Source organism: Trichomycterus rosablanca, chromosome 2, assembly GCF_030014385.1.
Source record: "Trichomycterus rosablanca isolate fTriRos1 chromosome 2, fTriRos1.hap1, whole genome shotgun sequence".
Classification (NCBI taxonomy): domain Eukaryota; kingdom Metazoa; phylum Chordata; class Actinopteri; order Siluriformes; family Trichomycteridae; genus Trichomycterus; species Trichomycterus rosablanca.
The window spans coordinates 28,691,595-28,763,683 of NC_085989.1; the positions used below are offsets into that span (position 1 = coordinate 28,691,595).

At 38.6% G+C, this 72,089-nt stretch overlaps 2 protein-coding genes across 3 annotated transcripts in view; one reads left to right on the top strand and one right to left on the bottom strand.

Annotated features, from left to right (window-relative positions):
• Positions 1-6,311: 6,311 nt before the first annotated feature.
• Positions 6,312-57,958, bottom strand: gatad2b (GATA zinc finger domain containing 2B). 2 transcript variants are annotated; one of them, XM_062990672.1, is made up of 11 exons: positions 57,871-57,958; positions 24,978-25,319; positions 24,394-24,523; positions 20,074-20,205; positions 18,748-18,876; positions 18,217-18,381; positions 13,374-13,743; positions 12,603-12,805; positions 12,400-12,510; positions 8,899-9,094; positions 6,312-7,892 (listed from the first exon to the last, which is right to left on the bottom strand). In XM_062990672.1, exons 2-11 carry the CDS (start codon positions 25,316-25,318, stop codon positions 7,765-7,767), a joined length of 1,905 nt encoding a protein of 634 aa, XP_062846742.1. In that variant the 5' UTR covers position 25,319; positions 57,871-57,958; the 3' UTR covers positions 6,312-7,764. The 2 variants fall into 2 exon arrangements, with proteins under 2 accessions (XP_062846742.1, XP_062846741.1); XM_062990671.1 differs by having other exon boundaries at positions 57,866-57,958.
• Positions 57,959-71,330: 13,372 nt separating this feature from the next.
• LOC134301365 (gonadotropin-releasing hormone II receptor) overlaps positions 71,331-72,089 on the top strand; it is a 3,514-nt gene continuing 2,755 nt past the window's right edge. The window contains exon 1 of the mRNA XM_062986038.1: positions 71,331-71,861. Coding sequence (XP_062842108.1) covers positions 71,331-71,861 — 531 coding nt within the window. The remainder of the gene's footprint in view (positions 71,862-72,089) is intronic.

A 72,089-nucleotide genomic window follows, 5' to 3' on the forward strand; every position in this document is an offset into this window, starting at 1 on the left:
TTGGTCATTGCACTGTTTGTCTTTTTACTTTAGTCAGTTTAAAGATTCAAGATAATTAACAAATCACAGATTCTTGTCTGAATAGTCATTTACAAAGTGTCCCAATTTTACTAGATATAAAGTTTGTAGTTTTTTCTAATAAGAGTTGCAGATCATCTCTGTGGTATTTGGAAATCTTAAGTCCTAAACACCCAGATCATTAGACATGTATTTGGAACCTTTTCCTGCTTAAAGCAGATTTTAATACCATTTGACTTTGAAATGGACTGTCTAATAAGCTCATGGTCAGGTGACCAAATACCTTTGGCCATATAGTGTATTTCTGTTAAAAACCCAATGCAACATTGTTGTAGATAACAAAAATAAGCTAGTGATTTTCCCATCTCCCTTTTATGCTCCACTAAATGCTCTGTAGCCACTACCACAAATTTCCACTGTTTTATTGCAATGCCTACAGATAGTACACTATTTTTTAAAAGGTGTGCAGAGAAAACCATGTTAGTCACAAACTAGGCAACTAGTGGCAGGTCTTGGATTTTTACGTTGTGACAAAACAGCTGGCTTTCCATCAGTAAAGGTTAAACACTGAAGGCTGCATTCTCAAGTGGTGACTCTTTCTAACCTGCTTATTTTCTCACACCCCTCACAATGACTAATAAAAGCCAGTCAAAGTAAAATCGGTATGCAGGTGAAAATGACATGGAAATTACAGTTCAGAAATCGATGATGCTTAATCAGTGACTAATACGTACATTAACATTGTTGTTGACAATTGTACCAATTTTCAACATAAGCACTGGAATTCTAGATGATAACAGATACTTGAGTAATACAGAACAAAAATAACAGAAAAGTAATGTCTACATAATTACACATTGGTTGGCCAAAAAACTACACCCTATTTCAGGAATAACGTGAGAACATTTACATGATCTTTGCAAACTTGAGATATACAGCAGTCTTTTTTAAAAGTGCAGTTGTGTGGTCACATTTTCTCCTAACTAGACCACTTGCAGGTTTTAAGAGATTTCTGTGTTCTTTTTTACCTCTTTAAGCATTAGGTGTAGTCCTCTTGGTGTATTTTTTGCAAGAGACCTGAAGATGGTAGTTCATAGATGCTTGCCATCAAGTCTTGAAAGGGACTTCCATGAAGAATAGGATAAACTGCCCAAATCCAGATGTGCAAGGCGAGGTATTTAAGAAGACTTGCAACTATGATCGCTGCCAAAGGGGCTTCTATAAAGTAATGAATAAAATGTCTAAATACTTTTGTGTATTAGCTTGATCTCTACTTTAGAAACATCTGCCAAATTTTGAAAGCAAAATCTACACACAGGTCATTATACAAATATACATTTGCCACCTGAAAATTTTTTTTTTTTACAGACTGTAATACAAGGTTGGATATGTTTAAAAGTAATGCCTCACTTTGTTATATGGTACTCTTGGCTGCCTTTACATGTAATGTAGACAATTAAAGGTTAAGTGTTTTTAACTGCTGTGTAATGTAAAATCATTTAGATTAATTGCAGTTACACCTTTCCGAGATGTCGGCCAAAAGGAAAAAAATATTTTCTTTGCTGCAGTTCACATGTGCTAGCATATTAGAACACAACAAAAACAATGGCAAATTACTTCCAAGCAAACAGGGCTGCTTGAATACCATCATCCTGTTATTGCTTTTTACTGGAAAGTGAAAGTGTCTTTATTACTACTTGTGAAATTAAGGCCTTTCTAATACACAAACATAGTAGACAGCATAACTATAAAAACTACAACCCCAAATCAGAAAACGGCAAATAATGCCGGAAAATGCAAATAAAAAACAGTGTTTCTTGCATTTAGTTTGACTTTTATTTTATTGCAGACAGAATGAGCCCAAGATATTTCATGTTTTGTCTGGTCAACTTAATTTCATTTGTTAATATACACCCATTTAGCATCTCAGGTCTGAAACATGCATTTTTTTTAACAATGCAAAACCACATTCTGCACATGTTACAAAGGTATGGCTGCAGATGAAGAGGGTACTAAACTGGCCTGCCTGCAGTCCTAACCTGTCCCCAGTGGAGAATTTGTGGAGAATTTAAAAACAAAAAATGTGACAACCTGGACTGTTGCACATCTTAAGAAATGTTTGCAAGAAGTAAAAAAAAATAACACCTGAAACACTTCATCTGGGCCAAAACATCTTTAAAGTGTTGGCAACATTACAAATTGGTAAATGCAGTAAATGACTTTTTTGGAATGTGTTGCAGGTGTGAAATGCAGGAATGAATGTAAATTATCAAATGAAATGAAGCTGATAAGACAAAACATACTGCAAAATGGAAACTTCTATATTTCATCTTAGAAAAGACAAAAGACAATATTTATTACTTTCCTTGGTACATGACACCAATTTTATATAACACTGATAAGAGACCAGCAGTTAGCTGATAGTTAGTATAGCTAAATTTCAGAATCAGATTTTTGCTTTACCGTTTTAATCATCTTAATTCTTTACTTAACATAAGCCAAATATTTAAAATTAATGATTTAATGTAGGTTGCAATATGTAATAATATAGTAGCTAGTCTTGGTATATATATATATTTTTATATTTTATAACGTAAAACATAAGCCAAACGTAAAAAAATTATTGTGAATGAATGTAGGTAAAACTAGCACATAATACAGTCAGACATGGAGATACTAAAATGTACCTCTAGTTGCTAGGGTGGTACATATTTTTATCAACAAATGAAAACTAAAATGACACAGTTTATGAATAAAATGCGACTCACTCATAAGTAAACTGTTCCATCCTTTATTAAACATAGCTTGCAAGAGATAAATATTACAAAGTTATTTCCTCCAAAATTAGCTTATTTTTTCAGTCAATGCATAATTGTTTATTAACCGGCAGTAATCAAACAGCATTTTAACTCCATTTTTTAGACAGTTAAATACCAAGGATGTGCAAAAGGTCTGGATTAAAATGTTCCAAAAAAATGAAAAGTTGACAAAAAGCACATTTTAGCCTTGACTGAAATTCATTACTGTTTAGGCCAATTCCTAGTTGTCTATACAACTTAACTAAGAAGCTTTAAGAAAATGGATTTAAATATTGTTACATATTTTAACTGGTGAAACTGCAGCCAAATCTGTTTAAAAAGAAAAAAAATCCAAAACAAAACGAACAAAAAAAATACGCCCCATGTCTCCCACTTCATTAAAAGTGAAAAATCATACTAGGAATACTAGGAAATCTGAAAGGACAAATTAATAATGCAAAAAAGACAAAACAACAAGCAAAATACAAGAGAGACATGACATAGAGAAAAGATGTAAACCATAGCATTTAAATGCTTGTCTTCAGAAAAGCTGATTGTCCAATCAGAGAATTACGGACAGTTCCTCTATGACACAATTATATTCGATACTTGAACGTGTGCAAAATTCTCCCACTCTTTTTGATTTAGGAATTTCACTAAACTGAAAGCAGTAAGCATTGGAACAGTCAAGGCAAACGTTTTTCTTAAATAAATGTATACAATGTATACAATTTCCCAAGAAAAACTCAATAAGAGCAAAATTCCCCATATGGAGAAAATAAGTAGCATACAGAAATCTAATGAAATAACATGTTACAGCATGACAAGTAAAAAATGAGAATTTAAATGTCTCCCAAAAGGGTAAATGCCACCCTGTAGTATACTCAAGCTAAGTGAAGGTCACATGTGCATGTCGCATATCATATCTACAGCTGAGTGCTTTGGATTTGGTCAAGTTTGCAGTAATACTGTTAAATGTCTGATCCACTCCACTCTGTGAGGCAGACACTTTGTATGGGATTCTGAGAGAAATGTATTCACTCAACATTGCTGTAACTTTAATGTTACTGACCAAAAAAACAACAACAAAGAAAAAAAAAATCCAACACACAAAAAGTAACATATACAAGTTTATCCCATTACGTCCCAGGCCAAGGACTTCAGAATGGATCAAACGCTTCACCAGGACAGTTATCTTTTTTTTCTTTTGTAAATACTACATACTACAAAAACATACAGCCCGGAAAAAAAATGCATCAAAAAGAGCTCAAAACCAAAAGAATTATAATCCCGTACATTTTGCACATTTGATACACAATAATACACAGTGATCACTAAACAAAATGACAAGCTTCACAATATTCATGGCTTTTTGCTTGCGTTTCTACACAATATACAACCATTTTAATTTCATTTTTTTAATTCAAAAGAGAAAAAGAGCATATGTACATTGTCATTATTACTTATGACCTAGTAAATATTGTGATGCCATCTCTTAGTCCATTTTTTTGTTTAATTACATTTAATTTTGTATGAAAAATCAGAAATTAAATAAACAAACTGAACTTAACTTCAAAAGAAAATTGAATTGGAATGCTAATTCAAAATCCTAGAAAACATTTTAAAATGTTAACTGGTAGATAGTAACATGTTCATTGACATATTGGTTACAGTCTAGCAGAGAGATTAGAGAGAGAGAAAACAGACTGTCCAACTTATAAACTAAAAATTAAAGTAAAAAATAAAGCAAAGTTTTCCCCCCTGAAAAGAGACTACTGATTTAGGATACAACTAGAAACAAAAACAAATCTCTTTTCAAAAGTTTTACTATCTATTATTGCACCATTAAATCAAAGCCAAGGTAGTTTCAATAGCTGTGTCTTAGATCAGATACCTTCTATCTAACAGTATTTAAGGGTGTCCTAGTCCTATTGGTAATATGACTTCAATACAAAATCTTTGATTACAAATCTATAGAACACTGATTCAAATTTTTGCAAACAAGTAATTTCAAAGGCGCAATAGTGACATGACTCAGCATTCACGTCCATGATCTGTGTTGTGTCAGACTTTTACACAGCATAAATAAAATCAGTTAATTTAAAAATGTCAAACCAAACCAGATACAAGTCAGTGTTATAGGCCAATATCAGCTCTGTAGAAGATATAAAATACTAAAATGCAACAAACTTTCAAGTGAGATCAAACAAATGTTGTTCTTGTGGTTAATCACATAAAAATTGCACGTAAATAGTTCTGCAGCATTGCATTCAGCGACAATTGGTCTTAGAACTGTTCAGTGTGGTGTAATCCATGGTTCAACTACTAGTAATTTCATTAAGAAAATTTCCCTTTCGGTTTCTTTATGCATGATGGCAGTTACTCTGTTACTCTTTACTGCACCACACATTTTTTTGCATAAAGGGTACAATATAATTTCTTATAGTGAACACACGAGGCAGATAGGTACCCTTAAAATCAGTGTACACCAGTACAATATGCAATGTGAAACACAGCTTATGACTAAGTAAAATGTTGAGCCATTCTCTAGTTGCATTAACATTACACATAGCGTTCAAAACAAATCCCACTGCTCTTTTCTCTGGTTTTACTTTAATCCACGTAATGCTCATCAGCCAACTGAATTAGTCACGTTCAGAAACACAGGACCACTTCATGAGAAAGTGCAAGCAGGCTTTAGTGCTTCTGATTCATGAAAGGAAGAGCTTTTGTAATTCATATTATTGTAAGTGCCCAAATTCTTAATAAATATTATTCCCTTTGAAGAACAATTGTACCATGACGGAGCTGATCAATTGAACCTAGACTTTGAAAAAATCTGTACATACTGCCTTATTAGTGTGTGTGTGTATATGTGTGTTTTAATCTCAGTCCAAAGCTGCAGAGGAACCCAATCTCTAATACTGCATACTGACCAAAACACTGCCAATGCTGCCACCTTGTGCAACATCTGTCATACTGCCCTATGTGAAATCTTGCCTGAAATGTAGAAACTTGTACAATGTATACATTAGACAATGAGTGCATTTACATGAAAAAGAATAAAATAGGATTCTGTACACATGCTACACATTTTATCATTATCATTTTGTGCTACACTAATTAGCACAAGTCAATCCATATTCAGGTATTTAGCTTCTAGTAGTGGTGACAGTGCTTTTAAATAAATACCTCTACTACTATATTAAGTAGTGGAATAGTGCACAGAAATACACTAAAATTACACAATATAAAATAAGATTTTCAAGACATCTGTACTAACTAGACCACAATTACTGGTGTGATTAGTATTTTTATCACTTCAGTTACTTTGGAATGCAGTAAACATTCAGTGACTACTGAAGTAAAATCTGGGTGTTATTTCTTAAGTAACTGATTTTCTTTAATTTGGTTTAATAAAGAGCTATATTGGTGATAATTCCTTAATTAGATAAATGCCAAAGTTTAATAAGAGGATTAATGATGTCCATGTAAATGCACTCACTGAATCATCTCATTCTGTCACAGACATGATCAGTGAGCATCAATAAAATTCAGTTGGTGTAAAATTCACCACACAATACATGACTTTATCTCTCTTCTAAATCTCTCTTAATCTGCTGCCATACATAACACAAAATATGGGAGATGTAACATTTTTGTCCTCTTTTCTAACCATTTGTCAAATCTTAATAAAGAAAAGTGCTCCTGGAGTATGAGGCAGCTTGCACGAGTTGCCCATTACACTGATTGATCCTTGCCTATGCTATAATAGATATGATCTCCTTTTGTTAAACCCTATCTCATGCCAAGAATCTATACATAACCCATATAGATATAGTAGTTCCTGTCCATTTATTTAGATGATTATCGTCTCCCGTGGCAAGTACCTTTCAGATACGCAACCATTTTGGCAGAAGACGCCGCCAAGAAAAATAGAGAAAAAAAGGAAAAAGAAATATGAATGAACTACACTAAATTACATTTGTAATAAAAAAAGGAATAAAGTTCATTTTGATGGAACTGTGTTGCTCATTTTCTCCATATGCAGCCAAACACATGGCACCACATGGAGATTTACTATTATGGCATTTAGTAGAGAATAGATTTTTTTTTTAGCATCAATGTCATGATAGGCATTGAAGAGGAATGGAAGATGCACCATCCATGTCAGTGAAGGGAGAAGCTTTCTGATTTGTTGCAGATCCTGTGTATTCAGTGGTGGAGATTTTTGCTTCTGTTGCAGCTTATTCCTAAGACATTCTATTGTGTGTTATATATGATCCAGGCCTAAACATCCTTCCACAAAGAGTCTGTAGACAGCACCTTGTTTTCTCCAAAATATCATATGGCCTTCTCAAGGCAGAACATTAAATTAGCGTCTCAGTGCATTTGGATCAGTCTATGAAAAAGTCCATTGTTCCTGTCAGACCCAGTCGCCACCAAGGCTCTGTCTATAAAGAACTGGTAGCTTCAAAATTGCTACAAAAACTTTTACCACATGGCAAAATAGCCACATCTCCTTGTTCTGAAAGCTTTTATAGACATAAGCTGTAACGTGGGCTACATGATCAGACGAAATAAGGGCTTTTGTAATATGAGAGCAAAAAAAATTCAAGTAACCCTGCAAGCTAGCCCCTCCCTTATGAAAGAAATAAATAAAAACAGCAAAAGAAATCCACAAATTACTACAGCTACTAATAAACAGAAGGATACCTGTAACACAAACAATAATGAAATCAATAATCATAATAATAATAAAGGTGATAACTGACAGCAAGAGTAATAATAATGAAATAAAGAGATCAGCTTTTGCAGGAAATAGAGGTTGAGATGCACTGACAGTCTGGTGTTAGTCTGGCTGTGTTTTTTTTATGGATTTGTTGGGTAGGCACACGGACAGGCACTGCATGCGACAGGGAGATGGTTGCAGTGGGGGTGATTGAGCTCATTTCTGGCCACTGATGGACTGAGATATGGAGCGTGGGGGGATCATGTCCAGCAGATACTCCCTCTGACGATCTGCCAAGCTGGACGCCTTGTGGCCACCAGGATTCAAATAAGCAATGTTGAGGCCTAGGAGGACAAATAATTATAACGCAAGAGATTAAAATGCAGAACAAACACTGAATAGCATTTGGGCCAAGAAGGAGCCACACACTTGCAAAAAAGTGTGATAATTTATATGCTCAGTTAAATGTGTGGTGTAAAAAAGACAATGCCCAGCTACATTAAAACCACATTGCAACTGTAAAGCATGGTGGTAGAAGTATCATGGTTTGGGGCTGTTCAAGTGCTTTGATAGTTGGTCAGCTTGCATTAAAAAAATCTAAATTGTGTCAAACATTTTTATGAAGCAGCCAGACATGACCTGGCAATTTAAATAAACATTCCCCCCCCCCTCTTCTTTCCCCCAATTTTTATCCGCCAGTTTAGTCGTGTCCAATTACCCTGATTGCGTCCTCTATACTGATTCGACCCTTCACCGCTGACTGAGGACGCCTCTCAACTGACATGCGCCCCCCTCCGGTACGCACAGTCAGTACAGATAGTGCATTTTTCACCTGCACGAGTCGAGTTCATACACTTGACGAGCACTGTGTACGGAGGGCCACACCCCAATCAGCATTATTCCTCAGCCCTGTGCAGGTGCCATCAGTCAGCCAGCAGGGGCCGCAGTCGCACAAGTTATGAGAACGACTTTCTTACCCTCTAACCCTGAACAACAGCCAATCTTTGTTCATGCAGCCGCCCAGCCTAGTCGGAAAGCCAGAGCTGAGATTCAATACGATGTATTTGAATCCCCAACTCTGGTGAGCTAGCGTACTTTACCGCTGCGCCACCTGAGCGGCCTTAAATAAACATTTTTAACATTCTCTAGTTTATGTACTTTAGTCTATCTGAGTCTAGGAGAGTGTATTATAAATTTGTTAACAATGCAAGTGTTAAATTTGGCAATTTGTTATTGTATAGGCATGTTGTTTTAAATAGAACCCTCTTTGTACACTGCATTTAACGTTTATTGACTAAGAATTCAAAACCGTTAGATTGCAACAGTATGTGTGGTGGTACTGGCTCTCACCGGGGATGTTGTAGATCTGCCGACGGCTTTCATGCTGTGACCGACTGCTGCCGGCACTGCCTGATCCGCAGCGTTTGTTGGTCATACCCAACAGGCCACTGGCTACTGAAAGCTGTGAGGCCTGGGCAAAGTTAGAGAGAACTCCACGCGCTGAACCGGACAATCCTCGCTGCAGAGCTGCCTGTGGCTGTGAAACCTAACAAACAAAACAGTCATTTATTACTGAAAAGCATACATATGCAGAAAAAGATATAATATAATCTAAAAAAATAAAATAATATAATAAGTATAAAATAAAAATAAAGTCTAAAAGGTAAATACTACAAAAAACAGTAATTTGTAAATATTATTATTTATATTATTATTAATACTACATTTAAATCAAAGCAGCCTTGTGCAGATTTGACAGCTGAACACAAGTAGTTCTTTTACCATTATTAATCAAATATTGATCAGGATAGGGTTTAAGTCTGGAGCCATTCCATGATAGAAGACAAGAACAAGATCGTAGGCTTTTAAAGGTAGTTCGGACATAGCCTGAAGGTATGTTTTGGATCATTGACCAACTAAATCTAGATCTAAGGGTGCTTAATGGTGCTGCAAAATGTTATAGTAGCCTCCTTGGGTCATGATTCCAGTCACTCTGTGAAAGTCGCTGACTCCGACAAGCCTCTTTTTTTATTTTTCAGTTTTAGCACCGACTTTCCTGCTGCCACCCAACCTGTCAAACCCGCGAGCTTGAACTCTTCATGGTTGAAACTGAGACTTGCTCATTTCAATATGCGTTAAGTGACTCACAGGAAAACAATTTTATGCTCATTTTTAAGAACTTTTCCTGTGGTGGCTTTGGCTCCACCAGATCTTTTCCTGTAAGAGTTTTCCCAACTTCCAAGTGCCTGCTGATGGTAAAAGAAAACTGTTTACGCTGACAGCTTGGCTTCCTTCACAATTTCCTTGTATGAAAGACCTACACTTATAAGGGTTATAATAGTCTGCCTCTCCTTTTGTGTTTGTTCGTTTGTATATTAGGATTTTAAAGTCATGTTTTACACTCTTTGGTTACATTCATGACAGAAACTGTAGTTATTTGTTACACAAGATTCATCAGTTCACAAATATAGATTTTCATCAGAAAATGTAGTGTCTCCAATTCACCTCACTTGCATGTCTTTGGGAGGAAACCGGGGGACCCGGAGGAAACCCACACAGACACGAGAAGAAACTCCACACAGAAAAGACCCGGACCACCCCACCTGGGGATCAAACCCAGGACCTTCTGGCTGTGTAGCACTGAGCCACCCCTTTTGCCTTTTAGCAGTATATTACAGGTCCTTCTCAAAAAATTAGCATATTGTGATAAAGTTCATTACTTTCCATAATGTAATGATAAAAATTAAACTTTCATATATTTTAGATTCATTGCACACCAACTGAAATATTTCAGGTCTTTTATTGTTTTAATACTGATGATTTTGGCATACAGCTCATGAAAACCCAAAATTCCTATCTCAAAAAATTAGCATATTTCATCCGACCAATAAAAGAAAAGTGTTTTTAATACAAAAAAAGTCAACCTTCAAATAATTATGTTCAGTTATGCACTCAATACTTGGTCGGGAATCCTTTTGCAGAAATGACTGCTTCAATGCGGCGTGGCATGGAGGCAATCAGCCTGTGGCACTGCTGAGGTGTTATGGAGGCCCAGGATGCTTCGATAGCGGCCTTAAGCTCATCCAGAGTGTTGGGTCTTGTGTCTCTCAACTTTCTCTTCACAATATCCCACAGATTCTCTATGGGGTTCAGGTCAGGAGAGTTGGCAGGCCAATTGAGCACAGTAATACCATGGTCAGTAAACCATTCACCAGTGGTTTTGGCACTGTGAGCAGGTGCCAGGTCGTGCTGAAAAATGAAATCTTCATCTCCATAAAGCTTTTCAGCAGATGGAAGCATGAAGTGCTCCAAAATCTCCTGATAGCTAGCTGCATTGACCCTGCCCTTGATAAAACACAGTGGACCAACACCAGCAGCTGACATGGCACCCCAGACCATCACTGACTGTGGGTACTTGACACTGGACTTCAGGCATTTTGGCATTTCCTTCTCCCCAGTCTTCCTCCAGACTCTGGCACCTTGATTTCCGAAAACAGTACTTTGGACCACTGAGCAACAGTCCAGTGCTGCTTCTCTGTAGCCCAGGTCAGGCGCTTCTGCCGCTGTTTCTGGTTCAAAAGTGGCTTGACCTGGGGAATGCGGCACCTGTAGCCCATTTCCTGCACACGCCTGTGCACGGTGGCTCTGGATGTTTCTACTCCAGACTCAGTCCACTGCTTCCGCAGGTCCCCCAAGGTCTGGAATCGGCCCTTCTCCACAATCTTCCTCAGGGTCCGGTCACCTCTTCTCGTCGTGCAGCGTTTTCTGCCACACTTTTTCCTTCCCACAGACTTCCCACTGAGGTGCCTTGATACAGCACTCTGGGAACAGCCTATTCGTTCAGAAATTTCTTTCTGTGTCTTACCCTCTTGCTTGAGGGTGTCAATGATGGCCTTCTGGACAGCAGTCAGGTCGGCAGTCTTACCCATGATTGCAGTTTTGAGTAATGAACCAGGCTGGGAGTTTTTAAAAGCCTCAGGAATCTTTTGCAGGTGTTTAGAGTTAATTCGTTGATTCAGATGATTAGGTTAATAGCTCGTTTAGAGAACCTTTTCATGATATGCTAATTTTTTGAGATAGGAATTTTGAGTTTTCATGAGCTGTATGCCAAAATCATCAGTATTAAAACAATAAAAGAACTGAAATATTTCAGTTGGTGTGCAATGAATCTAAAATATATGAAAGTTAAATTTTTATCATTACATTATGGAAAATAATGAACTTTATCACAATATGCTAATTTTTTGAGAAGGACCTGTATTTCCCACAGTGCAAAATTGTAAAACTTCATATATTTGGGACTCAAATTTAATCCATGACTTGTTCTCTGAGAAAGCCATGTTGTCACAACTGAAATTGATAGCACATTTTATATTTTGGTAACCTGAATGTTTTAACATTACAGTGGTACCTTGTAACTCAACTTAAAATCTTTGAAATCTGAGTTTGAGCAAAAATCGTAAGCCCAACACGGCAAAAGTGTGCGCTGTACGCCGCTCAGGAAAGCACAGAAGCAAGATAAGCAGCACCGCAGCAGCGATTTTGCTTCTTCTTATGTGAATGCACCCTTACTGAACTCGCTAAGGAATGCGGTATTCCAATATTTAGCATCTCCACGATTAAGAAGCATAAGGGAACAATAAAGAAGTAACAGGTAAAGTGCAGGTTTTATTGTATTTTTTTATTGATTTGTTTTTTAATTATATTTTACTTTATAATTATATTTTAATTATACTTTAGTTATATTCTATTTGTGTTGTTTTCAGTGTATAAGTGTCAAAAGAAACCCCATTATTTTACATTAGCCTATAATATATTCAGTTCCACATTAAGCATATGAAAGAGTTGTACCTGTCGGAGGGCATGGTGTCGGATCATGCTCTCAGCTTTGCTGATGCTAGGCACAGTCTGAGCTGGGCTTGGGGATAGAGCTGCCTGCTGTTGCAGCCTCTGCTCTATTTCCTAACACACAAAACAGTGAAAAAGAAACACTGAGATTATCAGCTCATGCTGTGCATTATATCTGTTTTAAGGTGAATCTGAACTGTAAGCACCTGTTCCTGCTGCAAAGCCTTTACAAAGGCATTCTTCAGACGGTTGGTGTGTTCAGCCTTTAGGGCCTTCTTCTGGTTGGATGTCATGCACTGCTCACACAGGATACGGCCGCTTTTCTCCTGCTTCCAGTGAGGGGTGAAGTCAGTCCTGCACTGGGCGCAAAAGAATGGCTCCATGCGGGCTAGTGAACCCCTCATTTTACCTGCCAAAGCAAACACAGCCCACTGATTCCTGCAGCAAATTAGCATGTTACTGTACACAGGATACAATACCAGACTTTGGAACTGGCTATGTAATTTTACTCCAACTACCATAGCGCCACGTAATTAACCCTACTGACTAATACCAACTACAGACCAGAGACATATTCTTACTACTTGTTACTTTAGGTACCAGTGCAACTGATTACTGTTACTGAAGTACTGGTGACACCGACAGGCCTGCACAATCAGATCATTAAATCATATCCTTGCCTTGCCTTACATTTATTATTACTTTTTATGGTTTACCATCTCTTTATTCTGGTCAGGGTCATGTAGGGTCTGGTTTACCCAGAATCTCAAGGCACAATGCAGTAACACATCTCAGGATGCCAATCCATCAGGGGACCTTGCCCATTGTCCCCTAAACATAGCCAGTCATGTCTGTATGTTTAAGTGGCTGATAGCATCACTAGTGTTTCGAACCCTGCACCACCTGAGCACCATGGTACAACTAATAATAATACTTATTTAAACTTCCACCGACACGGCATTCTCTTGTGCCCTTACCTTGGCTGTCGAGGACGCTCTGCACCACCTCTTCTAGTCCCACCATGTAGATGAACTCGCTGTTTGCGGCAGAGGGCAGGAAGTGAAGCAGGGGCGCGGGAGGTTTAGGGGGAGGGATTTCCAACAGCGTCTTCTCCAGCTGCTTCCGCAGGGCCAGTTTTGCGGCTGCCTGGCTGCTAGCCTGGTCACTCAGTGAACCCAAACTAGAGCTGCTGGGAAGTGCAGAGGGGCTGACCGCACCCACGCCACTCATTCCCACCCCGACGCCTGGCACACCTGCTGCACCAGCCGCCTGCATGTGGGCCAAATTCATGTAAATAGCTGTGGAGGAGCTGGAACGCTGTGAGGCAGCCACCTGTTGGCTAGCAGCCTACGGGACACAGAGAAAGCATTATTCAGGATGACAGAGTAACATTCAGAGCTCTCCACTCTTTGTTCATTGATAAATAAGGCTGTATGTGTCTCAAGTCATCCTGTAAGTAATAAAGATAGGGTTCCAGATGAATTCCTTAATAACTATGCAATATTACTAAGGTTCTTTGTAGTCAGTAATTGCTCTACTGCTAATTTGTTAGAAAAAAAGCAAACTAAATAAATCTCATCCAAGGACTTTCAGCAATAGAGTGTAATTGGTGTTCGGGTGGTGGACAAAATAAAGGAATCACCACATGAAAAAGGAGCTCAACTTGAAAGTGAATAAATCACTTTTACAAGCACAGCAGTGTGGATGGGTTGCTATAAGAAGAAGATAAAGTATTCAATGACTTTGTTGGTATTTAATATGTACTAGATAGCCAAACATATGTGGACATACAGTGTATCACAAAAGTGAGTACACCCCTCACATTTCTGCAAATATTTTATTATATCTTTTCATGGGACAACACTATAGAACTAAAACTTGGATATAACTTAGAGTAGTCAGTGTACAACTTGTATAGCAGTGTAGATTTACTGTCTTCTGAAAATAACTCAACACACAGCCATTAATGTCTAAATGGCTGGCAACATAAGTGAGTACACCCCACAGTGAACATGTCCAAATTGTGCCCAAAGTGTCAATATTTTGTGTGACCACCATTATTATCCAGCACTGCCTTAACCCTCCTGGGCATGGAATTCACCAGAGCTGCACAGGTTGCTACTGGAATCCTCTTCCACTCCTCCATGATGACATCACGGAGCTGGTGGATGTTAGACACCTTGAACTCCTCCACTTTCCACTTGAGGATGCGCCACAGGTGCTCAATTGGGTTTAGTCCATCACCTTTACCTTCAGCTTCCTCAGCAAGGCAGTTGTCATCTTGGAGGTTGTGTTTGGGGTCGTTATCCTGTTGGAAAACTGCCATGAGGCCCAGTTTTCGAAGGGAGGGGATCATGCTCTGTTTCAGAATGTCACAGTACATGTTGGAATTCATGTTTCCCTCAATGAACTGCAGCTCCCCAGTGCCAGCAACACTCATGCAGCCCAAGACCATGATGCTACCACCACCATGCTTGACTGTAGGCAAGATACAGTTGTCTTGGTACTTCTCACCAGGGCGCCGCCACACATGCTGGACACCATCTGAGCCAAACAAGTTTATCTTGGTCTCGTCAGACCACAGGGCATTCCAGTAATCCATGTTCTTGGACTGCTTGTCTTCAGCAAACTGTTTGCGGGCTTTCTTGTGCGTCAGCTTCCTTCTGGGATGACGACCATGCAGACCGAGTTGATGCAGTGTGCGGCGTATGGTCTGAGCACTGACAGGCTGACCTCCCACGTCTTCAACCTCTGCAGCAATGCTGGCAGCACTCATGTGTCTATTTTTTAAAGCCAACCTCTGGATATGACGCCGAACACGTGGACTCAACTTCTTTGGTCGACCCTGGCGAAGCCTGTTCCGAGTGGAACCTGTCCTGGAAAACCGCTGTATGACCTTGGCCACCATGCTATAGCTCAGTTTCAGGGTGTTAGCAATCTTCTTATAGCCCAGGCCATCTTTGTGGAGAGTAACAATTCTATTTCTCACATCCTCAGAGAGTTCTTTGCCATGAGGTGCCATGTTGAATATCCAGTGGCCAGTATGAGAGAATTGTACCCAAAACACCAAATTTAACAGCCCTGCTCCCCATTTACACCTGGGACCTTGACACATGACACCAGGGAGGGACAACGACACATTTGGGCACAATTTGGACATGTTCACTGTGGGGTGTACTCACTTATGTTGCCAGCTATTTAGACATTAATGGCTGTGTATTGAGTTATTTTCAGAAGACAGTAAATCTACACTGCTATACAAGTTGTACACTGACTACTCTAAGTTATATCCAAGTTTCATGTCTATAGTGTTGTCCCATGAAAAGAGTTAATGAAATATTTGCAGAAATGTGAGGGGTGTACTCACTTTTGTGATACACTGTACCTCCTAATTATTACATTGAAAGTGTTTTAGCCACATTCATTGCTTACAGCTATGTGGCAAAACTACACAGAAGAATCTTCTCTAACGTTTCTGTGTTTTAGTGCACAATGAGAGTTCCATTGCTTTTAGAATAGGGTGTCCAATAAGCTTATGGTTATGTTTCCACAGAATTTTAGCCATGTAGTGTTAATTTGTACATACAGGGGTTGGACAATGAAACTGAAACACCTGGTTTTAGACCACAATAATTTATTAGTATGGTGTAGGGCCTCCTTTTGCGGCCAATACAGCGTCAATTCGTCTTGGAAATGACATATACAAGTCCTGCACAGTGGTCAGAGGGATTTTAAGCCATTCTTCTTGCAGGATAGTGGCCAGGTCACTACGTGATGCTGGTGGAGGAAAACGTTTCCTGACTCGCTTCTCCAAAACACCCCAAAGTGGCTCAATAATATTTAGATCTGGTGACTGTGCAGGCCATGGGAGATGTTCAACTTCACTTTCATGTTCATCAAACCAATCTTTCACCAGTCTTGCTGTGTGTATTGGTGCATTGTCATCTTGATACACGGCACCGCCTTCAGGATACAATGTTTGAACCATTGGATGCACATGGTCCTCCAGAATGGTTCGGTAGTCCTTGGCAGTGACTCGCCCATCTAGCACAAGTATTGGGCCAAGGGAATGCCATGATATGGCAGCCCAAACCATCACTGATCCACCCCCATGCTTCACTCTGGGCATGCAACAGTCTGGGTGGTACGCTTCTTTGGGGCTTCTCCACACCGTAACTCTCCCGGATGTGGGGAAAACAGTAAAGGTGGACTCATCAGAGAACAATACATGTTTCACATTGTCCACAGCCCAAGATTTGCACTCCTTGCACCATTGAAACCGACGTTTGGCATTGGCACGAGTGACCAAAGGTTTGGCTATAGCAGCCCGGCCGTGTATATTGACCCTGTGGAGCTCCCGACGGACAGTTCTGGTGGAAACAGGAGAGTTGAGGTGCATATTTAATTCTGCCGTGATTTGGGCAGCCGTGGTTTTATGTTTTTTGGATACAATCCGGGTTAGCACCCGAACATCCCTTTCAGACAGCTTCCTCTTGCGTCCACAGTTAATCCTGTTGGATGTGGTTTGTCCTTCTTGGTGGTATGCTGACATTACCCTGGATACCGTGGCTCTTGATACATCACAAAGACTTGCTGTCTTGGTCACAGATGCGCCAGCAAGACGTGCACCAACAATTTGTCCTCTTTTGAACTCTGGTATGTCACCCATAATGTTGTGTGCATTGCAATATTTTGAGCAAAACTGTGCTCTTACCCTGCTAATTGAACCTTCACACTCTGCTCTTACTGGTGCAATGTGCAATTAATGAAGATTGGCCACCAGACTGGTCCAATTTAGCCATGAAACCTCCCACACTAAAATGACAGGTGTTTCAGTTTCATTGTCCAACCCCTGTATATCCCATTACAATGTACACACATTATGATTTCTGAGAAATATAAATCCAATAACAAAACTCATCATTTGTTTGGTATTGACTTGGTTCTCTTGGCAAACCATCTTCAAATAAATATGGTTATTAGGGGCCCTCTTATATACTCGCCATCCCTTCATACATTTGAATGGGATTTAAGATAGGAGACAGAACATAAGAAATAAGTATAGCTACGATTAGGACAACATACCCTGTTGGTATGGAATTCTTGGGATATTATGTGCCGTCGTTCTTTCTGACATTAGCTGAATTACTGCGAGAGTTCTGTTTTGTTTCACCTAACCATTGTTTTGTTTTGTCTAATTGCTCATACGCAAGTTTAGTCGTGTGTCTTTGTGCCTCTTTCTTTGTAGAGGAGTTTGGTGTTGAGTGTAGGAACAGATATAATTGTGCTGAAGTTCATTACTCTTTGTTTACTGTGTAACAATGGTCTCTACCGCTTTTTGGTCATCCGACATAAGGTGATTTCCGGCTTCTCTCTTAGCTTCGTAGTTATTAGTCTGAGAGCATGTTATGAGATGCTCTAATCCTGGGACAAATACTTGTGGTTTCAGGAATGTGTTCAGATGCTTTTTACTTAAGTTTTCTTTAATATTGTTGTCCTTTAGAACTATTAGATTGATTGCGACTTACATAGCACAAACTCGTTACATAATCCTTTTAATCATATCAATGCAACAGGCAAGATAACATTATTTGCAGCATAACATCTCTGCACACACTACCTGTTGCTGAAATTCACTTGTTTTGGTGTCATGTATGTTACTTCTGAAATTGCATGGACTTATATAGTTCTAATATACTTGTAAAAGGGTATAACAGTGGATACAAGAATTCACTGCTGAATTTATTAGGTATTCTTAATTTATAAGACTATTCCAACCTTGATGAAGTGCAAGACTGAAGGCTGATTGGTTTACCATACCTGCTGGTAGTTGATAGCATTACTCATGCTCCCTGAGAGCCGGCCCATGCCAGACTTGGATATTCTCTGCCCCTGAAGGTGTGCTGGGTTCGGGGCTATCACCCTCTGGGACATCATCATGGGGGGCAAAGAGGCACTGGATGCAGACCTGATCACCGTGTGGCCCTGGAACAAACATACAGATTAATAAACATATGCAGTAAAATAAATAACCACTAGAGGGCAGCATCAACCTGTCAATCACTACATACTCATTTAAGAACGGAAACTAAAAAAAACTTAAGTACGGCAACAGTAGACAATAGGTGCTGCATCTGTGTGAGAAAAATCAAGCTTTACTGTTGTTTAATTAATATCATAATTAGTTTTGGTATTTAAAAGATTTTGAAGACGTTTTTGAAATTAATTTGGACAAATCTACTGAATGCCAATTCCAATGATGAATTAATTAATTGTGTGAGCAGTGGTTCTAATGACTATTCGATCAAGCATCACTTTAAAAACTCTAAATGTAGGAGATGAAAGACCCACCTGTGCTGTGCGGAGGTTTTGGGGCTCAGAAGAGTGCACGCCTGGCCGCACAGGCAGTTTGTTCAGCCCCTGTGAGCTGTGAACGGTAGAGGACTGTATCGAAGAGGGGGCATTTTGAACCACTGGAACCTAAAAAGCCACACATTGCATAGAGGGTCATAAACACTTCAATCATAAGCATTAAAGTCTCAGGTAAAATAAAAGAAACAAGGTTTAAACACAACTAGCTAAGCTAGCTCAAGACATGGCATGTACTTTTTTAACCAGGTGTATGAGGTAAATATACAGTAGATATAAATAAGTCTACACACCCCTGTTACAATGCCAGCATGGATATGTGGCTCTTTTGGCCAAAAGTCCTTGGTCTTGTCAGATCATAACTCATTCTGACACATGCTTTTGGCTGAGACTTGATGTAGATTTTTGCAAAATGTAGTCAGGCTTGAATGTTTTTCCTGCCACCCTACTCCAAAGTCCAGACATTATAAGAACACAGGAGATTGTTGTCACACGTAGTACACAACCAGTACCTGCCAGAAATTCCTGCAGCTCTTTTTGTGGCCCTAGGCCTCCTGGCAGCTTTTCTTATTGTTTTTTCATGAATTTTGGAGGGACAGTCAGTTCTTGGTAATGTCACTGTAGTGACATATTTTGTTCACTTGTTGATGACCATAATGAATGATAACTTTTATCAATGAGATCTGACTGATGGTTTGTAAGCTCTTTATGTTTGTAAGCTCTTTGTGGACCACGGAGATGGTCCACAAAGATACCGTAAGATGCAACTAAATAAATGTCAGGAAAATCTTTAATATTTAATTGGTTGGTAATGTCTGGCATGTTTCAGTTGAGCATGTTTTATTTTCTGCCTAAAAGGCATTACTAATTAAATAGTGACCTATTAAAGATAAAGTGGCTGGTCATCTGATTTAGATTGTTGGTTAAAGTAACTTGCCAAAATTTACAGCAGCAGTAACTTAAGAAAAATATGCAAGTCTAAATTAAATTTCCAGCATGTAAAAACCTTTTGTGGCATAAGTAATCATGTTTTTTTTAACTGTTTGTATGTTTAAGCAAACAATGACAAACTAAGCCTGGAAAGCCAGTGTTCTGAATTTAAATACAAAGTGTGTAAGAGCAGATGATGGACCGCTTCATCTCAAATAATTTAACTATTGCAAATAACAATGATCACATGCAGTAATGTTTAGGTCATATATGCCGTTTGGCATTTCACTGCATTAATCTAGCCTGCATGAGCCTGGTGCCCAGCTGGTGTTAGCAGCACTGTTAAGTGGAGCTAATGGTAGGGAGTGGAGTGTTGACCTTCTGCACTAGGTTCTCTTTCTGCAGCTGGCTCTGTCTCAGCTTCTTCAGCAGCACAAGCCTGGCCTCCTCCAGCCTCAGCTCCTCACGCAGAGCTTTGATCATCTGCTGCCTCTCCTCACCCGTTTTCCCCTGTGTAGTGCCAAATCATGCATACGCACACACACACACACACACACACACACACACACACACACACACACACACACACACAATATAACAGTCAGTCAGATGGATGGCTGAGGCCCTGCAATAGATTAGTGTCCTGTCCGGTGTGTGCCAAGTGATTCTGGGGAAAATGGACCCACTGTGACCCTAACCAGGATAAAATAGTGGTAAAAAATAATAATGAAAAGGAAAAAAAACGTTGCACCATTTCAAGTGCATAGAGGTCAAAAATTATTTGCAAATCCTTGCTGTCTACTTTTAATCACATTATCCCTAATTAGGTTTGTATTTAGAGCTTACACTGCACAGACTACAACAAAGATAATCAAATAGGTGAAGGATGTGAAGTAAGGCGAAAGACAGAAGAAAATCCAACAGCAAATCAGATGCCAACACTTATTTGTATTACTTCACCTGTGTTAAATACCTCAAGTTACCCGTCTTCAGATTCAAATACATATTTAATTTTTAAAAAAGTCGTTCTGGTAGGATTTGCTGCTGTCTCTTGAGGCTGATCCCTCCAAAAGTTTTCTCAAAACATTTTCGGTTGTCTGGCTCATGGAACAGTTGTAGTTCAAATTTACCTAACGTTTCAATCCATACCAGCTCTGCAAGGCATGCGAGTACCGCTTGTCCAAACATGGCCCCAGCCTTCCTACTCAAATCTGAGTAATTCTGTGAGTATGCAAGTCTCTCTTACTGGCATGTGCAGCTGAATATAAACTCCTGTAAATTCCATTTAAATCATACACTTCTATTTTCTACTCTTTGTATGTAGTCTTTATCTACACTGGCTATGACTGTGCTAGCTTCTACTTGCAGAGTAACACAGTTGTATGATAACAGTCCTATTACAGCAATGCAACTCAGCTTGCATTACATGCAGGCAGCCAAAAAGTTAGATTTAGCCACTAGTGTGTGTGTGCTGCTTACATACGGTTCAGCTGTATCTTGTCACATTTTAAGTGAACTACAGTACAGGCCAAAAGTTTGGACACACCAGCCAAAAGTTTGGACACACCTTCTCTTCAATGTTTTTTCTTGATTATTTTTATTTTCTACATTGTAGATTAATACTGAAGACATCCAAACTATGAAGAATTATGTAGTGAACCAAAAAGTGTTAAACAAACCAGAATATGTTTTATATTTTACCAACTCTACCTCTGCACAACCCAACTGATGGTCTCAAACACATTAAAAAAAGCAACAAATTCCAAAAATTCACTCTAGACAAGGCACAAACATTCATTGAAAACCATTCCAGGTGGATACCTAATATAGCTGGTTGAGAAAATTTCAAAGAGTGTGCAAATCTGTCATTAAAGCAAAAGATGGCTACTTTGAAGAATCTAAAATATAAAACATATTCTGGTTTGTTTAACACTTTTTTGTTTACTACATAATTCCATATGTGTTCCTTCATAGTTTGGATGTCTTTAGTATTAATCTACAATGTAGAAAATTTAAAAAAATTAAGAGAAACCACAGGAATGAGAAGGTGTGTCCAAACTTTTGGCCTGTACTGTATATTGTGATTATATCTGACCCCAGCGGTTGATAAATCGTAAGCAGTGTGATTTGAATTAAAGCTATATATTATGTACACTTGCCAATGTGTCACATCCAGCATAAATGTAAGGTGAAAACTGCCAAGTTCAGATATTTTAGTTCCGTCCTTTCTGTGATGTAGTATTATTATTTTTTAAATAGCTGTTTAAGATCCATTTTGTGAGAGCCAGACAAAATGAGACGTTGAGGATTAGGCTCCCAGACAGCCATTTGTGATTTTTTTAGTTAATTAAATTCCTTGGGGGAGGGTAGCAAAAACTGTGGGCATTGATTTTTCCCTTAATGGCTTCTTTCAATTGAACATACTGAAAACAAGCAGGGTTTTTGGTCAAAGGTCATGAGCAAATGGCTTTTTGTTTCTCGCAACGTTTTTTGTTACTGTGAAACATAGTGCTGTTCCAAACTAAGGTAAGAACTGAAGGTCATCAGGTCTCTAGGTGTTTAAAAAGTTGAATAAGAAGTATTTTTGTAAATTAGCCTTTGTGAAAAATTAAGCCCAGTAGCATGACATTGGGACAGAGGATAAAAGACTTTGTGGTAGCTCCAGTCATACTGTGGCATACAATTTTGATAGAATGACTCTTTTATATTATAAATTTATATTTATAATATTAATTATAATCATGTAATATTGGGTCTGAGTACTGTCAGAGGGTAAGTCTTGTAAAAAGAAATCTGAAATGACTGGATTGAAAAAAAGGAAGAAGAAAAAAACAATGAATAGTGGGGAATGGGCAGAACAGGGACATTCAACTAACATTATTAGGCAAAATAATTTGTGATAGGATTTTTTAAAACTTCTGTCCCATAACAATTAGAGCATGTCTTGTAAAAATGACTGTCATTATATGAGATGGTTTAAATAATACAAGTGAGAAAAAAAGACTTTAACTGATAGATTCTGATTTGTACAGCTTAAACTGAAGTAACTTTTTGATAGATCCGTTATAGCACAAAGCTGGTAAAAACAAATACATTTTTGAACATGCACACTCATCAGCATGGCGTGCACTATAATCATCATATTAGTATTGTTTAAAGTACAGTAGACCCTTGAGTTACGAACCGTTTACCATACGAACATTTCGGGTTACGAACGATCTTTTTCAACTTAACGTACGAACAAATTTCGAATTACGAACTAAAAGTTTTGAAACACGTGACGTCACGAACAAGTTGACTCAGACTGTCTCTCTCTCTATATATATACAGTGAGCAAACATGTTGGACAGCGGACGGTGTTTTTTTCTGTGTTTTCTTTATATTTTGTAAAATTCTGTATTGAAATTGCCCCAAAGAATGTGTAGAGAAAGCTTAGTGCTGAGAAAATGAAAACATCTATTACTATTTGTTGTTGTATAATTACTCCTGCCAGCAGCTGTCACTGTGTATCAGACAAAGGGGATAGTGAGTGAGAAAGAAGAAGGAATTCTGTAAGTATTCTTTCTTTCTTGCAATTACACCTACAAAACACAATACTATTGAAATAAAGAAGGAAATAATGATAGTAAATAATGATAATAAATGATATAATGATAAAAAGAATGCAAGTTTATTATGGTGTATGGTACAGCACACGTACTGTACTGAAATGTGATGTTTTGATGTACAGTACAGTACTACTGTGTATTGTTGTTTATTATTGTTTATTACAGGAATGTCTATTCAATAATTTAAGATTAAGGGAAAATATACTTGTACTTATATATAAAAAAAGACCATTTAAGACATTAGAAAGGTTAGGTAAGGGATGGTTTGGGAGGTATTTCTTATGGGAAACATAGGTTTAACTAACGAACATTTTGACTTAAGAACAGCCCTTCGGAACCAAATAAATTCGTAAGTCAAGGGTCTACTGTACTTATTAAGCATACTCTTTAGTACTGTAGTATAGAATTGAGGGCACAGCACACATAATACAAGCTGTGTATATAAATCACTTCATTGGGTCCATAAAATTACATTGGTGCTATAGGACTAAACCTTAGTAAGAGCTTTATTTAGATCAGTAATCTTAGCTGGTTAGCTCCTAGTGCTGTGTCTGTTTATGTGGCTCACTTACACGGCCAAAAGTATTTGGACACCGGACCATTTCAAAAACAGCCCATTTTAAAAACAAATGGTATTAAAATATAGTGACCTCTGTGTTATCATCTTTTTAGCTATAACAGCCACTCTTCTGATAAGGCTTATAACAAGACTTTAAAGTATGTCTGTGGGTATCCAATTTGAATCCATTCAGCATTTGTATGGCTCGGCAATAATGTTGGTCAAGAAGGCCTCAATAGATGTTACAGTCTATTCCAAAGCTGACTAACTCGGTGTTGATTGGTTTGGAGTGGGATGTTCAAAAAGCTCATGGTTAAGTATCCACATAATTTCGGTTATTCAGTTAATATGTAAACTAGTAAAATATGTTTTGCATATAATTATTTTCTTAACAGTTAGCATTAAAAACAAACTCATTTGAAGTGTAAAAAGCTTATGTAAACAGTGACTAAAAGGCTCATGACAGTGCTGAAGTACAGGGATAAACAGTGGATATTAAGTTTGGGATTCTTTAGATGAAGGACGCCGTACCTTGAACATTTCCAGGTTTGGGTGATGGCGACGCTCCTCTGGGTGTGGAGTGCTTCTCGGACTTGACGCCTCATTATCTGACAGGATGATTACATCCGGTGATGGGGTGCACCTTTCTCTCTCCACAACACTTAATGGAAAAGGGGGAGATGGAAACACTGATTACAGTACAGACAGAGATACTGACTACTCTTAAGCGTTTTAAGAATGTTAGCCTAAGAAGGCAATACTTCTCCTTAGTGTCCCCTCCAAAGACATACCACCAAAACATAAATGTTTTGCCTAGAGTAAAATGTATAATTGGTAATACAAGAGGGGGATCATTGGTGACCTTACAACCCTTAGCACTTAATCACCGGAAACGGTCAGTCATTTTTGAATAAAAGCTTTTGCCAAATGCGTAAATGTTAATGTATTCTAAAGATTTTTCCTAATCCTTTGTACGTTGGTGGTCTAACTGATTTGTTTCGTCTCTTGTTAAGGTGCCCCAAAATAAAGATGCATTAAGCACTTACTGTATTAAAGTCACACAAAGCATGGTTCTTATCAAAACTTCCCCTTAATAACTATTCATATCCTCTCACCTCCTCCTGGCACTCATGTCCACTGGTTCATCCATCATGTTCTCTTTGCCATTCTTGCTGGGCCCCCCATGGCTTGTGGTCCTAAAGTTCCCATTTAGTTTCTCCTCATAAGCCCTCAGTAGTCCCTGGCTGGCCCCGGGCCCCTTGCCCTCAACCATGGCTGCTGCCTCCAGGGCAGTTAGGTCATTGCGCTTAAGCAGTGCTAGCATCTTTAGTCTTTCCATAGCCTCGTGACCCTCCATTTTCAGACGTTTGGCTAGAGCCTCCTCTCTCTCATCTGCTGTTTCCAGGCCCCGCTTCAGCAGGTTCAACCGCAGTGCCTCCTCAGACATACGCTCCATTCTGCACACAAGTACAATAAATAGGGATGTTAATCGTTGGTAGCTTTATTTCCTACAGCTAATAATTGATTTCAGTTGCTAGTCTGGATTCGCATCAACACCAAAAGACAAAGCTAGCTTAGGAAAAATAAATAATTAGAATGAATAGGATGTTGAGGCAGGTCACCACAAATTACATTTGCTAATGTTGCTTATGAGACATATTTTTTATTTAGTTAGTAAAAACTTTTTAAACTGTCTGAAACGTGCATTAAAATGTTTGAAGTTAGGCTATTAAATGCAAATGTTACTTGGCTACATTTATGAAAAAACACTGTTTCCGGCAGTAAACAGCCTGGTTGCCATAGAATTATTATTTGATATTATGATTAGTCACAATTAGTCAATGGTTGAACACTGACCAACAAGCTCACGGCGTCAAATCAAAATCTAAAACGCATCATCAAGTATTAAATAACTAAGGCATTATGCTTTAATGATAAAAAATAATGACTGTGGTAGTAAAGTTCAACAGTAAGATAAACAAACACCATAAGCAGAACCAGTTCAGCTTTCTGAATATACAGTGTATCACAAAAGTGAGTACACCCCTCACATTTCTGCAGATATTTAAGTATATCTTTTCATGGGACAACACTGACAAAATGACACTTTGACACAATGAAAAGTAGTCTGTGTGCAGCTTATATAACAGTGTAAATTTATTCTTCCCTCAAAATAACTCAAAATACAGCCATTAATGTCTAAACCACCGGCAACAAAAGTGAGTACACCCCTAAGAGACTACACCCCTAAATGTCCAAATTGAGCACTGCTTGTCATTTTCCCTCCAAAATGTCATGTGATTTGTTAGTGTTACTAGGTCTCAGGTATGCATAGGGAGCAGGTGTGTTCAATTTAGTAGTACAGCTCTCACACTCTCTCATACTGGTCACTGAAAGTTCCAACATGGCACCTCATGGCAAAGAACTCTCTGAGGATCTTAAAAGACGAATTTTTGCGCTACATGAAGATGGCCAAGGCTACAAGAAGATTGCCAACACCCTGAAACTGAGCTGCAGCACAGTGGCCAAGATCATCCAGCGTTTTAAAAGAGCAGGGTCCACTCAGAACAGACCTCGCGTTGGTCGTCCAAAGAAGCTGAGTGCACGTGCTCAGCGTCACATCCAACTGCTGTCTTTGAAAGATAGGCGCAGGAGTGCTGTCAGCATTGCTGCAGAGATTGAAAAGGTGGGGGGTCAGCCTGTCAGTGCTCAGACCATACGCCGCACACTACATCAAATTGGTCTGCATGGCTGTCACCCCAGAAGGAAGCCTCTTCTGAAGTCTTTACACAAGAAAGCCCGCAAACAGTTTGCTGAAGACATGTCAACAAAGGACATGGATTACTGGAACCATGTCCTATGGTCTGATGAGACCAAAATTAATTTGTTTGGTTCAGATGGTCTCAAGCATGTGTGGCGGCAATCAGGTGAGAAGTACAAAGATAAGTGTGTCATGCCTACAGTCAAGCATGGTGGTGGGAATGCCATGGTCTGGGGCTGCATGAGTGCAGCAGGTGTTGGGGAGTTACATTTCATTGAGGGACACATGAACTCCAATATGTACTGTGAAATACTGAAGCAGAGCATGATCCCCTCCCTCCGGAAACTGGGTCGCAGGGCAGTGTTCCAGCATGATAATGACCCCAAACACACCTCTAAGACGACCACTGCTTTATTGAAGAGGCTGAGGGTAAAGGTGATGGACTGGCCAAGCATGTCTCCAGACCTAAACCCAATAGAACATCTTTGGGGCATCCTCAAGTGGAAGGTGGAGGAGCGCAAAGTCTCGAATATCCGCCAGCTCCGTGATGTCGTCATGGAGGAGTGGAAAAGCATTCCAGTGGCAACCTGTGAAGCTCTGGTAAACTCCATGCCCAGGAGAGTTAAGGCAGTTCTGGGAAATAAGGTGGCCACACAAAATATTGACACTTCAGGAACTTTCACTAAGGGGTGTACTCACTTTTGTTGCCGGTGGTTTAGACATTAATGGCTGTATTTTGAGTTATTTTGAGGGAAGAATAAATTTACACTGTTATATAAGCTGCACACAGACTACTTTTCATTGTGTCAAAGTGTCATTTTGTCAGTGTTGTCCCATGAAAAGATATACTTAAATATCTGCAGAAATGTGAGGGGTGTACTCACTTTTGTGATACACTGTAGACTCCAACAAAATCATTGCATTTGTGATTGTAACGTAATAGCTTAATCAGTTAAATGCACTAAAAATGTGTTAAATACAGTCAGATTAGAACTGCAGTACTTTTTCCTGGACAAGTGTGTAAACAATCAGTTGCAACATAGGCAGTGATGGTGGATGAGGGTAAATTACAAATCAGCAGTCTGAAATCTCTGTACTTTGTGTGCGTCTGCGATCTGCAGCTCCGCTTACAGTTCAAGTCAACCAGCAAGCTGTTGGAATGAATGAATTTAAAGGACATTAACTGGTTAACCAACAAAGAATTCATTGTTTGGTTTATCCTGTTTGTTAATCATGAACATCCCTAGTCAGTAGGCTTGTAGGTTTACAATTAACTATGATAGTAGGTTATCGATTACCATTTCAAAAGTTCCTCTCCCAACACAGACAAACTTGGGAGAATGACAGAAGTCTCTAACCTACTTATTTTTAGTATTTTAGCTTTTTTATTTAATCTGCTATCAGTTCAGATTTACAGACACAGATTGAGCCCAGTGCAAATCGGTCAATTATTTGGAGGCATTTCCTGAGCGAGTACCATGACTGAGAGGGCTGAAAGAGTGAGCATGTTGTCATGTCTCCCTCACACACACCCACACACAGCCTGCCACTCACCAGGCCAGGAGCCTGCAGTGTTCAAGAACCAGACTTAATTAATTAATTACATGATCATTACATTCAAATTACTGTAGTTTTCATGGTCGGACAAGAGCAGCCTGGGTCTCTCTCTACCAGCTGCCTGGGTGCTGTGTACCCAGCTCTGCAGCATGATGAGAGAAAGGAAACCTCCCAGGTCTTTTCCCAGCAGCCTCCCCATTCACTTCTAACTCATACCCTGCACTCTAATAAGGGGGTGACCTTCAAGCTTCCAGCAAAGGATCATATTCCTGGTGTCTAATTACTGTGATTGATAATTTAACTCTTATCAGAGGAATCTAATTACACCAGTCTCTGTTCTCTGGTGAATGAAGTCTTTTCTGGCAAAGGAATGCCCAAAGCCTGTGCACAGAGGGAGAAAGTTTTAATGAATGCTGAATTTACTCACTTTTTTTTTTTTTTAAACAGAGCAGCTCAGCTAGGGTTTTCAAATTAAAATCCTGGTGCTATCAAACTGGCCGGCCACCGAACAGATACAAGGGTAAGTGTCACCGGGGTAAGGGGTTTTGAATGGGCTTCATTGTGACCTCTGCTATCTGGTTGGGGTGCCTACACTAGTGGTGGGGTATTGGCAAAATTCAGTGTGGCATTGCATGCTTGTTACAGTTCTCTACAACTCCACACGTGTCGAAGAGGACAAGTTTAAGTCTTAGCCCTACTCGGCCAGCACAGGGGGAGTACATGCAGAGAGAATTGCAAAAGGGAGTTGGCATTTGAAAAATGCAAAAAAAAAAAATGCATTAATTCAGGCAATTATTGAGACAAAGCAAGATATAGCGTGCAGCATTGGAGACTTAAGAAGATGTGAAGTCAGGCTGTTATTAACCCAAGAGTTGACAAAATCCCATGCCACTCTGTGGGTGTTCATGTGAAGCACACACATGCAGGATAGCCATAAATCAATTATTTGTGAATTAGACTATAATCATACAGAGTCTGTTCAGCTTTGGTCATGTGTCACATATCTAGATAATCTTGTGTGTGTGTGTGTGTGTGTGTGTGTGTGTGTGCTCGTCTCCAAGAGTTTGATATGCATGGGTAAGTCTATCGCAGACAGAGAAAACTTTCCCCCCTCCCCTTTTCACATATACACATACAGGAGGAGTGTCTGAACAGAGTACACCAAGCGGACACTCTGCAGGCTATTGTTTGTGGAGGAACCTCTTTATCTGTCTGATGCATTTGTATTCTGGTCCGAGCAGCTAATCTAAGGTAGGCCATTAATATCGAAGACGACCCAGCCAGTGCATGCAGACACATGGCCCCACATGCTCCAAATTAAATTCAGTTTCAAACTGAAGTAAATCTACATGACACAACCAAAGGTATTAAGACACAAACAGCTTATTCATCTGTGCTTGTTGAGTTACGAGTAGAGAAAAATCAATCTATGAATTTTGTAAAGACCGTTTATTTAACGTTCTTCATAGTGCACGTCCAGCTGATGTGTAAAATACAGGTCGCGCAAGTCTGGATAAATGGACGTGTAAGCATGGTAATTAATTTATGTGATAAAACGACAGCCTTTATTCTCTTTGCCGCATAGTACTTACTATTTCACAGCCTGGACGTGTGGTATTTACACTCATCCAGGGCATTATGGCGGTTTCAGTCAGTCCTAAACTATGTTTAGAGAAAATGTCTGTTTATTACTGGCTGGCAGGTGTGTATTAACTCTGTAGCTAGATGCATGAAATTGGATCCGGTCAACAGTTCTAAATTATTAAGTTTAATATATTTTGGAGAGTACATTATGGTAACATTACAATGAGCATTAAAAATGCTATTTGCTATACTTATAGAGTTGCTGTCACATTGCTAAACACAAACAAGAATAAATAAATTGCATATATTTTAACACCAGTTTTGGTTGTGGTGTGTATTACACCACCCAAAAAAACGGATGCAGGTCAGGAACACACTTAGGAGATGGCTAAATTAAATAAAATAAAGTACATATCTGCTGGCTTAGCTCACCACTAAGGGGTGGCAATTTCAGCTTCCAAGTGGATTTTCATTGTTACCTAATACATTCAAAGCAATTGAGGGTTAAAAGCCTTGCTTGGTGGTGATGAGGCCCGAACGACAAACCCTTTGATTACTAGATCACTAGCACCTTACCCCAGCTGACCAATGGAATTGTGCATGGTGATCTTAAGCTTGTAAGCAGCTTTCACTTTTAGAAACAGTTTGGAACCTATAGGAGGAGAGATGATTTTAGATGCCATAATCTCATTCTGTGAGTCAGGCAGGGCTTCAATTCAAGAAATAGACCTAGAAGTCTAGACCACCAGACTGTTTACTGAACTACATGCTGCTTTTTAATCTACATATTCTTTATTAATCATGTAATTTAATAATTAAGAAGGTGTCCACAAGGAGATTAAAAACACCTTGTACGTTAAAAAAGCTTGAATAACTTTAATAAAATAGATAATCAACGAATTCCTTGTAATTCTTGTAACTAACATTCTTGTAGCATTTTTGACATTATCCAGCTCTAGGCTGTGTGATTCCTGTGGTTACTGCATCTGCTGCATGTCAGACTACAGCAGTGCTCCTTTATGCAATTGTTACAAAAACAAAAATCACAGCACAGAGAGAGAGAGAGGGCGAGCAAGGGAAAGATTTCATCCAATCTATGACAAATGATGGTGCATGCAAGGCTGCAATGGGTGCACTGCACCAACCCCTCTGCAAGACCTCAAGGGAAGAGCAATAATCACTCGCACACACAAAGAAACCAAAACGCTGTTTAGGGGGATGGAGGTGGAGGGGGCATTCCAGGGTATCTAATATTAGTTCCAGCTCTAAAAAGCACAGGCGTTTTCCCCCTTTCTTCTCTACATAAGACATGACTAATAAGCAAGTACAGTAAGGGGAGGGTGCAGAAACTTTTAAAATGAATAAACACTGCAAGTAATTGGATTCATGTTTACACAAAAATAAATGACATATAGAAAGCATTTGACAAGCAGCTCTGGAGCCTATAATATATTGATTATGCTTAGCAAGTTAATCTCCTGTGTGTTTTCAATGTGCAGACTAGTAGTAAGCAGAAAATGGATTAAATTACGTTATGTCTGGCTTACAGCAAGGACACCGACTGCTCAGTCCTATTTTTATATTTTATTAATAAAATGAAGTACTTTTAGGCATTCAGGTAGTTCAATGGTCTATTGTGCTAGCCCTTCACAGCTGTAATCCAGGCTGAATATCACTGGTGTTATCGGCCAGCCGGGCTTCTGCACGGATATGACTGGCTATGCCTGGAGGGGTGGGGGTGGCCAAAACCCTGAGATAGAGTGGCGCACTGCTTATGCTTAGTGTTTTCCGGTGAAACTGGACACAACGTGACCCTGAGCAGAATAAATTGGAACAATGACTTATGGCTTAATTATTACATTAAACATTGTTTTATATTGTGTACATACCCACTGCTTACCAGCCTAACTTGCTTGCAGTAAACGCACCCCAAAATGTTCATTCACATGAATCTTCATTACACATTTTTGTTACTCCTCCACATTCACAATCTCGCATCTTTATTTAATCAGGTCAGTAAATACACCGTATAATCAATTTATTTAAAAAAATGCAAGTTATCAATACTTGCTTTAAAACAATTAGGTTACAAACACCAATTGTAGCTGTACACAGAGCTGGCGCTGCACACTGGAGGTGGGTCGGGATGTGTTTCAAATCGGTGCTCTTTCGCTGTACAGTCTGTAGCAGCGCTCTCAAATGGAGTGAAGCGTCAGCTACTGGAAATGAATTCTGACATCCCTATTCCAGACCTATTCAAAACCTAAATGATTTTCCAACAAAGCCAGAAAGTTGGAAACACAGTGGAATGTAAACCATAGGATGTAAACTAATCATACTGGTTACCTAAAGCAACATCACAAACCCCCAAAGGCTTGTAGCAACCTGAGCAAACCAATCAGCAGTTGTGTTAATGAAAGCCCCTCAATCTTGTACTGCACCCTGATCGCAATTAAGCTCCGGGGAGCCACGTCTTATTGGTCGTAAAATGCCACATTGTACAGCCATCCCCAATTATAAATTAAACACGACTGTAATTGGCCCCTTGATCACTTAATCATCTCTCGATTATCTCATTATTGCTCATTCTGTAGTTTTATCACTCACTGACGCACTTTGATCCTGCTTAGTCTCCTGCCTGTTATGCCACTGCAGCCGAGTATCTGCAAGATCTACATTCGGCTCATTAGCACACAGATACACACACACAGAGACACACACCTCGAAAATGACATTCAGTGATATGATTGCTCTTCAGGACCTCTATAAAACGTGCATACAACTGCACTGTCCTGCTTTCAGCAAAATATTATTGTTAGTACCTACAACTAGTAATTTAATAATCCAGAGGGCTACAAAAAATTGCTTGGGTATGTAATACCATGTCATACCAGCACTCAGTACCACCCACTGAGCACGAGAGCAAGAGAAAGTAGAGACGCAACCAACAATGGCACCTTCCAGCCAATGAGAAAAGCATTTCGCTGCACGTCAGGATGAAAACCCTCCACACACACACACAGACCCCCCTTTACATAATATAATGACTGTTTCAGTTCAGTCAGCTGCTACAAAAACCAGACTCCTTTCTCCTCCCGCCGTGCATCTCAGTGTGCCCCCCACCCTCCACAGAAAACTGCACACGCGCAATCCACCACAATCGCAGCACTGGGCACATGGCCAGACAACGAACGCAACAGCAGCACAGGAGAAAAAAAAGAAAGAGGGCAAGAAAAAGAAAAGAGACTAGAGGCAAAATATTGCAAAAATGATAAGATTGAAAATACCTGACTACCACTGTAGTCGTTTTAGGATTTCCCCCAATCTCCTACACAATACTGCACTTTGGGTAAAGTTACTTCCATTGCTACTTGTGTAAAAAGTATTTTGTGGGACAGTAATGGCATTGAGGGCTGCTGCACATAAAAAAAAACCCCAAAATGTGTTTTAATGGACTGTGCTGACATAAGACACTCTTTTGTACACTTGAGCTTCAGCCATGCCACACGCCACAAAGCCAAATGTCCCTCCTTCATTCTGCACCCCGCCTCCCTTTTCCAAAAAAACTTTACCCCCCCAAATTTCTTCCCTTTCCGAGCTGTGTTGTAAAAATAAACACACACGCTTGCTTTTAGGGGGCCCCTTCAAGGTATTGCAGACTGCAGGCTATTTTTTCGTAATCAGTGAATTTAGGATGTGATAAAGTGTGCATACGTAGTAAGCACAAAGAGGGAGAAAAAAAGTCATACACTGGGCATAATGGTTTATTAAAAAAAAAAAAAAAAAAAGGCAGCTCATTGTGCTTCTCGCACACCACCCTGTCATAATGCCAAACCTTAATTCCCCGTCTACCCATCCCCCATCAGTACAGCGCTTTCTTTATGCACACACCACTACTGCCAGTCGATCAGATTGCTGCGTGCACAAAGATGTCCTCCTCCCTCTGCCCTTTCTCCTACGCCATGACACCCTGAAGACCTCATGAACCAAAACACTAGACAGATTTGGAGAGGTGGGTAAAAACAGGCCAAATGCCAAACGATGAGGTATAATAATAATAATAGGGCCATTTGTGAGCGCATGGTGGAATCCACAGCTCATTTCATGCATGATCTGCATCATGACAATTCATTTGGCTGACGCAACTACCTCGCTCCACCTCGCAAAACCCGTGTGCTTTTGGCATCACACTCTTTACGCAGGATAGCAGGAGCGCCTTAAACCACAGCGCACAACACCACTCAAAAATCGTAACTCCTTTAGACAAGGGCACCACAGCGATGATTTAATTTAACAGATTTGAACTGTGATTCATCCCCAGACCCCACACTTATCAGAGCCACGGAGGGGTTTTCACCCCTGCCGTACCTGGCTCGTCTCACCACGCTCAGCCAGCCTGATCGGCCACCAGCTCCACTGGCAAATTAAGCTTCCCCATTTGCTCTGTCTAATGTCGAATGCCACAGATCTCAAAATGGCTTCTGCATTATCACTGAAGTGTGTGCTTAGAATAATGTGAGTGAGTAAGCAAATAAATGAACACTTGAAGCACAGCGCTGTCCATCAACAAGCAAAGAACAAGCTGCTAGAAAGGACTACTCTGAATCCTGTCAGGATCTGGCACAGTCCTACAATAGCTTCTGTGACCTTAAATGTAAGTTGGGTGATTTATGGCAAACAGAAGCTTTTGAGGCACTAACCCAGTTTAAAGCTGCAATGAGCCGGATTGGTACAGGGTCACACAGGGTAAGCACCGCCAGCACTGAAAAAGCAAGATGATGGCTGGCCTTTTTATGTTTGTTTGAAGGCTTTATGCTGTTATTCTCTTACTCCAGAAAATTGTATGCTGAGAATGTTTAAATTAGAGCAGAAGTTACCCAAGTTTATGTTCTACATACATCTCACTAACACAGACTACTTTTTTTAAACTGTTGTACAACACACCCCTGGTATCTGAATGAGAAATAGAAAAGCACTAGACTTTTGATAACATGTACAAGCTTCACTTTATTCATTTGAACTTGATGCTTTATCCTGGTCAGGGTCAAGATTGGTCCTGTGCCACCCAGAAATACTGGGTACATGGCAGGAACGCAGCCTGAAAAGGGTGGAAATCAACTGTAGGGTGAGGGTTACTGCATTGAGCCTAGTGATTCAGTGTTCTTAATAAGGCTAAAACATAAAAATATCACTTCACAATTAACCAGTGACTAAAATTTCATTAACCAAGACAAAATCACAATCCAACCTGACAGCAATGTCAGCCTTTTTAGTAAGGATTAGTCAGAATTGACAGTTTTTACATGACATGGTGTACAGGCTACCTGTAAAGCTGTGCTAGATCACCAACTGCAAGAAAGTTCTTTAAAATCCCACTACTAAATAAACTCATTATTTTATTACTTCAAATATGTTATACAGTATGTTATATCCAATAATATGTATTACTCAAATCAACTTTATTGAACCCATTTCTGCACATACTAATTTATTATCACACTGCCAATCAACACTAACTAGTGTATGCTTCCTCACATACACTCACACACAGACTCCGTTTCTGTGCCCATAATAACTAACAGGGTTTCAAAAGTGTTTTTGGACTGAAGTTGAACCAGTGTGAGAACATTTCTACTGAGGTCAAAATTAAGTGCTTCTGAAAATGTCTTTGAATAGGAAAGTCTGATAATGCTGTAAAAATAAATGTAAACAAACTTAAAAAGCAGTACTTTGCACAAACAAGTGTCAACTAGAGTGGTCACTATATGCCCTTAAGAAACAGATATTCGCGCTGAGGTGGCACAGTGGTCTACTGTGCTAGCACACGACAGAGTTTGAATCTATGCAATGTCACCGACCTGGCCAGATTTTCCCTTGATGCACTATGTAAGTCCTCTTTGCTGACCAGAAAAAAAGAAGTGGACAGCTACTAATGTGCACATAAGAGGGGACGAGTGACAGTCTGAGGCCATCCTGCGACCAGAAAAAAACTGTACAAATGGCAGAGGATTGCGATACGCACCTGGGAATTGGAAACAACTAGATTGGGCGGATACAGAAAAAAAGGAAAACCAGCAAACAAACAAGTACGGAATATAAACGAAGAGTTGTATATTTGTGTTGTATATTAATTTAATTCTATAAACATCATAAAACCGAAATATTTCCAAATGCAACTGTAAATTAACATATAACCTTGTAATTATAAACAGTTTGTTTGTCCCACCAACCTATACATTGAAAGAGAAATGCAGGACCTCCACTATCCAGATAATAATCTTGTGGACCAGTTACACGAGCACCACAGTTACACTTGCATTGTAGAGTTTATGACAAAAATAAACCTACAGTATTTATCATGTCTCAGGCCTGCTACCAAACTTATACCTTATTTTTCCTCCATAACTGTCTTTTACCTATTAAGTGACATAAGGTGAATGCAACATAATGCCTATTTGAAGCAGTGAGTATACTGACATGACACCACAGAGGGTAGAGATATGATACAGTTGTCTCATGTAGACAAAAGCCAGTACATTACTCAGTAAGACATTTACTGAAGCAAATGGTTTTAGGCATTAAACAGTGCAGACACAACAAAATATACCAAGTCAGCTTTTTGGATGGGTAAGTATTCCATATCCTGTATTAAATAACACAGGACCAATCGTATTGATAATACATACACATAAGATGTACGACGGCTGTATATAAGTTTCCACCTCAGTGATATCACTTTTTGAAATGTCATCCATAATTTATTATTCAACACTTAAGTCAGCCATGCTTTGGTTTATAAAAAAAACTATATGGAATGCACTTTCTGAAGTAGCTCTAAAAAAGAAAAAAAAAAGCATTAGGCTTTCAGACAACATGCACCGTGTGTGTACATAAAGTAAATACAAAATCAGAAATGTAACAAATGCAGTCCAATCCAGCATTTAAGACAAACATCCTTTCCAATACAATAATCTATTATATTTACAGTCCTGTCCATTGGTGGGCAGCTGAGTTTCAGTTGATTTTTTATCCTCTGTATCCCTCACCTAACTGGTGTTTCTTGGCCATATTCACCTTTGTCTGGTTTACTATGGGTTAATGCACTGATGATACCAGAAACAATATATATTTTAAAAAGTGTTTTAAAATATAATTACATGTCCAAGTTAGAAGTTCTAGACTTATAATCAGCAGAGTTTTCTGTGGTTTCTTCAGCTCTCTTAAGCAATTTAGATGCTATAATAACAGTGGGGTGGTGAACACTCCTGTGCTGAAATGTTCTCTATGAGCTCACTTTTGCAGTGCCATCACATTTGGAAATGTAAGCAAAATACGACTTAATGATGCACTCATGGACCTATGTCAGACTTTTGTCAGGTAAAAAAAAAAATTCAAGAACAGCAGGTGACAAGTCTCAGACCTGATACTAGATCTCTCCATTTTTTGTTTGTCCATCTTCCACCCTCATTATGTTTTAAGACCAGGAAGACGGACAACCCTTCATTTAACACTGTCCATTAAATCTAGGGAGGAGAGAGGGGCGTCGGTAGGAAAATCTACAAAAAAAACACACATTTCATTTGTCTGACATTTGGAGTATGTACCTAAAAAATCTGTTACAGGACACTTGTTTCTTTTCCTCTTTCTAACTCCCTTCACCTCAGTGGAATGCCAAAAGAGCAGAAGAGTGTACAAGGGTGAGAACAGCTCAGTCCTAAGGAACATAAAAGCACTCTAATCAGTCTGTAAATCTGATAAGAAGGGATTACCAGTATTCACAAATTCAATGGACTGTAGAAACAGAAGAGTTAAGAAGTAGACTATAATCTGAAATAAGAAAAGCATCTTGACGCATCATCATAACTTTTAGGAAAGTGGCTTACTGTCCTTTTTCCAAAAACTCTAATTACCAAGCCTTTAAACAACTACCATCTATAATATAAAAAAATATATGTATAAAAATAATCACAAAATTTATTTAGATTATAAAAAACAGCTTCACAAGATGAGATCTGGGTTGTTTTCTTGCCTGCTTAGTGTTTCCAAAAAGTGTTTTTTTTTTTGTATTATTTCCAAATAAATAAAAAAACAAAACTGAATAAGCTCTATGCGCTGTTGTTTATAATCGCAGATGGAAATCTTATCGATTAATTCACAACTGAACAAGGAAACCTAACCAGCCCCCACAATCGCCTACTGGTAATGTCCCTTTATTACTCTTCAGGAGGGGCTCCTCAGATTGGTACCAGAATTTGCACAGTTTCTTACACTAATGAAATAGGTGCATAGCACCCATAGCAACAGAGTTCTGATTGGTTAGCTTAACACTTTCCTAGAGTTGTGAGTAAAAAAATGTGGGTCTGTTGAAAACAATGGGTTTTACAAATGTAATTTTTCAGCAATTTTGTAACTAAACAAAAATAGAGTATTTAAAACCAGCTACATATTATACTAACACAGTAACACACACAGTACTATTTCTTACTTCTTCTCAAGCAGAAATCCCTCAGTACACCCAAGGTATTAGACATCCATAAACAAAACATCTCCTGCAAGCGCTCCTTCAGACATAACATTTAAAACCCTGATCTTCATTAAACAAGACAACAGCTCATTGTGTCCGTTGCCATGACAACAGGCCCTTCTATTTTTAAGCCATGCCACTAATCAATTCTTCCTCTGCTGTCGCCTGAGGGAGGGAGTGGATGTTTGGTAGAAGGGTGGAGGCAGTAGAATTGGCCAAAAGAGGAGGAATAATGTTGTGTGTGTGTGTGTATGTGTGCGTTTCTGTTTGGGGGTGGTGCTCGAGACAAAGAAACAAGAACGGGAAAGAGAACAGTATGGGAATGTCCATGACCCCACAGTCCTAACCAGATTTTCTCCTCAATTAGCTCAAACCAACTAGAAAGCATTTATTATCTGGGCCAATACAGACCCGAAATGCTGGATCAGCAAAGACACCATTTAACCATTTCATTTTTATTTTTTTTTATTTGTATCGTTGTGAGGTCAACCTATACGAAATCAATCAGGCTGCTACAATAATGCAAGTGACCTGTTCCAGCGAGAAAAGTGTGCATTAATTCAATTAATGCTTAAATACTACTGTCATATCTGAAATATCAGAAATTCAGGGCATCCCAAGAAATCTCAGTCCAGAAACCACTGTTGAATGTACGTAACCTTCAAGCCCCCAGACAGCACTACATGAAAAACCATCATGCTACTGTGTATAGCCACATGAGCTTCAGAATACTTTAGGAAATTCAGCACCTAACAGTCAGTCGCTGCATCAAGAAATGCAACCTTACACTGTATTACACAAAGAGAAAGCCATACATCAATTTTATGTACCAATTTTAATGCAACCAGTTTCTCGGGGTCGGAGTTCATTAAAGATGGACCAAAAGACAGTGGAAACGTGTGCTGTGGTCAGATAAGTCCATAATAAATATTATTTATTTACAATGGACCATCCAGAGTGTTATCAATAAAAGGCAAAATTTTTCATGGTACGGGGGTGCATCAGTGCCCATAGCATGTGCGTCTTACATAAGTGTGAAGGTACCATTGAGATGGAGGCATAGATTGGGATTTTAGAAAGACTTATGCTGCAGTCAAGGCAACATCTTTATTCTGCATGCTCTACAACAGTACACAGTAGCTTCGAACAATTAAGGGTTAAAGGCCTTGCTCAGGGGCCCAACAGTAGAAACTTGGCAGCAGCAGGGCTTGAATCTGCAATCATTAAATCTGAATCTAAAACCTTAACCACTGAGCTCTTGTCAGTGTGTGTACTGTATGTATGTAGGCCTCTCCACACAGCTCTAGGAGACCCTGGTTTGAACTTCACGCTTAGGCACTATCTGTGATGAGTATGGTATGTTTTTATCACATCCTATTTTTTTTCCCACATGCTCAAAAGCAAAAAGATACTCTAAATTGCTGTTGGGGTTCAGGTAAGTTAATGAGTAAATGAGTGGACACTCCAGGGTCTATGTGCAACTACAAACCTGATGAAGATTATCCTTTAATAAACAAATAAATACAAATGCACTCACTGCTCACTAGTCATCACAGACCGGGGTTTGGGCTAGCTAAAATGTGTATGAACACAAAAAAAGAACTAAAAATCACTAAACAAAGAGCTAAAACAGACAATAGGAAGGAATGCACTTAAACAGATTCTCCTAACTACACTGAATAGTAAATCAGCTAAAGGTGAAGAAACAATTTTCACACCTTTGCCATGCTTCTGTTAAGAAACATCATCACAATGTCAGTGGCACACATAAATATGCCAAGTGGTAGCACTAAAACAGAGAGACTTCTGAAAATTTAAGTGATCAAAATACTTACAGAACCTTCAAAAATACAAATCAGACTTAAACCAGAGCAGCCATGATTCAATCCCTAAAAGGAATGTGCTTGATGATCATAATGAAACCACAAAAATGTTAAAGAAAACATATGGAAGCATGATATAGACCAAAAGACCAGCAGGAAATTTTGCACCAGATTAGAATGTCACCGCTATAAAAAAAAAAAAAGGCTGAAAACATGATTGAATTAAAGTAAAATGTGTTTTGAATATTTACAAACAAACAAAGCAAATAATAAAACATGCACCCCAAAAATACCTAAGGTACTGAATTCATCATTTGTGTGTTCTGGACAACATTACCGGACTTTCAGTTGGTCTTAGTAGGAATCAGAGTGCTGTTCCTTTAAAAAAAAAATGTAGTGAGTCACAATATATATATTTTTTTTAAGCACAGGGTACCCAATGGAGTCAGAATGCGAGAAAGCCGGTCTAAGCCGGTTTGTAACCTCGGGGTATGGAATTATCTCTTAATATGTAGCGTTAGTGGTCAGGACATCAGATGAAGAAAGAGAAAAAAGGAAAAGAAAGAAAAAAATAGTAACTAATAGGAAGGAGGGGGGGCATAAGGGGAGGGACATGAAGCTCCTGTGTTTTAAAGGCAATAGGAGGAAAAAAGTACTTCTTGCAAGATGCTGAATCTAAAAACCTGGCACCTTGACAAGAAGGCTCATTGCGGAACTTCAGACCACAGGGTGGGGCATACGTTGTTTAAACAAAAAAGGGAAAAAATGCTGGAACTTGAGCCATCTGGAGAGAGCGAGGTAGCAAAGAGATTTTAAAATCGGGTGATCTGGGCAAAGAAGGCTAAGACAAAGAAACAAAGAAAGCAACCAACTAAAATGTATCAAAAAAGGTTAATACAAATAATGTACACCATATTTATCAAAAGCAAAGAATCAGTGCACCAGGTTTAAAAAATTCACACTTACAAAATAACTTCAATAGTTTGTAATGTTGGGCACAAATCCTTCTACAACTTAAGGTAGTGGTTTCACAATGTTAGAAAACATTACATCAAGAGAAATCAGGACAAGAAGATATTTTCAGTACTGTACTTGATTCTGTTTAACCTATTTGGTTCACTGAAGTCATTCAAACAAAGAAATTGAACTTGTGCTCATGTTAAGGAGTGGGGTGAAATTGCAACATGGAGGCAGTTATTTAAAATAAATTCAGTTTTCACACTAAAACCCCATAGCTGACTAAATTTATTTGTACTATCCTAGGTTTAGGCCATTCACATTTGCAGCCTACAACAGTACTGCCATTTGAAAAATTGGTACATTGGTTGTATTTAGCAGGAACAACTACTTGACAAAGCTGATTTAAAAGAAAATGAATGATTAAAATAGCTGTCAATGATTTGTATTATCGTCTATACTTTGCCATACTGACACGGCTAAATATAAAACTGCTGATGAACTGTCTTGGCCACACTAGAGCAAACCGAGTCCCAAATCCACTCTTTGTACAACCATGTAGGACAGTGCACAACAGTTATGGCTTCTCCACACCCTGTAATGTAATTTGAAGCCAAGTGATGTAATTTTGAATTTGTCTTAGTGACTATTAGTGATCACAGCGCAAAAAAGTTTCTTAGTCTTGTAGACCAAAAACCTGAAGAGAGCATGTTGGATGCACAGACGGAGGAGCAGAAGTGAGGAAAGTTTGTAACAACACAGTGGCAAATAAACCAATCCATTTAGAACAGTGCTGTTTTATAGCATAGATCATGTAATGGTGTGGGTTAGAATTAGGTTTGTAATTATTTATGTGAGCTATGTGCATTTATATGTTACCATGAGAGCGCAATAAACGTCATTAGCATTAGGATTTATTGTCAAATGTATCTTTTGAAATTAATTACAAAATACTTCAACCTGTTTTAATCTGTGTTACATATGTAATAAATTTAGGAGCATAAAATGTGCACAATGTTACATTTTATTGTAAGAATAATTTTTCTCATGCTTTTAAAAATGTCGTTTCTATTAGTTTCCAAAAGCTGGTGGTTAATTTGAATTGAGGGCTGCAGATCACACACATGAGCAGTAATGAGTGGGCTGAAGCACAAACACTTTCTATAGATGTATTATCGATTGGCAAGGCGTGTTGCAATACTAGGTGCAGATGCATTAATGCATTCATGTCATTTCAATAAACCATGAAACTAGGATACATTTGCAATAACAAGAAAACTATTAATGAATCATAAAAACACACAAAGTTGTTTTAATAGTAACCCTACATAAAGTTAGGACTTTGCTGATCATGTTGCATCAGTGTAACTATGCAGTACTAAAGTGGTATTGTAGATCTTTACGCTACCAACTGCGTTTGTGTTCTTATTTGCATGTTAAATTAATTTAGTTTTGTAATTGACTGTTAGCTACTGACTGTGTGTGTTTAAAATCATATCTTGAACGATGAACTAGTTCTGGTCATGTGTTTATTATAATGTCACTGTTCTACATCACTGCCACGCTCACTATGATGAACTGCTCTTATGCACTAAAGCATGAAGATTTGCAGACATGAAACTCCATAACATTTATATTCTCATAGGACTTGGGTTAACTGTTATGATTCGACTTATTCCTAGTTAAAACCTTAAACACTTTAAACACTTGACACTATCTTTGGCCAGCATCTTCTCTGTTCTAATGCCAGATTTACTACAGTGATGTGCAAGTAATTTGCTTATAATTTAACACATTACAGTATTGGGCAATTTATTCCTTTATAGTAACCATTTTACATGGGTAAGGGTATGGGGCATCTCTCAAAACCACTGGGCAAAAGGTATAAATACACTAGACAATGAGCCAGGTATGATGGACATGGGATGCAAGTGTCAAAGTTTAAACAGGCAATAACCAGATGTAAGGATTAAACAAACATCACTGGGAGCAACACAGAACCAACATGTCAGCTGTGCCACTGTGCCAATTGATTTTAATTGTTTATTGATGTTTGGTCCTCAGCACAAATGGCAAAGACTTTGTTCATTTGTAAGCCACTGCTATTTGCAGACACTTATGTTTGACTTCCCAGTGGACTTCAGTCTTTCCCTGCTGTCAATGAAATGTGCCGTTAAATCACTTTGTATTGGTATCTCCAGAAAGAGAGCAAGGAGAATCCCCACACACTTAGTAGAGAAGAAAATAGAACCCCTGTACAGACTGCTGTACAATCCAAAGTAGAAGAATACTGTGGCTAAAAAGCCACAAACTAAAAATTTTGAACTTAGAAAATGATAAACAATTAATTAATAAAGAAAAAATAATGCAATATTAATATTACATTTCCTTCAAAGCAAAACATCACTGTAACATGCATAAGCATTCTTTATTATTCACCAACAGGACCTTTAAAGCAGAAATAAAGTTTAGGAAAAGGTCAACGTTCCTCTTACTGATGTGAGGATGATAGCATTAGATAAGAAGACAGTGCCAACCTTGTAAATTAGAAATGGGTAAAAGGGCAATGTAATGGCATGTCCCAGAACTGCTGTTGAACGTCTAATTTTAAAAATACCCCCAAAAATACCTAAGGTACTGAATTCATCATTTGTGTGTTCTGGACAACATTACCGGACTTTCAGTTGGTCTTAGTAGGAATCAGAGTGCTGTTCCTTTAAAAAAAAAATGTAGTGAGTCACAATATATATATTTTTTTTAAGCACAGGGTACCCAATGGAGTCAGAATGCGAGAAAGCCGGTCTAAGCCGGTTTGTAACCTCGGGGTATGGAATTATCTCTTAATATGTAGCGTTAGTGGTCAGGACATCAGATGAAGAAAGAGAAAAAAGGAAAAGAAAGAAAAAAATAGTAACTAATAGGAAGGAGGGGGGGCATAAGGGGAGGGACATGAAGCTCCTGTGTTTTAAAGGCAATAGGAGGAAAAAAGTACTTCTTGCAAGATGCTGAATCTAAAAACCTGGCACCTTGACAAGAAGGCTCATTGCGGAACTTCAGACCACAGGGTGGGGCATACGTTGTTTAAACAAAAAAGGGAAAAAATGCTGGAACTTGAGCCATCTGGAGAGAGCGAGGTAGCAAAGAGATTTTAAAATCGGGTGATCTGGGCAAAGAAGGCTAAGACAAAGAAACAAAGAAAGCAACCAACTAAAATGTATCAAAAAAGGTTAATACAAATAATGTACACCATATTTATCAAAAGCAAAGAATCAGTGCACCAGGTTTAAAAAATTCACACTTACAAAATAACTTCAATAGTTTGTAATGTTGGGCACAAATCCTTCTACAACTTAAGGTAGTGGTTTCACAATGTTAGAAAACATTACATCAAGAGAAATCAGGACAAGAAGATATTTTCAGTACTGTACTTGATTCTGTTTAACCTATTTGGTTCACTGAAGTCATTCAAACAAAGAAATTGAACTTGTGCTCATGTTAAGGAGTGGGGTGAAATTGCAACATGGAGGCAGTTATTTAAAATAAATTCAGTTTTCACACTAAAACCCCATAGCTGACTAAATTTATTTGTACTATCCTAGGTTTAGGCCATTCACATTTGCAGCCTACAACAGTACTGCCATTTGAAAAATTGGTACATTGGTTGTATTTAGCAGGAACAACTACTTGACAAAGCTGATTTAAAAGAAAATGAATGATTAAAATAGCTGTCAATGATTTGTATTATCGTCTATACTTTGCCATACTGACACGGCTAAATATAAAACTGCTGATGAACTGTCTTGGCCACACTAGAGCAAACCGAGTCCCAAATCCACTCTTTGTACAACCATGTAGGACAGTGCACAACAGTTATGGCTTCTCCACACCCTGTAATGTAATTTGAAGCCAAGTGATGTAATTTTGAATTTGTCTTAGTGACTATTAGTGATCACAGCGCAAAAAAGTTTCTTAGTCTTGTAGACCAAAAACCTGAAGAGAGCATGTTGGATGCACAGACGGAGGAGCAGAAGTGAGGAAAGTTTGTAACAACACAGTGGCAAATAAACCAATCCATTTAGAACAGTGCTGTTTTATAGCATAGATCATGTAATGGTGTGGGTTAGAATTAGGTTTGTAATTATTTATGTGAGCTATGTGCATTTATATGTTACCATGAGAGCGCAATAAACGTCATTAGCATTAGGATTTATTGTCAAATGTATCTTTTGAAATTAATTACAAAATACTTCAACCTGTTTTAATCTGTGTTACATATGTAATAAATTTAGGAGCATAAAATGTGCACAATGTTACATTTTATTGTAAGAATAATTTTTCTCATGCTTTTAAAAATGTCGTTTCTATTAGTTTCCAAAAGCTGGTGGTTAATTTGAATTGAGGGCTGCAGATCACACACATGAGCAGTAATGAGTGGGCTGAAGCACAAACACTTTCTATAGATGTATTATCGATTGGCAAGGCGTGTTGCAATACTAGGTGCAGATGCATTAATGCATTCATGTCATTTCAATAAACCATGAAACTAGGATACATTTGCAATAACAAGAAAACTATTAATGAATCATAAAAACACACAAAGTTGTTTTAATAGTAACCCTACATAAAGTTAGGACTTTGCTGATCATGTTGCATCAGTGTAACTATGCAGTACTAAAGTGGTATTGTAGATCTTTACGCTACCAACTGCGTTTGTGTTCTTATTTGCATGTTAAATTAATTTAGTTTTGTAATTGACTGTTAGCTACTGACTGTGTGTGTTTAAAATCATATCTTGAACGATGAACTAGTTCTGGTCATGTGTTTATTATAATGTCACTGTTCTACATCACTGCCACGCTCACTATGATGAACTGCTCTTATGCACTAAAGCATGAAGATTTGCAGACATGAAACTCCATAACATTTATATTCTCATAGGACTTGGGTTAACTGTTATGATTCGACTTATTCCTAGTTAAAACCTTAAACACTTTAAACACTTGACACTATCTTTGGCCAGCATCTTCTCTGTTCTAATGCCAGATTTACTACAGTGATGTGCAAGTAATTTGCTTATAATTTAACACATTACAGTATTGGGCAATTTATTCCTTTATAGTAACCATTTTACATGGGTAAGGGTATGGGGCATCTCTCAAAACCACTGGGCAAAAGGTATAAATACACTAGACAATGAGCCAGGTATGATGGACATGGGATGCAAGTGTCAAAGTTTAAACAGGCAATAACCAGATGTAAGGATTAAACAAACATCACTGGGAGCAACACAGAACCAACATGTCAGCTGTGCCACTGTGCCAATTGATTTTAATTGTTTATTGATGTTTGGTCCTCAGCACAAATGGCAAAGACTTTGTTCATTTGTAAGCCACTGCTATTTGCAGACACTTATGTTTGACTTCCCAGTGGACTTCAGTCTTTCCCTGCTGTCAATGAAATGTGCCGTTAAATCACTTTGTATTGGTATCTCCAGAAAGAGAGCAAGGAGAATCCCCACACACTTAGTAGAGAAGAAAATAGAACCCCTGTACAGACTGCTGTACAATCCAAAGTAGAAGAATACTGTGGCTAAAAAGCCACAAACTAAAAATTTTGAACTTAGAAAATGATAAACAATTAATTAATAAAGAAAAAATAATGCAATATTAATATTACATTTCCTTCAAAGCAAAACATCACTGTAACATGCATAAGCATTCTTTATTATTCACCAACAGGACCTTTAAAGCAGAAATAAAGTTTAGGAAAAGGTCAACGTTCCTCTTACTGATGTGAGGATGATAGCATTAGATAAGAAGACAGTGCCAACCTTGTAAATTAGAAATGGGTAAAAGGGCAATGTAATGGCATGTCCCAGAACTGCTGTTGAACGTCTAATTTTACACTTGCAGGCAAGAAAAGAAGATGAAGCAGCACTGTGTGATTAGTCCAAAAGGCTCATGTTATGAAAATTAATAACAGTGTAAAGGTTGTAATGGACTTCAAATCACAAAATAGAAGTATCAGGGGCACAACAATATTTCAGTAGTCAGCACTAGTGCTTTATAAATGTCAGTTACAATCCCTTGAAGAGCTGAGCATGGATCAGTAGTAAGAATGTCTCAATTATAAAACTACAAAAGTCTTTTTTCTTCACAGTACACAAAGGGTTACATTATATAGTGCTTATGCAGGATTAGTCTAGGGATAAGATGAATACTAGATGAAGATAAAGGCATAGCAAAGCATTAAACCCAACATTTATCACAGACTTAAATGTAATAAATATAATTACAGTGCACAACATTGCACAGTTTAAAAGAATCCAGATTTTAGAAGCCCACTAAACCATATTTCAAAAAAGTTCCAGATGTAAATAGGCCAGATTCTAAGTAACATAGTAAATACTTATAGCAAAATAAAAATCAATCAAATAAGCTGGTGATGCAAAGATAAGATATACTATTTAGTGTGATACCATGCAGTCAAGCAAAGCAAAGCAAGCGCAGTATACAATAAGAGTCTGGCAGCTAGTTAAAAGTATGTTGTTAACAGAACTCTGGAGTGGTTTCTCCAAACAGAACAAAAGTTCTGCTTCAGAAATTAAAACACATGAACAGTGCCTACACTACATGTCAAATGGAAGCACCCACAAAGTTTGTTTAGCAGTTATTTTGTAGTTACTGTGTAATTGCTGCCATGTTGAGTTCAACAAAACATAAAAAATACAATGTTTATTCCATACAGCTAGAATTTAATGACAAAGTAAACATACAAAGACACTATATTGCCAATAAATTCAGCTCACAGTTTACTGTACTGACAGTATTAGATGATAGGTAAAAGAAATGGCCCGAAGTTACATTACTGTGTTTTTAATTATAAAAAACTATTATGAGATACTTCTAATCAACATAGACATTAAGCAAATTGTAACATCTCACATTCCCTGGTATACCCTTTTAAAATTAAAAATTCAGTCCAACAGAACTAAAACAACTAAATAAGACATTTAAATGGCTGTCTAAAATATAGACTCTAAAGCTACACTAGTCTGTTCCCTTTTGGATGTCAATAGAAGGAAAACCACTTTGGGCACAAGCAGTGCACTTCTTTGAGCAGCTTGTGATCGAACTATTCCATCTCCAGCCATATATTAAGCTTTGCTCAGCTGTGACAGCTGCAAACTGCAGATGCAGTCAGAGAACTTTTCTGAGATATTTGGATCAAAATAAAACGGCAGTTTAAAAAAACTAATGTTGCAAGACTGGCTTTGCCAAAATAATGTTTAAAGGCAGTTCCATTGCTAACTGGATATTTTTGGGATACAAAGGTCACGTAAAAAATATTAGACAGAACTAGTCATTATGACAACATATCCGACCTGATCTTTGTATGTTATTGATAAATCATTAAAACTATACCGTAAACTTTTACTTAATATGCTAATTGTCTTAATGTAACTGTGCAGACGTTTTTTCTGGTCAGGGTCACAGTACGACACCACTTGGAAACACTAGCCGCAAGAGAGGAATATGCCCTGGACAGAGCACCACATACATACTCACACAATCATTTACTAAATCATGCCAAAGTAGCCAATTCACCTTTGGTATGTTTTGGGAGGTTGTACAAAACCTGAAGGAAATCTATGCAAACACAGAGACTTACAGTGTATACAAAACTCCTCACAAACATTGACTGAAGGGCAGGTTCAAACCCAGTACTCAAGCACCCATGCTGCTTTGCTGCACCTACACTGTAAGTGGGGCCATTGTGACTGGACAGAACGGCTTTATCTAATTTACATAAGAGATCATGATGCATGTCAAGAGGATGAAATTAATACAGAACTGAATATGATCAAAGTTTAATGATCAAACAATTATTAGCTTTTATACCAACAGTTTTACTTCCCCAAAAACAGTAGTGGATATAAAGTGACCTAATTCATTAAATGTTTGTATTTAAAAACACAACACAATGGAGCATGAGCACTTCATTGTAGAGGTCAAGCTTTTAAGCATTCAAGTCTGTAGCTTTCTGGCTGTACACCACACACCCACACACCCACTGTACCCAGGTAATAAAAAATTTCACAGAACCAACAGCAGAAAATACATTGGCATCTCAGCCTTTTTCAGTCAGTGACCCTATTTCAAAAGCTACAACTAGAGACCCCACTACAACCTTATTTCTTTTTCCTTGACCTCTCCCTTCAATACATTACTGTAAAAAGTATGTATTTATTAAATAAGTAAAATTCTTATGAAACACAAAAAATGATCTAAGTAAATTCTTTATTATGTTTGCATGTTAACCTCTTCTGCACATTAAATCACATGTGTTATACACATATCACAATTGGAATTACCTTTTTTAACTAAAAACAGTTATTAGTGTAATTAGTGTCTTATGCATTTAGCCTATTAGATACATGCTTAAGACACTCACCAGCAGTAAGCAATAAAAGAAAGTGCAGCTCCTTGTGGTCAAAGACAAAGCAAATGGACATTGACCACTAGTCAGGAATCTTTACCACAGATGATCATTGCTGATCTATACTTTACAAATACTTAATATACAGTATAATCGGTGCACCACTGATATGTACTATAGTAGCTCCAGTATCGATCTGTATATACAGATCTCTGCCCAGATGGCATTTTACACTGCAGGTTCTTTAGCTTTTATCTTCTTTGAGGGATAAATTCTCAGACCTCTCACAGGAACTGACACCTTGCAATTGAATATTCTCAAGTCAATTCTCTATTGAATTTCTCCCATTCGAATAAATGAAGTATGCTCTGAAATTATTAACATCTGGAACTTAGCAGGAAACATTACGCCAGCACACAGAAGCCGACAGTGTAAAAAGCTTGCAGGAAAAATAAAACTAGTGCCTGTACATTGCTATATAGCCATCATCAGTTAAAATGTTCACAGCTTATATGTATGCATTTTTCGTCCATCATGCTACCAGGCATATTGTGCCGTTTCCTGCTGCTGTTTATCTAACTCAAACGTCAGGAAGGCCCTCTAATTAAACTTCACAGGGAGCCATTCATTTGACTTGATTGTTTCTGTGTGGGATTTAATAATGCTTTCATGAGGCCTGCTGAACATAGTTGTGTTAACAAGGCCATTATAACAATGTACTACTATGAACCAAATAAAAACTGTTAATTTTTTCCTTATGCCAGACACAAATGCAGTGACAAATAACCAGCAACTAACAGTTAGATTTCTAGGACAGAGTAAGAATATAAGTGTAAGAATATCCAGCACCATCACAGTCAAGGCATAAAAAAAAACCCTTAGAAGGCAGATTATGGCAGGTATGTACTTAAACCTTACCCAGTGATGTATTTCATTCTGTGAATGTGCATGTGAACTTTTTGCAGAGAATATGTGCTTCACTAGAGTCATTATCTAATAAGTACAGGATCTGTCAGTGTTCAAAGCTTTGATACTACACTGTATCCAAAACTGAACAGTCTGCATGCAAAAAGAGCTCTCCACAATCAACAAAAAACAAGAAACTTTTACAACCCATATCATACACTTAAAAACTAATGTTTTGACAACCCAGCTAGAAAATGACTAAGCAAAAGGCATGCGGCAGTATATTTTACAACTGACAGGTCCTTTTACTGTGCAAGATGAAATTCTTGTTCAATGTTACACTTTATAAGCAGTCATTAGCATCATACACATTAATTAACAGCAATTAACAAAGTTTTGTTTTTGGGGCATGGAAGGGATAAAAGAAAAGCTGATTAAGAGCTAATGATGCCATTTCCTTTCATCTTAAACAGTTTGTATTTAACTTATTTCTTCAGCATAAGCACTATGCACTCAAGAACACAAAGAACTACTAAAGAAAATTGTCAACCACAGACCTTCAGAGCTCTATGCCGGACTTTTTATTCAAATCATAAACAAAAAAATGTCTATGCATTTGAATAAACAGGCACTACATTACACATAAACAAATTTCTGTCAGGACTATGACTAAATTAAAAAAAAAAAAAAAAAAGACTTCAACAGACTGGTGTTCTTACTACTTTGTAAAAGAAAATGTAGAGATGCACATGTCTCTTATGTCTAAATGCACTTGTGATACCCATACCAATCTAACAAGCATTTTTATTTGCAAATTACAAGCGAATTACATATTATGATACTACACATTATTGTAGCATAATACATACCACTTCTACACAGAGATCATTATCATAGTGACAAAGGTCAGCTAATGTTGCAAAGTTATATAAATTAACCTAGCTGTTCTGGTAAAGACATAATTTAGAACAATTTGTATTTCATCTTAGTGTACATAGAGTTTCAGTCCTAGTTTATCTTAGATAAGCTGAATGACAGTGGATATGTGTGCTGTGGTCATATGAGTCCATGCTTCAGCTTGTTTTCGTGAAAAAATGGACACCGGACAGACAAAAAGGACTATGCAGATGGTTATCAGCAAAAATCTGACATGGTATGGGGGTGCATTAGTGCCCTTTGCATAGACGACTTACATATGTACGAAGGAACTTTGGGATTTTAGAGAGACATACTACCATCAAGGTGATGTATTTTCCTGGTAAGTCCATGTTTATTTCAGGAAGACAACAGCAGGCCTTATTCTGTACATGCCACAACAGTGTGGCTTTACAAACACAGAGTGCGTATTCTTCTCCCCTATTGAAAATTTATGGTGCTGTTCTGTGTGCTCTTGTGGGATTTTTTTCCAGTAACTTTGGCCTTAAACATAGGTAAATTTGCAACTTGAAATCACCGCAAATATGTAAGAATACTGTAGTTTGTGTTAAAAAGGAGAATCAGACAATGATAAAACAACCTACTGAAGAGCTGAAGTTTTGTATCAAGCAAAAAATCAGCAAAGGATTTCACCTGTAAAACCACAGTAATTAGTATCCTTAGTTTACAAATGAATAAAAAGTGTAATTTTTAAGTAAGGTGATGTAAGACGTGTAAATGTGCCTCATGCCAACTTTGTGTTGCAGGCATTGAATTTGTACATTTGTCTATATTTACAAAATCAAGTTGGTTAGTAAAAAACTTTGGAAATCTTTTCTTTGTGCTTTTGTCAGTTGAATAAAGGATTAAGCAAATTAAAAGATTACAGATTTTCAAGGCATTTTACAAAAATGCCTCAACCTTTGTAAATATAGGGTTTGTTTAAAAGTTAGACAACAGCTTACTAAAACATGATAGAAAATACATAATTGGATGACAAATCCAATTTTGTACCAACCAAGCATTTCAGTCAATATGTATTCCAGTAGCAATAAGAAGTATTGGATTTGGTGCATCTTTAATTAAAAACAATCAATGAGCAATATACGATATTAAAGAACCAAAGTACAACTCATACAATCAATAACATGTACATAACAGGCATGTTAATAATTAACCAGTTAACTAATAACTGACAAAGAAGTAACTGATTGATGCTGTTGGTTAAAATTATAATTGAAATGAATTTCCAGCAGCTAGTATACGTTTGGAGGTTAGAGTTACAGAGTTACAGATCCCAGACACAAGAATGGTACAGAGATTTTGCTGATTTGTACCTTCCTTACCATCCTTAAAGCACATGCACCGACTGACTGCTTACATATTCATTCAGGGAACGAGCACTGCAGTTCTAATCCAATAACTTTACATTATTTAAATCATAAAAAATTTAACAATGTAACAAATTAAAATTGCCAACGGTGAAGCGTTTTTGTCCAACTCTACACGTGTGGATCTTTTTTTTTTTTCTTTTTACAAATACTGTATGATGTGATTATGCCCCAGTATAGGCAGAATTCTGCTCATCCTAACAATAACTACAGTAATGTTTACAGGAAAAGCTTTTATATACATATTTAGTTTTTTGATTAGCGTGTTTAGATAGTTCTTGTATTGGACGGTTTTCTGCCGACTGTATAAAATCTACATTGAGAATGCTAGGATGGTTCTGCTCACAGCGTTTATGATAATCTCATTGTTTCTCATTACTGCCACATTCACTATGTTACACAGTTTTTATTAAATTAAGCATGAAGCCTTGTTCATATGAAACGTGTTGCGGGTTTTATATATTAAGGGGACGCTATAGGCTTGTCAGTCATTAGTTAACCGCCCGCTAATGACAAGTGATTATCAGATTGGCAAAATTTGCATCCTCGTAAATAGCGAAATGTTCACTGGTTAATTGTTAAGTAGACACATATAACTGTACTTTTTTTCAGTACAATACCAATAGTCTAAAAAAAAATATTCTGTTCATTACAGCATTTTTTAGAATAGATTCCACAGAACATGATGCCCAGACCTACAGCCCTTATCTGGACGAAAGAAAACAGCAGTTCCCTGCTTAGGGACATGCTAATTCATCAAACTCTTTCGGGCAAGACAGTTCATCCATAACGTTCTTCTTAACCCCAAAGTCAAACCTGGACACAAATTGGCTGGTTGGTAAACAAGAATGTTTTTCCCCTAGAAGGTGATATCGCTTACACCAATATAAAACTATTTCCAATACAGCTGTAAATATCTTAATGTTTTAGAGCAAGTAGTCATATTTAGGTGCTATATATCTACCAGTGCATGCTTACAGAACAAGTGACTTTGTTGTGTCTACTGGAAATCTTTGCCAAGGGGACACAGAAGCTTCTAAACACTGCCTTTTCTAATGATTTAGCAGTTTTGAAACTAAGCCAAGACAACTTTCTGTCCTTACTACTGAAATGAGTTTATCAAGTGTAAATGCAGTTGATTTCATAGATGTTGCATCAGCAGCCGGTGGCATAATGGTCAGAATGCAGCAACTGAACAAACACAGTGGTGTAGCTTTATATTTGAAAAACAAACTACTACATTATAGCTTATCTTATTGTGATAGTTCTGATACAGACTGTGCGTGATGCTTAAAAGAGGTAATAGTCCTGTAAAGTACCAAAAGAAATGGTACCACCTTGACATCTGGTAGAAAGAACTCCTTTTATTGTGGCACAGATCAGTCATGAAATCTTATGATGATAAAAATTAGGCAGCCCACAGAGTCTTTGCACAGCACGGTGTATTCCATCTAATCACCTAGCGACACGTTACTCACGTCTCACGGGTTTAGCTACGGCAAGCAATCGCTGATGATACGGCAGCCATGCACCGTGGAAATTAAAGAGAGCACACTGCATGAAATCCCTTCACAGCCTGTAACTGCAAGCTGGGGTGCGCTGACTAAAGTGATGAATAGCTTAAAAAATGAATAAAAAACAACCAATATCATTGTGCTCCCCTATTTTGCATCTGTAAAAAGGGGGGAAATGATCTAAACAAAATGAATTTAAGGAAAACAGTATATGAGAACATTGTTTGGACTCCTTCTGTAGATATAACTTGATGAGTAGAATAAGATACAATGAGCAGAAAAGATAAAGTAAGTAGAAAAAGATAGAAATTGGCTTATTTGACATTCCTGTTGTAAAGACATGGTCTCTACTAATTACTATGTATTTAAGCAGCAAATAATAGGGTAGTGAGACCAACAGAACCCTAACCCTGATGATTCTTTTCAGCTGCTCCCAAATTTAGGGGTTGCTACAGCTGACCATTTAACTACATATTTAATTTGGCACAGTTTTTAGACTGGATGCCCCTTCTGACAAAACCCTACTATTTATCTAGGCTTGGGACCCTAATCCGGCAAGATACGATTATGAATTTGGGCCACACTTAAGTACCGTCCTGAATAATGAAATAATGGAAAGGAAGAGTGCTGGCTAGTTATCAGTTACGGATTGGGTGTTAAAAAAAGCTTGGGTGTTTCTAAAAAGCTAGTAAAAACTTGTTTAAACCACTTTCAATTATTAGTGACAACTACTCGCCCATCAAGTATCATATAAATCTCTTTTTTATTACTCTAAGAAAACTCTGATTATGAAGTGCAACTTTATACTCCTTTAAATAATGGAAACTTTCAGGCTACTTACAAATATCTGCTAAATGCAATGCTTATTCTAATCCAATTTGGGCCAAATATAAAAAAACAAGGCAGAGTGTATGCACAGAACACACTAAGCTATGAGCAGCGATGACCAGCTATGCAGGCAAAGTGCACCAGCAAATTAAAACTGTTAATTAAAAACTGTTCAGTATTTTTCATTATATTTTTGAATGCTTGCCAACTGAATGATACCAACTGAACCTAAAGTAAAGCCAAATTTATGCCAGCCAAGGTTTAGGCTGACAAAAACTGCCTGAGTGAGGCATGCTCAACACAGTAACACATGCTGTAACACAGTTTTTGTTACAGCATACACCAAACATGTATTTTTAAGGAAGGCATGAGTGTGTCAAATTGAAATATCCAATAGTTACCCTAATTAACCACAATAATTGTGACATGGCAGCTGATGTGTCAGTATCTCTTGACTGAAAATCACCAGCGCCTTATAAGCGGTAATTCACTTCAGATGGAAGTTTTTCTATATATCATGGTTTCTCCTTCTTACACTTTCCAGCTCCTTTGTTGGCACACCTGCATTTTTCTGTAGTGATACTGGGCCACTGGGACCAGTCTTCTGCTGGCGTACGATGCCAGCATTTTATAGTTTTCCCCAGGTGAGTGGATTTCACAGAGGTGAAGTGACGTCCCTTTTCCGGAGCAGACCCCATCCATAAATCCAGTTGTGTGCGGGGTATGCCAGTTGGTGTGGTTGAGGTGCCACTCATGCATTTACGATTCCAGCTGGTTTTGAAGATTTCCTAGCTTTCCTTATTTTCTGAGAACTGCGTTGTTGCAGACGACTGGAGCCTGTTATTCTGAGAAACCAGTTCTCAGTTCTGCACTATACCTGTTCTATACACTCCACTGCAGGCTACAGATGTTTTGTGTCTTTTATTTATTACTTTGTTTCCACGAACATTAACAAAAGCAAATATAGTTATTAATATATCTTGATCCATTTCATTTAACATATTTTATACCTACCTTACAGTGTAAACTTTACCAGGTTTTAACATGTAGAGCAGTAATAACTTGATCAGAAATGCACTGTAAAAGTCAAAACTTAACACAAACTTGTAAGAAATGTATGCCATAGCAGTTTTGTGTGACTGAATGATGGGCACTTAAATGGAAGCCATGCACAAAAGAAATCACTTCTTCAAAATACGCACCTTAATACTGAACTGTATTTTGCTGGACAAAGACAAAAAGGAAGAGAAGGAACTTCTTTCTTTCTTACCCTAATGGCAATGTAAAGCTTGCTTGCTGATGGAGAGCATGACCAAAGTTCCAGTGACTGAACATGTTTTTGGTGGGTTACATGGATTATATTTAAAGTCTGAACTTGAGGTGACAGTTTGGATTTTCTCCAAAATTTTGGCAAAGTACTGATAAGCAGAGGTAAATTACGCCAACCCACAACTGCTTGGCTCCAGGTTTCAAATCCCTGTGATGCTTCAGCCAGTCTGTCTGTATAGAGACATGACCGGCTATGTGTAAGGGGACCAATGGCAAAGGCCCTATGGTGGAATAATTGATGGATTGTCTGGGGTGTGTTACTATGTTGCACCCAGTGATTCAAGGTAAACCCAAGGGAAAGACCGAAAACAGCTCTGAGCAGGATGAAGCAGTAGTAGAACATAAAAATAAAACAAATTAAACAAATTTACTTGCCAAAAAGAACTGAACGTCCAAGATGGCAATGACACGTCTTTTAAAACATTGGTAAGATTGGAGCATTCCTGTTTAAATTTGTTTTTTGCAAATATAGTGAAATATGTCAGTAGCGCTGTCCTCAGATTACCCACTTGTTTGTAGGTTAAAAAGCAAGTTCAGCAGGCAAGGCTGGTAAAAACAGTATACAGCAGCAGACAGTACTCAGTGGACCTGGAATGAGTAAAGCCTACAAATCAGACGCTGTCTCAATTTTAGTTGTCTGCAGCAGCAGGGAAAACAGAGAGCATATCTATTATTGATCAGAGTTTCTTCCCGAGCCTGATCTCTGCCCGTTTCTCAGTAACTGCGTGTTGATGATCAATAGGTGCATTTAGTCTGGAATTCATTTGCAGCCTCATGTCTGTCAGAGAGCTGCTGCTGGGCGGCCATTTGCGCGCATATGGAGCAAGTTGAGAGTGAGACAGCGTCCTCACTTACGTAAATGGCTGATGCATTTTCGGATTTGCTACCCCCTCCTCCTCCTCCTCCTCCTCCTCCTCATCTAAATTGTACAGCCATCAGCTTTTAGCGTGTGCCCTGCACACTTCACCCAAATGCCAAGATCGGGGAGAGAAGAGATCCAGCACGGATGTTATATAGGCACATTTAGGAAATAAACACTCGCAGCACTAAGTGTTTGCTGTACTATATTTTGTTCATTGTTTGTGGCTTCACTCCTGTAACCGGGGACGCTTCGGCTTTCTCTTCCAATCCCACTTAACCCCAAGAGACTTCACATGGAACAATGAAACGCGAAATGTTGCAATTGAGCGCAGGAATTTATTCTATTCCGACACAGTTTAAGCAACTCCGTTATCGCACGCAACACTTTGCGCTTAACAAAATCAGAAACGATACCTCTACAACCAGTTACGTTTAACATTTTATAAACCTTTAACAATGCATGCTATTGTCCGTTTGTCTGTCTTTAAAAAAGCCGTTCCGTAAATAATTACAACCAGTGCGTTCTCTCTCTACCCTTTCAACTCCCGCCGCCGAAAATTAAAAAAAAAATCTCGTCCGACCCGGCTAGGCCGCGGTTCAATCCCCGGGCTTACCTGACTTAGCTTTTCCGCTTCAGGTCGCTCTGGCTCCGCGCTGGCAGTCCGTTCCTGAAGCGCTGCGGCACCTCTGCTCCACGCAGTCCCCGGCGCCGCCACTGAACACAAAGGCGCTGATTGGACCTCGGCGTGCGCTCGGCCGCTCGCTCTGTGCGCAGACACGCGGCTTATTGGTCGGTGGGCGGCGGTGTCGGAGACGCGCCCCTATTATCGCCGGTGTATTTGTGTGTGTGTGTGTGTGTGTGTGTGTGTGTGTGTGTGTGTGTGTGTGTGTGTGTGTGTGTGTGTGTCTGGAGGGGAGGAGACAAGCACACTGGTAGCTCCGCTCCGCGGGTTTGTTATGCGATTCGTGTCAGCAGCAGCAGCAGCAGCAGCAATGCACTGTGAGCTTACTACCGCACTTACACATGAACTGTGCACAGCCATATTAACTCCCGCTCCATTCCTGTACACACAGCGGCTCCGTCGCATTGTCCTTTTCCTTTATTTCCCCCATGTACAGCTTCCCGACATTCTCATACACACTAAACAATGCTTTCTAAAGGGTTTTAAATAATCATGATATACTGTGAGGTAGTGGACCGACACATTACAGCCTAGCGGAGGAAATGTATCCTATGATCCACCATAACGTGGAACAAATTATTATCGTCGCTGTAAATTCAATTAGACAGCGCGTAATTAGCGATGAGACGCACCGGGGAATTTATTAGTTGATCCTGCTGATATTAAATTGTATCTCCGATTAAGAATGGTCACAGTATATCAGCACACTAAAGTAATACATGTAAAAATAATATATTGTTGCTTACATGGAAAAACGATACGACCACTGCTGCTTCTAATTGACCTACATTATAAACAGTGTTGATTGTTTTGTAGGTCAATTGTGGGGAAAATTCCGCAAATGCCCTTAATTTAAAAATGCAATTGAATTTTTAGAAATCATTTTGTTGCCGGTATAGCTGCGTCAATTACATACTTTATAAAAAGAGTTAATTCTGTGTTTTGTTAGTAGCCTATTAATGGTGATGGCGAGTGAAGTTTTTACACAGATCTATAGGCTACATATCTATAGGCTGTATACAGATCTATAGGCTACAGGACTATAGGCTGTATACAGATCTATAGGTTACAGGACTATAGGCTACAGATCTATAGGCTACAGGACTATAGGCTGTATACAGATCTATAGGCTACAGGACTATAGGCTGTATACAGATCTATAGGCTACAGGACTATAGGCTACAGATCTATAGGCTACAGGACTATAGGCTGTATACAGATCTATAGGCTACAGGACTATAGGCTGTATACAGATCTATAGGCTACAGGACTATAGGCTACAGATCTATAGGCTACAGGACTATAGGCTGTATACAGATCTATAGGCTACAGGACTATAGGCTGTATACAGATCTATAGGCTACAGGACTATAGGCTGCATACAGATCTATAGGTTACAGGACTATAGGCTACAGATCTATAGGCTACAGGACTATAGGCTGTATACAGTTCTATAGGTTACAGGACTATAGGCTACAGATCTATAGGTTACAGGACTATAGGCTACAGATCTATAGGCTACAGGACTATAGGCTGTATACAGATCTATAGGCTACAGGACTATAGGCTGTATACAGATCTATAGGTTACAGGACTATAGGCTACAGATCTATAGGCTACAGGACTATAGGCTGTATACAGATCTATAGGCTACAGGACTATAGGCTGCATACAGATCTATAGGTTACAGGACTATAGGCTACAGATCTATAGGCTACAGGACTATAGGCTGTATACAGTTCTATAGGTTACAGGACTATAGGCTACAGATCTATAGGTTACAGAACTATAGGCTACAGATCTATAGGCTACAGGACTATAGGCTGTATACAGTTCTATAGGTTACAGGACTATAGGCTACAGATCTATAGGTTACAGGACTATAGGCTGTATACAGATCTATAGGCTACAGGACTTTAGGCTGCATACAGATCTATAGGTTACAGGACTATAGGCTACAGATCTATAGGCTAAAGGACTATAGGCTGTATACAGTTCTATAGGTTACAGGACTATAGGCTACAGATCTATAGGCTACAGGACTATAGGCTGCATACAGATCTATAGGTTACAGGACTATAGGCTACAGATCTATAGGCTACAGGACTATAGGCTACAGATCTATAGGCTGTATACAGTTCTATAGGCTACAGGACTATAGGCTGTATACAGATCTATATGTTACAGGACTATAGGCTACAGATCTATAGGCTACAGGACTATAGGCTACAGATCTATAGGCTACAGGACTATAGGCTGTATACAGTTCTATAGGTTACAGGACTATAGGCTGTATACAGATCTATAGGTTACAGGACTATAGGCTGTATACAGTTCTATAGGTTACAGGACTATAGGCTGTATACAGATCTATAGGTTACAGGACTATAGGCTACAGGACTATAGACTGTATACAGTTCTATAGGTTACAGGACTATAGGCTGTATACAGATCTATAGGTTACAGGACTATAGACTACAGATCTATAGGCTACAGGACTATAGACTGTATACAGTTCTATAGGTTACAGGACTATAGGCTGTATACAGATCTATAGGCTACAGGACTATAGGCTGTATACAGATCTATAGGCTACAGGACTATAGGCTGTATACAGATCTATAGGTTACAGGACTATAGACTACAGATCTATAGGCTACAGGACTATATGCTGTATACAGATCTATATGTTACAGGACTATAGGCTGTATACAGATCTATAGGTTACAGGACTATAGGCTACAGATCTAAAGGCTACAGGACTATAGGCTGTATACAGATCTATGTTACAGGACTATAGGTTACAGGACTATAGGCTACAGATCTATTGGCTATAGTACTACAGGCTATAGGACTATATGCTACAGGACTATAAGCTACACGACTATAGGCTACAGATCTATAGGCTACAGGACTATATGCTGCAGATCTATAGGCTACAGGACTCTATGCTACAGATCTATAGGAGACAGGACTACGGGCTACAGATCTATAGGCTACAGGACTATATGCTGCAGATCTATAGGCTACAAGACTATACGCTACAGATCTATAGGCTACAGGCTTGCATTTTTTGCACCTTACTCTTTTTATATCTCTGCTGCTATAAAAACCCTAAGTGGCTAACTGTATACCAGAATATGTTGTTTCTTTTTTACCTCACCTATTATTTACTCAGTACCATGTACTGGCCATCACTACACTTGTCTCTAGTCTTGTCTCCATTAATTACTTTTTAGATTAGAAATTTTTTTTTTGTATTTATTGTACTGTTGATTTTCGCTGCACTGTGTTTATTGTATTGTCTGGCACTTTTTGTTCTATGTTGCACCCTGGTCCTGGAGGAACGTTGTTTCATTTTAACATGTACTTGTATATAGCTGAAATTACAATAAAGCCTCTCTCGAACTCTTGAACTTGGGAACATGTTTTCTGATTGTCTATGAAAAAACATGCCCACTGGACTTTGGTATTTGGATATGGGTAATATTGGTCATCACAAACTGTTTTTTTTTTTGGATTTTATGTAATGATGCTCTAAATGTAGTTTTCTTTGGGTACTCCAGTTTCCTGCTTCCTCCCAAAACATGACAGAAGGTTGATCAGCTGCAGCTGCCTCTATGTGTGAAAGAATGAGTGAATGTGGTTCTGTAATGGTTTAGCACAATACACATTTAATTCATACATTTTTATTAATTAATTCACTGTCTGTTTAACCACCTCTTTATTAGGGTCAGGGTCACTGTGGGCCCGATTTATTGGGCAAAAAGCAGGAAACACCCCAGACAGGTCACCAGTCCAAAACAGGACAGGCTCATACACACACTTAGAGCAATTTTAGTATGTTCAACTGGCCTGACTGCATGTCTTTAGACTTGTAGAAGGAAACCGGAGAATCTGTAGAAAACCCACACAGACACAGGGAGAACATGCAGACTTTACACAGAAGAGACCCTACCCGCCCGGCCAGGTAATTCAACCCAGGCCCTTCTTGCTGTGAGGCAACAGCACTACCCAATGTGAAGTCATGCCACCCTGCATACATGTTTATTTGGTGAAACAATTCAATGAATATTTGCAATGTGCATAACACGGTGGTCATATATACATTTGAGGGAATACAGTTGAAGCTAAAATGTGCCAGACACCATGGTGTTTCGGTTAAGATGTTAAGCTTGCCACTTAAATTTGTTGGAATGCCATTATGGATGGTATACATGTGAAATAGGACAAAGAAAAGTGCTGGCCATCTCTGATCTTCCCAATATGATTATTAAACATCGTTTATGCACAGGAAAAGTTTTATTTTATGTAGCTAATTTATTAAATAATGAAAACGCATGCTGATTTAAAAGAAATTTCAATTATTATAGGCTACCGTTACATTGTTGCCCACATTGGAATAATGTGCTGTTTTTTATTGACCTACTACCTAAGCTGTGCTGATTACACATATTAATGTTACAAAACAGCATTTATACTGAATCTTTTTCTTTTTGTCATTAGTGCTGGATCGTAAAGGAATTGTCCTCAGGTCCGCGTACACTCATGAGGCAATAACCGAATTACAACATGTCTGCTGTTGAGCTAATTCTAATCATTGATTTCTGATCGTTTATGTGAAAAAATCCTTCTAATCATTGAAACTTCTTTTTGTAATATATGCTTCTTAAATCACTACAGGCTGCTTTGTCTAGGAATGATGATTCTGTATTCTGTATGTCTCTAGACGTCCTATCTGTTTACGGCAGTCTGCCCTAAATTAACGTTTGTATTATGGAATAACAGTGAAAGCTGCGCCCTCTGCTGGCGAAGAGTGGTTACAATAAATTTAAAATCCTCCTCAAGTATAATTAGTTGCCAATTAAGGTACTTTTATAAGTACTATAAAAATTAGGGTATTTATAATTGTATAAAAATTAAGTTGGTATTATTAAAAGAGCAATTAAAACGGCATTTGTATTTAAATGACAGTTTGTTTAACTTAGTTAAAATTAACTACTTAAATAAGGGCATGGTAGAGTGGGAATATGGGTTCAGGACATCTGGGTTCCATTCTCTTCTCTGGTCATTGCTGTTAGTAGTTTTCTATATTTTCCCAGTGTTCGTATGGTTGTCCTTTGGGTACAGTTTTTTAAAAGTTTCCAAAAACACAAAAAAGGTATATTGACAACTCTGCAGTGGGCTGCAGCCATTACATAAAAGGGATACTACAAATAGGTACATGGAGAGTTATGATAAACAAATAAACAATTAATTAATAAAATCTAATCAAAATATAACCAATTAAACAATTTAATCTTTAACTTGGTTCTTCATGAATTTGGTTTTAGTTTTAGTCTTTTTTGTAAAAAAAATCCTGGTTTACAAAGTCCTTCAAATGAAAAATATTATATTTACAGAGATGTAAGTATATTATTTCATTTTTGTTTGATTAAAATCTGTTTTTTGTTTGTTTCAGTTGCAGTAAACTGTAAACAGTGAACAATAATAAGTTATAATGTAATCTTCAGCTACCCTGCTCTGGGGCTTCAGTAAAAAGAGTGATAATTCACGAATGGAAAAATTGGAACCATGGAAATCGTTCCCAGAAGTGACCAACCTACCAAATTTTACCAAAGAAAAGATCTTAAAAGATCCAAGATGAACATCTAAAGGTTAAGGTCAATGTACACAATTCTACAATAAGAAAGACAATGAGCAAAAAGGCATGGAAGAGTTGCAAGGCCAAAACCACTGATGAACAAAAAGAATGCAAAGAATGCAAAGTGATTGTATGCTGCCCTACGGCAATTGTCTCCCGGATTCACTTCGACCCTGATTAGAATAAAGCGTTAATTTATTATAAATGTTATGACATGTTTATTGTATTCTACCAGCAGGGGGCAGTACAGTATATAAGTTGTCATGCAGTTGCATTACATACATTTTTATGAAGAGTATGTGAGGGACATGAATGAATATGTTACAACTTATTGTAACATAACCCAATCGCTTCCCACACATAACGTTTATGGTTTTATTTATTTTAACAAATAAACAAGCAGTTTTTACCAGCACTGGGTCATACACTGCCAGAATGCCAACTGGAACAAGGATTGGCAGATGCACATTGAGCATATGTAAAAAATAAATAAACAAAAAATAAAAATATAGTTCCATTTCAGGCACAGATGTGTAGTAATAAAAAATTGAGGGTATTTGTGCTTCACAATTTGAATAGAAAATTGCTGCTTTTAAAACAGCACACAATCCTACCAATTAGTGTGTACTAAAATGTGATTAGTTGTATTGGTATTTGGCTGGGGCAGTGTTAAATGACAGGGGCCCACAAACACTGGGATCCAGGGTTCAGTTCTGCAGTGGTGCTTTCAGCCTCTCTGGCATCTACATACAGACATGACTGGCTATGTCTGAGGGGTGAAGATGGCCGAGGTTCCATGATGGATTGGCGTCCTGTCCGGTGTGTTAATGAGTGGCGTCTAGTGATTCTGGGGAAACCGGACCCACGCTGACCAGGATAAAGCAGTGGTTAACCGTGAAAATGCAAATGGAAGAATAAAATTAGTACTCTTTTAATTGTGGGCTTTCCAAATGCCAAAGGTCCATAAACCTTTATGTTTTGCTTTGCTATGTAAAGAAACTGCCACTTCTTTGAGACGTGTTTACCGAATCTAACCCGCAACCACCACACAAACATGAGTCCTGGGTACCTGGGAGGTATAGTGATAAAATGTTATTAAAGAGTGTTTTGTTTAGTTGTATGTGCCATGTTTTTAATTTGAGGAAAGTCAGAATACATACTGTGAACCGGTTTTAAATCAATATAACCATGCGGTTTTAGTCGAGGTCACAATACTGGGTGTGTTTGGGCGGCACGGTGGCTAAATTGGTAGCACTGTCGCCTCACAGCGAGAAGGTCCTGGGTTTGTACTTTTCTGGCATACTATTTAGTAGAGTAGTATACGGTGGGGATAGCCATTACTCTTCATAGAGGCGCATCTAACCACAGGTGGCATACTATTCAGACATACTATTAAGTAGGGCAGTATATGGTTTGGTCGCAGTTACATCTAACCACAGGTGGCGTACTATTTAGACCAGCCTTTCTCAACCGGGGTGCCGCGGCACCCTGGGGTGCCGTCTGGCTTCGTCAGGGGTGCCGTCAAAAATATTCTGATAGTGATGAGTCGTTCGCGAACGATCCGATTCTATTGAACGGCTCTTTAAAATGAACAAAAGGAACCGAGTCGCGCCTCTGGGAGCCGCTACATATATGTTTATTTCTGCGCAGTTCGGCTGTAATCCACCCAGTCCGCTTCCATCAGTAGAGGGAATTAATCAGTCATAATGAGAGCTGTTTATTATCGAAATTCAAATCCGAAAACGGAGAGCGGGGAGCGAGCGACACACACACACACACGCACGCACAAACGCACACACAAACTGATTGTTTTACTACCTCATTATTGTAAATATTATAATTTTTATTGTTATTTTGCACTGTTTTTATTAATATTTTATTCTATTTAATATTTTTGCACATGTAACTGTTTGGTATATATTTGTTCTTTCTTATCGTTATTTTTAATATTTCTCTCTAACTTGCTCTGGCAATACGAATGTCCTTATTTGTCATGTCAATAAAGCTTCTTTTGAGTTGAGAGAGCCATAACCAAGCTACAGAGAGAACATGCAGAAAAGAAGTAGTGCTGATAGTATACTGACAAATAAATGAGAAATAAACTATAAACTCGTTTAATTATGTTAAATCTGATTTGTTCATGGCGTGAACTGAGCTTTTCGAGCCTAACTTACATCAAGAACAAGTACAGGGAGCGACTGAGGGCTCTGGACCAGGAGCTCCGCGTCTGCCTCTCATCCATCCCTGCCAGAATAGGGCAATTGTGTGCATCATCCCAGGCTCAGGTTTCCCATTAAAAGTAAGTCACGTTTACCCCTCCCTCCCTCAATGACATCTTATGGTGTGTGTCCGTGTGTGTTAGCAGTCCGAGGGATGCAGAGTGTATGTTTTGTAATACATTTTAGACTGGGGTGACTTGAGATTTTGCATACTTTTAAAGGGTGCCGTGACTGAAAAAAGGTTGAGAAACACTGATTTAGACATACTGTTTAGTACGGTGATATATGACTTATACACACAGAGGCGCCTCACTGGTTGGTTAACTAATTTGACATTTAATTTAGTACATTAGTATACAGTTTGGTCGCCTCAGTCTACATTTGGATGGGCATCTGACCAAAGGTGGCGTACTATTCAGACATACTATTTAGTAGAGTAGTATACGGTTTGGTCATCGCCACTCTTTATACAGAGGCGCATCTGAACACAGGTGGCGTACTATTCAAACATACTACTTAGTAGGGTAGTAAACGGTATGGTCGCCTCACTCTTTATACAGGGAATCATCTAAACACAGGTGGCGTACTATTCAAGCATACTATTTAGTAGAGTAGTATACGGTATGGTCGCCTCATTCTTCATACAGAGGCGCATCTGAACACAGGTGGCGTACTATTCAAGCATACTATTTAATATAGTAGGGTAGGTAGTATACGGTTTGGTCGCCTCACTCTTCATACAAAGGCGCATCTGACCACAGGTGGCGTACTATTTACGCATACTATTTAGTAGGGTAATATTAGAAGATATGGGAGTATTACTGGAAAGTAGTTTTGAACATGGTTTATTAAACCTTGTCTGTGTTTATCAGACCGAGTCTGTGTGTTGGGGTGCGTTTTTTTTTAGTGAGGATGGTGGTGACAAACTGAGAGCGTTAACTGCGGGTGAGCACTGCTTACCTACGCAACACACACACACACACACACACACACACACACACGCCGATCTAGAGCTGCATCCTCCTGGTCAGGAACGTAGGCTCTTCTTAACAGGATTTTTAGCATCTTTAATTTGTAAACAAGATGCTACACAGCACACATCTATTCACAGATCATTATTTTCTGGACCGGTAACACTGATTATCAGTCAAACCCATCGGGATCAATGGAAAGAAACTGGATGTCCCATGGATAAATCTGTAGGATCAGCCACCCAGAGGTATTTCTGCATGATTCATCAGAGCAGTTCTGTGCATTAAAACACTCAGGTTACTAATTTTATTATGATTGTCAGAAATAAACCTAAATTGTTTTCTTAAGTTCACCATTTTACTTGGTTTAAAATTTTAATTGGTTTAAAATATTTGTTTTTAATTTTTAAAAATTAAAAATATCAAATAAACCAACTTGCTTTATAGCATGGAATTAAAATAAGACTAAAGACAATATAGAATTAAATTATACTCCAATTTTCATGTACACATCTTTTTCATTATCTAGATTACATTAAGGGTGGCACAGTGGGATAGCAGTAAAGGCGAATGCCTCACAGCTGCAGGATCACAAGATCTGCGTTTAAACCTTACCTCTGGTCACTGTGTGTAAAGAGTTTGGCATGTTTGTCCTTGTCTGCAAGGGTTTCCTTTTGTGTATTAAGAAAAGGAAACCCATGAGTAAGTGAGTTAATGTGTTGTCTCTTGTTTAGTGCGTATTTCTGCCTTTCACCCACTGTAGGATTCATACCCACCATAACCCTGATTAGAAAAAAATAATTAACAGATTACATTAATGCATATACATGCTCATTTTAGTAACCTTTGGTCATTGTTGAGGTGGCTCCAGAGCACATCCTGAAAATGTTTTGGTATAAACCCTGGATAGTGTGTCAGTTCATTGCAAGATATCACACACACATTAATTCACTTAAACTCTTACACACAGGGACAATTTTAAGTAGCAAATTCACCTGCTGTATGTCTTTGGAGGTGACAGAAAACATGAAGACATGAAAACTTGAACTTGAACTTCACATAAACAGCAGCTGGGGGCAGGGTATATATTTGGGTTGCTAAAGCTGTGCAGTACTTTGTTGAACTATGTGCTGCATGCCAACCTTCTATAATGTAATATACTAGCAAGAAGAATCGGGCTGTGTATTTGTAGGTATTAATTACTAAATTATAAAATCATGATTTATGTTTTGATTACCAATTAGGTGGCACATCGGCTCTATAGGAAGCTTAGCTGCTGCATAGCTTAATGGTCCTAGGTTCGATCACCACCCTCAGGTATCTACTCTATGTTGTTTTTTCCCCAGATACTCTGTTTTTTTCTGCCTAATAACACATACTGGTAAGTGGGTTTGCTACTCTCAATTGGCCCTAGGTGAGAATAAGTGTTAATGAGTTTGTTTGATATTCTTTATTAGATAAATACTTTAAAAACAGAATATTCTTGCCTAGCACCCAGTGTTGCTGCAGGCTCCAGACCCCCTGCGACCTTTATTAGGATGAAGTGATAAAAGTTTGATGAATGACAACAGATCAGAATTTTTGAGTATCTTATTTATTTATTTGTATTATTTTTTATGCATTTTCTCCCTTTTCCTTCTAATTTAGTGTAGCCAATTAGTATTCTGCTGTTGGTGACCTGATCGCATTTAAGGAGGGTATATTTTTGTGACACATGCTCCCTCTGATGCATGCGCAGTCCACGACCCTTTCTTATTGTCCCATACTTTGATGGATTTGAGTGCAAGGCCAGTCCTCCACTTTTGTACAGGTGCCTCGGTCTACTAACTAGAGTTCTTACACAGCAGCAGCAGACTAGTAACCAATCTTGTCTGCCGCAGGCACTGCCAATTGTGCCTCCTAGGGGGCGCCAAGCTGACCAGTAGTAGAGCTGAGATTTGAACTTAGAGAGTTCAGAATCCTGGCACTGGTGTTCTAGTGGAATATCATGCTGTGCCACCTGGGCACCTATCTTTTTTTTCTTTTTGCAAAATACTAACCTTGAACTAATCACTCCCAAATAACATGCACAACTGCACTAGCTGCACCAGGATCAGTTTTAATAAGAATGTTCAATCAAGTTCAGATCAGTTAGTAGTGTGCATGACAGTGCAGATTTAATCCAGAGCATTGAAGATTTAAAAGGAAATGCAAAAAATTAGCATGAAAATGCTGGAAGAAAGCAAGTAAAACATTGCAAAAAGAAAAAAAGGAATGGGGTGCTAAAATAAGTGCAAAATCTAAAGAAAAATATAAAGAATAAACATGAACTACGTATAATTTGAAGAAAGGAAATGTAGAAATAAGCGCGAAAGAAAGAAAAAAACTATATATTATAGAAAACAAAATTTTAGAAAAAAAAAGTGCTAATAAGGAGAGAAGGCAGCGCAAAATAATGTGTGGAAATAACAAGATGTGGAAGAAATGAAGTGAGGAAGAGCCAAAAGAAGACATACGAAGGGGGAAAGGTGCCAGAAATAATACAGTGTGAAAGAACTGGCAAAATAAAGGTAGTAGTTTCAAAATGAAAGATGAACAAAATGAGGGGAAAATGCATCAATAAGTGTAGAGGAAAGAAAAGAAAGAAAGTGTTAAATAACTGCAAAAGAACGAAATGAGGTGCATAATACACTAAGTGTTAGATCTAAAGTATATATACTAGAAAGAAAGAAAGACAGAGTGAAAGAGAGACAGACAAAGAGCGAGCAAGACACACACATACGGGTGGGGCATAAACAACTAGAGAGAGAGAGAGAAATAGAGATAAAAAGACACACACACACACACACACACACACACATTTTGTCTGCACATAGGTTACTTAGGATGCACATGGTTGGTCACTGCCAGGGCTATGAGCTGTCAACAGCTGAAAATAAAGATTGTGTCTGGAGTAGATGAAAACTCCCTGGGAAAGAGGCAGTAATATATTCCACTACTGGCATGGCTTGTCATGAAAATACCTGTCCTCATATGATAGGCAATATGTAAAACATAGTTACAACCAAAAATGACAATTTTCAGTTAGGAATCCTTTAGAAACAGGTACTGTAGATATGACATGATAGCAATAAAATATATGGCCTACCCAGACAGATAATGTGAGATTTCCCTGAAGCTTACCAAGATAAACAATCCCAGATGTTCAAAAGTTTAATCTTTGTACATATTGTAATTTCCACTTTCTTACTGTAAGGAAAGCCAAGGAAAAGTATCTTGCACCCCTTCTGGTACACATGCTGTCGCTGACTACTTCTTATCACCTGCCAGTGGCGGGTTCCAACACAGAGCCATAGTACATATGGAGTTTCACGTTATGCTTCATGTGACACCTCCTTGCCCACTTGTGCCATTGTCCAGACCAGTCGTAGCACAAGAACAAACCCTATCTGACCCTTCTTCCCAGACAACATGCTCAGCTGTCTGTTAGACACCCAGCCAGGTCTGTAGCACTGCCGAGATTTGATTTTGAGCTTGAAAAAGCACACATACACACAGGGCAATTTTAGTAGCTTCAATCGGCCTGACTGCATGTCTTTGGACTTGTAGAAGAAAACCGGAGCATCTGTGTAAAACCCCCTGAACACAGGGAAAATATGCAAACTCCATACAGAAAGAACCCTAGTTGCCTGACTGGAAAATCAAACCCATGCTGCTCTTTATTAGAAGTTACATTACCTGGCGCTCAAGTGGCGAAGCGATAAAACACGCTAGCACACCAGAGCTGTCATCTTGAACTCGTCAGAGTTCGTCAGATTGAAACTCATCTCTGCCAACTGGCAGGCTGGGCACCTACACAGACAACAATTGGCTTGTTGTTCAGGGAGGGTGCTGGAGGGAACTCCTCATAACTGATGCAATTATGACCTCTGCAGGCTGACTGATGATTGATAATGTGATCAGGGTGTGGCTCTCTGTACACAAAGCTGATCCACATATGAACTTGCCTCATGCAGGTTAAAAGATGCAGTCAGCTACTGCACACATGTCAGAGGGGGTGTGTGTTAGTCACGGCTCTCCTCGAGTCAGAGTGGAGGTCAACGACAGTAGAGAGGAAGCGCAATGCAACTGGGTTATTACATACGACTAGATTGGGAGGAAAACTCCAAAAAAAAAAATGCAAAAAAGAAGTTACATTTCCTTGAATAAGCAAATGTAGAACTATGTCAAAATATTTGTAAGTATATTTTACTTATATAGCATTCAGTTCAGTGAACTGTTAATTATAGTGAATAATATCTGTTATATTTACTTATGTATTACATTTACATATGCCATTATCCAAAGAGATTTACAGTACAGTTACTGTATACAATCTGAGCAATTGAGGGTTAAGGGCCCAAAAGCAGCAACCTGACAGTGGTGGGGCTTGAACCAGCGACCCTCTGATTACTAGTCCAATACCTTAACCACTAGGTTACAGCTTGCTTACGGCTTGCCTTACAGATGTTGCTAGACATTTTTTATGTAATTTTGTCTCGTTATTGCAAAATACCTGCCATTTTCTATCATTTAGTTCCAGGATGTCAAGAAACCTGACCTTTCTGCTCCCCAGCCCCACAAGCATTACGGACAGCTCCTCTGTGCTGAATGCCTCTGTCTCATCAATCGTGGTTGACTGGGAAACACCAACCTTCACCACAGCTGCTCGATTCCGTGTTGCGGCCACCCTGGTGCTTTTTGTGTTTGCTGCTGTCAGTAACCTGTCTGTGCTGCTTAGTGTAACGTTGGGTCGTGGACGACGCTTGGCCTCACACCTGCGGCCCCTCATCGCCAGTCTGGCATCAGCCGACTTAGTCATGACCTTTGTGGTGATGCCTCTGGATGCTGTGTGGAATGTAACAGTGCAGTGGTATGCTGGGGATGCCATGTGCAAGCTGCTGTGTTTTTTGAAGCTGTTTGCCATGCACTCTGCTGCGTTTATTTTGGTGGTGGTGAGCCTGGACCGGCACCATGCCATCCTGCACCCACTGGACACTCTGGATGCTGGTCAGAGGAACAAAAGGATGCTGTTAGCAGCGTGGGTGCTCAGTCTGCTTCTTGCCTCCCCACAGGTCAGTGCCACATTTTTACTGTTTTGTCTGAGTGAATTCTGAAATCAAGAGTGCATTAATCGACCAGGCTTAATAAAGCCTTACAATTAAAAGCAAAAGTGTGTTAACCTCTTACTAATCCAAGATCTTTATTCAAGTGATAATAAAAGACAAACAAGATAAGTGTGAAATACCTACATGCAACCAACTGTACTGTTCTTAACTTCATTAAACACAATTAAATTACAA

Bases quoted from the DNA above. Each gene is read 5' to 3' on its own strand.
- gatad2b (XM_062990672.1), bottom strand. From the start codon at position 25,318: ATGGAGCGTATGTCTGAGGAGGCACTGCGGTTGAACCTGCTGAAGCGG. The intron at 18,877-20,073 runs GTCAACACTCCA...GTGGCTTTTTAG, and splicing joins AAGAGAACCTAGTGCAGAAG to GTTCCAGTGGTTCAAAATGC. The intron at 18,382-18,747 runs GTGGGTCTTTCA...TGTTTGTTCCAG, and splicing joins AAAACCTCCGCACAGCACAG to GGCCACACGGTGATCAGGTC.